Source organism: Populus alba, chromosome 12 (assembly GCF_005239225.2).
Source record: "Populus alba chromosome 12, ASM523922v2, whole genome shotgun sequence".
In the NCBI taxonomy this organism is placed as follows: Eukaryota; Viridiplantae; Streptophyta; class Magnoliopsida; order Malpighiales; family Salicaceae; genus Populus; species Populus alba.
Window position 1 is genome coordinate 7,416,480 of NC_133295.1, and position 67,979 is coordinate 7,484,458.

A 67,979-nucleotide genomic window follows, 5' to 3' on the forward strand; every position below is an offset into this window, starting at 1 on the left:
ATGGTTTTTATGATAAGTTGTTATCTTTCCTTGATCAAGCTGTGGAACAGGAATTTCTAACATCTTCAGCACGACAAATCATAATCTCTGGTGCTACTGCTGAACAATTGATTGACCAACTACAATCTTTCATCCCTGTCATTGATCCTTGCATGAGTCGCCTAGATTTGTCAGCTAAGGAAAGCCGTAAAAAGCTTAGATTAGATGTGAGCCTTCATCTGTGAAACCTTATGTCTTTTGGTTTTATTAATAACATGTTATTTTGTTTTGTTACTTCTTATATTTGTTTAAGTGTGTTTCAGGTTTGTCATTGTTCGCTGTTTCAGGTGATGTCTTCTATACTCTATCTTTCTACCTTAGGATATTGAGGACAATATCTCGTTTTGGTTGGAGGGAGAGGATAGTAGTTTAAAAAAAAAAAAAAACTAACCAACTAACTGTTTTTGTTTTTTAAAAAAATCATTTGGCAAAACTATTATTACTAGGATGGTAGAGTAAAGATGAATTATTCTTGAGATGCATCTTAGTAAAAATTTTCTAATGGTTATTTGCAATATTCATAACAAGGCCTATTAGAATACTTCTTGAAATATTCAGGTTTGCAAACTCTCGCATTGTTATCACTTAATTCTGCTCCTATACTCATTTAACAAGTATTATTAAACCTTCATTTTCACACACACACTTTAACATATGATTGTGGGTTGCACATTGGATTATTACATTATTTATGTTCTTTTGTTGAAGGTAACAACTAAGGGAAAGGGATAGTATATAATTCAACAAAAAAAAAAATTCATAATATTAATGATAATAAAAACGTAGACAAGTTTGGTTTCGTAGCCTCCCTAACCTAAGCAATTAAGCCCAAAGGGGTGTTTTAAAACCTAATACCCTAAAGTCAACTGACTTGGGAGCTATTGGCCCAAAGCTTGTTACATGGGTTAAGGAGAAAAGCTTAAGGGAATCAAACATTGCACTATCTACGTATTAGTATCTGCAACCCGAGTTGTTAAGCTTGAAGGGGTGTCTCAACATGTAATCTCCTAAGACCAACTGGTCTGGGAGTCATTAGCCTAAAACTCGTTACATGGGTTAAAGATACATTGTGTTTTAAGTTGTATGTGTATATAAATAAAAAAAGAAAAAAGAAAAAAAAAAGTAATAATAATAATAATCCCAACCCAAGGAAGTTCACCTTAAACATTTAAACATAATATTGTTTTCTTCCAACAAAAGCCCCATCATCTATGTTTTCATATATTGAGCACATAAAAAGAAGGTTTATTAATATCTTGTTTAAGAAGTATGAAGCAGTAATATAAATTTAATGAGAGTTTGTTTATCTGGATAGATTAATGGAAGTTGAATGATGAATGCCTTGCTTTGTGAAACTTGGAAAATATTTCTCTATTTTAACGCTTTAGATTACTAGGGACTAGTAATAAGCTGGTTGGGGGGGTGTGATTAGTACTTAAAAGTGCATGTTTATCAAGGTTTTATATCATCATTTTGCACTTGAAGTATCAATAACTCCTTAACTAAAGCATGTTTTATAATAACAAGTTTGATACTATAAGATACCTTAATTTATGGTAAATGCTCATCTTAAATGCAGGCCTATCACATAAATAAAAGGATTGATTGATGAGTTTAAGTATTGAAAGTGAAAGGACAAAGAGATGGCCAAACTTAGAAAAGAGATGCCGGTGCAGTCCAAACCGGAACATTTCTAGGTAATTGGATCATATCTGGAGCTCTAGATCTCGGATTTAGGTCCATTTTATATGGATGAAAAGGTAAGACAAAGGCCTACAACTTTCATGAGAAGCCCAAGATTTAAAAAGGCCATTTTGAAGTCCAAATTGAAGGAACAACGAAGAAGTCCGAAGCTGTCCCGCAGCCCAGACACTATTTAGTGTTCAACACATATCTTGAGTTCTAGAAGTCCAAACGACCTCTTTTTTTTTTGTTGGGAAGCTGAGACAATTTCCTAGAACATTCCTGAGGATTCTGGGCAAATTATGATGTTAGCAATGACGTCTTGTTCAGACAAGAAGATAAGGATTGTCACCAAGTCAAGATGTGGCCACCCACTCATCAATTAGTCAACAAATCAATAGTTTCAAATTTTGGCCTATAAAAGGAGGCACTTACCATGTATTAAGGCATCTTGGTTTCCAGATCAAGATCATGCTTTTGCTTTCTCTCTTTGTATTGCTTATGTTTTGCTTTCATTAATATCAAGTTTATGCACTTCATTTCCTTTCCTTTACTTAGTTAACTTCTTTCTCATTTATGTTCTTATCTTGTTCATTTATGTTTCTTTCTTCCATTATGTTTAGCTAAGTTAATTATGTCAAGGTGAAAAGGGTACACTAATGGTGTAAGAACAAGTATAATATAAACTTAACATGGACCTTAACGTTGGATACTAACATGTTTTATATGTGTTATCTTGTTCACTTTTAATACTTTGCTTGTTAAATGGTTAATCTAGATTTATGTTGTATAACACTTGGTACAACAAATACTTGGTACTTTCATAGCCCATACTATATGGTATAACCGACACCTGAGCTATGAAAGGGACTTGATTTGTTGTTAACATAAGTTATAATCATGAATGCCTGCCAACATTTACAAGTATTAGCTTTATTCGAATAAGATAACTAATGTAATCATGTTAACAATTTATAATCTGATTGGAACCTCCTTTATGTGTGGTTTCCAATTGAGTAATAAGAGTTTATACTATACTTGTTTGAAGTACTATTAGTGGATCCTCTAACCTTGACATTTATTTTTATCGTTGTTTAATCCTTACATTCATCTTTCAACTCAAAGTTCTCATTAATTTCTTCCTTCTCTTCTTTATTATTGTTGTTGTTGTTGTTGTCTTGTTATTTATAATTTATACAATTAACCTCTCTGTGGTTTGACCCCGGTCTTGCCGGGTTATTTATTACTTCGACACTCCTACACTTGGGAGAAGACATCAAGCTTTTGGTCGTGTCATTTCTGAAAATGATGAGGATACCCTACAAAGTCGACCACTTAATGTACGTGACCAAACTCTCATGCACGTGTAAGAAGAGAATAAAAGCAAGAAAAGAAAATAGAAGAAAAAGAAACAAAACAAAACAAAGGAAACAAAAAATAGATAAAATGAAAAGTGAAAAGAGAAAATAAATTAAATATTATAATTTATACAAGAATTTACCTCCCCGGCAACGGCGCCAAAAACTTGACACGACCAAAAGCTTGATGTCTTCTCCCAAGTGCAGGAGTGTCGAAGTAATAAATAACCCGGCAAGACCGGAGTCGAACCACAGAGAGGTTAATTGTATAAATTATAAATAATAAGACAACAACAATAAAAACAACAACAATAATAACAATAATAGTAATAGTAATAGTAGTAGTAGTAATAATAATAATAATAATAATAATAATAATAATAATAATAATAATACTTAGTACGTGGCGTTGTTATACCTGAGAATGATCTAAAAGATCGGGTCATAGGTTTCCAGCCTATATACTGAGTTTATGAAAAGATCAAAGAGATATATTATATAATATAAACAGAATGCAAATAATAATAATAATAATAATAATAAAAGAAGAAGAAGAAGAAGAAGATGAAGAAATTAATGAGAACTTTGAGATGAAAGATGAATGTAAGGATTAAACAATGATAAAAACAAATGTCAAGGTTAGAGGATCCACTAATGATACTTCAAAAAAATATAATATAAACTCTTATTACTCAATTGGAAACCACACATAAAGGAGGTTCCAATCAGATTATAAATTGTTAACATGATTACATTAGTTATCTTATTCGAATAAAGCTAATACTTGTAAATGTTGGCAGGCATTCATGATTATAACTTATGTTAACAACAAATCAAGTCCCTTTCATAGCTCAAGTGTCGGTTATACCATATAGTATGGGCTATGAAAGTACCAAGTATTTGTTGTACCAAGTGTTATACAACATAAATCTAGATTAACCATTTAACAAGCAAAGTATTAAAAGTGAACAAGATAACACATATAAAACATGTTAGTATCCAACGTTAAGGTCCATGTTAAGTTTATATTATACTTGTTCTTACACCATTAGTGTACCCTTTTCACCTTGACATAATTAACTTAGCTAAACATAATGGAAGAAAGAAACATAAATGAACAAGATAAGAACATAAATGAGAAAGAAGTTAACTAAGTAAAGGAAAGGAAATGAAGTGCATAAACTTGATATTAATGAAAGCAAAACATAAGCAATACAAAGAGAGAAAGCAAAAGCATGATCTTGATCTGGAAACCAAGATGCCTTAATACATGGTAAGTGCCTCCTTTTATAGGCCAAAGTTTGGAACTATTGATTTGTTGACTAATTAATGAGTGGGTGACCACATCTTGACTTGGTAACAATCCTTATCTTCTTGTCTGAACAAGACATCATTACTAACATCATAATTTGCCCAGAATCCTCAGGAATGTTCTAGGAAATTGTCTTAGCTTTCCAAAAAAAAAAAGATGAGGTCATTTGGACTTCTAGAACTCAAGATATGGGCTGAACACTAAATAGTGTCTGGGCTGCAAGACAGCTTCAGACTTCTTCATTGTTCCTTCAATTTGGACTTCAAAATGACCTTTTTAAATCTTGGGCTCCTATGAAAGTTGTAGGCCTTTGTCTTACCTTTTCATCCATATAAAATGGACCTAAATCCGAGATCTAGAGCTCCAGATATGATCCAATTACCGAGCAATGTTCCGGTTTGGACTGCACCGACATCTCTTTTCTAAGTTTGGCCATCTCTTTGTCCTTTCACTTTCAATACTTAAACTCGTCAATCAATCCTTTTATTTATGTGATAGGCCTACATTTAAGATGAGCATTTACCATAAATTAAGGTATCTTATAGTATCAAACTTGTTATTATAAAACATGCTTTAGTTAAGGAGTTATTGATACTTCAAGTGCAAAATGATGATATAAAACCTTGATAAATATGCACTTTTAAGTACTAATCAACACTTTCAAACTATATAGGGGTTGTGTGCCCTTTTGAATCTATGCATCAGCTCTGGAAACAATTTTGGTGATGATTTCTGAGTGTGCAGCGACCTAGTTTTCCTTGAATCTTTCTGAGTCAATAGGGGCTGTGTGCGCTAAGGAATCCATGCATGAGCTCTAGATACAATTTCAGTGATGCTTTCTGTGTGGGCAGCGACCTAGTTTTCCTTGACTTTTTTCGTGACAACAGGGGTTGTGTGTGCTGTCGCATCATTGCGTAAGCTCTAGAAAACCATTTTGGTGATGATTTCTGAGTGGGCAGCGACTCAATTTTCCTTGATTCTTTCTAAGACAATAGAGGTTTTGTGCATTGTCGAATCCTTGCATTAGCCTTGAAAACAATTTCGGTGATGATTTCTTAGGAGGCAGCGACACACTTTTCCTTGACTCTTTCTGAATCTACAGGGTTTGTGTGGTCTGACGAATCCATGTGTTAGCTTTGAAAAACATTTTGGTGATGATTTCTGAGTGGGCAGCGACCTAATTTTCCTTGATTTTTTCTGAGACAAAAGTGGTTGTGTGCGATGTCAAATCCATGTGTCAGCTCTTGAAAAAAATTCGTTAAGGATTTTTTAGTGGGCAGTGACGTAGTTTTCCTTGACTATTTTTGAGTCAACAAGGACTGCGTGCGCTTTCGAATCCATGTGTCAGCTCTGGAAACAATTTTGGTGATAATTTCTGAGTGAGCAACAGCTCAGTTTTCCTTGACTCTTTCTGAGTCAATAAGGGCTATGTGCGTTGTCGAATCAATGCATTAGCTCTGGAAACACTTTCAGTGATGATTTCTGAGTGGGCAGCGACTCATTTTTCATTGACTCTTTCTAAGACAATAGTGGCTGTGTGCGGTGTTGAATCCATGTGTCAGCTTTGGAAACAATTTCAGTGAGAATTTTTAAGGTAGCGATGCAGTTTTCCTTGACTCTTTCTAAGTCAACAGGGTTGTGTGTGCTGACGAATCCATACATGAGTTTTTGATACGATTTCGGTGATGATTTCTGTGTGAGCACCAACCCAGTTTTTCTTGACTCTTCCTAGGTCAACAGGGGCTGTGTGGGCTAACAAATTCATGCGTTAGAAGTGAAAAACTATTGCGGTGACAATTTCTGAGTGGGTAGAGACCCATTTTTCCTTACTCTTTCTGAGTCAACAGGGGTTGTGTGCGCTATTGAATCCATGCGTCAGCTCCGGAATAAATTTCGATGATGATTTCTGAGTGGGTAGGGATGCAGTTTTCATTGACTATTTCTTAGTCAACAAGGGTTGTGTGCGTGCATGCGTCATCCAATGCATGCGTCAGCTTTGAAAACAATTTCAATGATGATTTCTAAGTGGGCAGCTACCCAGTTACACCTATAATGACTTAAATTGTAGCATGAATAGCATTAGATTAAAGCTTTTTCCTTTTTCATTAAAAGATAAAGCTAAAACATGGCTACAAAATCTTAGGTCAAGATCCATTCGTGCTTGGGATGAAATGCAACAATAATTTTTAAAGAAGTTTTTTCCATCTCACAGAACAAACTCTTTCAATAGACAAATCACCACTTTCACTCAAAAACAAGGTGAAACATTTTACCAATGTTGGGATAGGTATTGAGACTTACTTAATACTTGCCCTCATCATGGTTTTTAAACATGGAGATTGGTTTCAAAATTTTATGAAGGGTTAACACCTACAGATAGGTAAATGGTTAAATTGGCATGCAATGAAGCAATAGAGTACCTAGACTTGCTAGCTGAAAATGCGCAAAATTAGGACACTACAAGCACTTATGAGGGACCAAGTAAAACCCAACCTCATACATCTAGTGGAGGTATGTATAACCTTAGGGAAGATCATGACCTCCAAGCCAAGTTTGCATCTTTAGCTAGAAAAGTCAAGACATTATGTGTCAAATCAGTGAAACAAATGAACATGCAACCAATGACTGTCCAACTTTGCCTTCTTTCAAGGAATGCCTTCATGAACAAGCCCATACTTTAAATAGTTTCCAAAGGCCCAATCATCACCCATACTTGCAAAAATACAACCCTGATTGGAGAAATCACCCAAATTTAAGTTGGAAGAGTGATAATAATAATGCACAAACTTCATAGCCACCATTTCAAGCACACCATAATTTTCAAAATTCTCATGGATATGCACCTCCTTATGCTCTACCTCCTAGAAGAAATCTTGAGGAAACATTGCATGCATTCGTTGAAAAGCAAGAGGCAATCAACACTCAACTTGCTCAAGGCATGACAGATTTTAAAGATACTCTTGCAATAATAGTAGAGTTTATACTTTACTTGTTTGAAGTACCATTAGTGGATCCTCTAACCTTGACATTTGTTTTTATCATTGTTTAATCCTCACATTAATCTTACATCTCAAAGTCCTCTTTATTATTACTATTACTACTACTACTAGTAGTACTATTATTACTATTATTGTTATTATTGTTGTTATTATTGTTGTTGTTTTTGTCGTGTTGTTGTTATTGATAATTTATATACTTAACCTCCATGTGGTTTGACCCTAGTCTTGTTGGGTTATTTATTACTTCGACACTCCTGCACTTGGGAGAAGACATCAATCTTTTGGTCATGTCAAGTTTTTAGCGTCATTGCCGGGGAGGTAAATTCTTGTATAAATTATAATATTTATTTTATTTTCTCTTTTCTCTTTTCATTTTATCTAACTTTTGTTTGTTTTGTTTTGTTTTGTTTCTTTTTCTTCCTTTCATTTTCTTCTTACACGTGTATGAGAGTTTGGTCACGTTTATTAAGTGGTAGACTTTGTAGGTTATCCTCTCATTTTTAGAAAATATGGTCGAAGAAGATAACCAATTGCTTCATAATGAGAATAATGAGAATAACCGTGTGAGAACATTTAGAGACCACATGAATCCCACAAGAATAAGTGTATTCTCATGCATAGTTTTCCCTCCTGATGCATATCATTTTAATTTTAAACCAAACATTAATCAATTTTTACCTTCTTTTTATGACTTAGACCTAGAAAATCCTTACTTTTTTTTTTTAATCAAAATGTAAGTGTATAAAAAGATAAAAAAAATATACAATGTTGGAGAGCCAGCAAGTTCAGAAACAAGGATAAACCAAAAGGGAACAGACTCCCTTAGTGAGCTATATAGCAAGCCATTGTGGAAACAAATAAATTAAGACCACGGGTATGAGAGGAACCACATATTACAAGGTTCCCATCCTAACACAAAGCAAAAGATAGGATAAAAAGACATCCTGATAAAATTTACAATAGAGAAAGATGACCACATAGCTCAGACTGATTTGAAAATCAAACCACGAGAGCAACCCGCAAGCCGACAAGGAGATGAAGCAGCTACAACAGCAACCACGCAAGCCAACGGCAGCAGCAGACGATGACTCCTCCAAGCAGAGATGGAGGCTCTTCCATGCAGCAGGAGAAGTGCAGCAACCAGCCATCCAAGCAAAAAACAAAGCAGAATCTCATCCATGCAGAGACAAACCATCATCTAAAACGGAGGCAATCGCTGGGACTTAACATGCAGGGACAGAAAGGACTTTCAACCATCCATGAAGAGACAATCAGCCATCCAGAGACGTAGAAAGTCTTCCTTGCAGAGACGGAGACAGAGACAACCCAGCCAGAACACATTAATATGCTAGAAGCCAAGAACAGGGGGTAGCAGCTCATTCATGCAGATACAAGGAGCAGATAACACTAGAGAATGAAGACAGATGTTAAAAGATCAGCCAGAAAGCACATAATCGGTGTCAACATAAGCAGTCAGCAGCTGAATCACCAAGCAAATAAGGCCACATGCAAGAGCATGCAGAGCCCTTTCATCATCACGTTTAGAGAACAAGGTATAGCCAATCAGAAGCTCTCACCCATCCAAATGAAATGAAAGACCATGTAGAGACTAAGGACCTTACAAAAGCCCATGCATACCCAAGCCATGCAGAAATGAGGAATCATGCACATCCAGCAACGTTGATGAGAAAATGATTTTTCTCATGAAAATGAAGCACCATGAAGAAGAGGATTGAAAATCATCAGCCATCCATGCAGAGATGAGAGAGGCTCAGCCAAGTATCTAACATAGAGCAAAGAACATGATAAAGGAACATCTTGGAAAACAGAACAACAGCAACCCACTATTGCAAGCCTCAAGCCGACAAGGATGAATCAGCAACAGCCACAGGACAAAAAGAGACCGAGCCAATAACCCACAAGCTGAATTCAAGAACAGACAAGCCGATGAGCACGATAGGAAGCCATGAAAGCCATGCAGAAAATCCACGCAAAATAGGAGGGGTGCCTGATGGATGTAGCATTAAATAAACAGCAAAAGCTACCAAAAGGAGTCCCCCACATGTAAGCTATGCAGGAGGACCACGAGCAACAACAATTGAAGAAAAAAGAAACCAGCCAATCAGAAAAGCACTTGACGTAAAAACACATGCAGATCCATGCAACAGCAGTTCCAGCATGTGAAATAAAAGCTAACTAGTAGTATGACCTCGCCATTGAAGACACGGAAAAATTCAAAAACCATCTCTGAAGGGGCACGACCAAGAAGAGACCATCTCTGAGGACCACGATCGAGGGGACAGTAGGAGAGCAGCCAATCACAACTACAGCTCATTAAGAGAAGAGACCACAAGCCATGCTAGCAGCAATGGACATCAGCAAGAGATAGATAAATCGAACACACACCAGCAACCCAAGGCACTGGAAAGCAAGACAGCAAGAAAACTTCATCAACCAATGGGGAGAGAGAAATGGCCAGTCTCATGGAAATGGAAAACGATGAAGAATAGGGTATGGAATTTGCATTTAAGGGAATTTGAGGAGCTCTGTAACACATATAATGACTCAAATTATAGCATGAACATCATCAGATTAAAGCTTTTTTCCTTTTTCATTAAAAGATAAGGCTAAAATATGTCTACAAAATTTGAGACCAAGATCTATTCGTGCTTGGGATGAAATGCAACAACAATTTTTAAAGAAGTTTTTTTCGTCTTACAGAACAAACTCTTTCAAAAAACAAATCATCACTTTCACTCAAAAACCAGAAGAAATATTTTACCAATGTTGGGATAGGTATCGAGACTTGCTTAATACTTGCCCTTATCATGGTTTTGAAACATGGAGATTGGTTTCACATTTTTATGAAGGGTTAATACCTAGAGATAGGCAAATGGTGGAATTGATGTGCAATGGAACTTTTGAAGATAAATACCCTAATGAAGCAATGGAGTACCTAGACTTGCTAGTTGAAAATGCTCAAAATTGGGACACTATATGTACTTATAAGGCACCAAGTAAAACTCAACCTCATATATCTAGTGGAACTATGGACAACCTTAGGGAAGATCATGACCTCCAAGCCTTGCATCTTTAGCTAGAAAAGTCAAGGCATTAGAATTGAAAAAGAGTGGTCAATTAAAATCTGTTCAAGACATTATGTGTCAAATCTGTGAAACCAATGAACATGCAACCAATGATTGTCCAACCTTGCCTTTTTTTAAGGAATGCCTCCATGAATAAGCCATGCTTTAAATAGTTTTCAAAGGCCCAATCATAACCCATACTCACAAACGTATAACCCTGGTTGAAGAAATCACCCAAATTTCAGTTAAAAGAGTGATAACAACAATGCACAAACTTCATAGCCACCATTTCAAGCACATCATAATTTCTAAAATTCTCATGGATATGCACCTCCTTATGCCCCCCTCCTAAAAGAAATCTTGAGGAAACATTGCATGGATTCATTGAAAAGCAAGAGACAATCAACACTCAACTTGCTTAAAGCATGATAGATTTTAAAGTTACTCTTGCAAAATTTACATCTGCTCTCAGTTTTCAAGAGAAAGGTAAGTTTCCATCTCAACCACAGCAAAATCTCAAGGGGCAATATACAATGCAAATGCAAGTAGTTCCGGAAGCCAACATATGGATCAAATCAAATTAGTCATCACTCTACGCAGTGGTAAGGTTATTGAAAAACCCACTCTTGAACCTTGTGAGAAAGATGATGAGTCAATCTCTGAGGGTAAGGAAGAGGTTGAACCTAAACATTGCAAAGAAAAGGCTGATTCCCCGCCAACACTTTCATTTCCTCATGTCATGACCAAACAAAAGAAAGTCAATCACAACTCTAAAATCTTTGAAACTTTCAAACAGATAAGGATCAATATACTTTTGTTGAATGCTATTAAATAGGTTCCTTCCTATGCTAAATTTTTGAAAGATCTATGCACTGTGAAGAGAAGACTGAATGTGAAAAAGAAAGCCTTTTTAGTCGAACAAGTAAGTGTCATTTTTCAGAATAATAATGCTTTGAAATATAAAGACCCTGGTTGCCCTACAATTTCTTTCTTTATTGGAGAACATAAAATTAAAAGAGCCTTACTTGATCTTGGAGCTAGTGTGAATTTACTTCCATTTTTAGTTTTTCAAAATCTTAACCTAGGTGAGTTAAAACCAACTTCTGTAACTCTTTTACCTGACGATAGATCTGTAAAAGTGCCTAGAAGAATAGTTGAGGATGTGTTAGTACAAGTTGATAAATTCATTTACCGTGTAGATTTTGTTGTCTTGGGTACACAACTTGTTGAAGCATGTAATTCAATTCTTGTCATTTTAGGACGTCCATTCCTTGCAACTTCTAATGCATTGATTAATTGTAGCAATGGACTGATAAAGCTATCATTTGGAAACATGACATTGGAGATGAATATTTTTAACATTTACAAGCAACCTAAAGATGATAATGATTTACAAGAAGTAGATTTTATTGAAGAATTAGTTTATGATCAATTTGAATCTACCTTGAGTAAAACTAAGTTTGATGAATCTGAAAAATTACAAATGATTTATTCTCAGGAAGAAATCGAGGACAAGAAAGGCACTGAAAATGTTGATGCAAAACATTTGTCAAGATTGACAATAGATTTGACATCTGACATCACATCAATCGATGACTACTTTCCTGGTGAATCTTTACTTTCCGTCTCTACAATGCCTTGGTTTGCTAATATTGTTAATTTTTTTGTTTCAGGACAATTGTCGGCTCATTGAAGTACCCAAGACAAAAGAAAGTTCTTGAATGAAGTGAACTTTTATTGGGATGACCCTTATTTATTCAAATATTATCCTGATTAAATATTTAGAAGATGCATTCCTGACAATGAGGTAAGTAGTGTGATTAAATTTTGTCATTCTGAGACATGTGGGGGTCATTTCTCCTAAAAAAAGATAACTGCAAAAATCTTACAAAATAGATTTTACTGGCCCACCATGTTCAAGGACTCACATGCATTCTGCAAGACTTGTGAAAATTGTCAAAAGTTGGGATCTATTTCAAAACATCACATGATGCCTTTAAATCATATTCTTATCATTGAGATCTTTGATTGTTAGGGTATAGACTTCATGGGTCCATTTCCTCCATCATTTGGTTTCTTGTACATATTAGTCGCAGTAGATTATGTTTCAAAATTGATAGAGACAATTTCAAGTCGAAACAATGATCACAAAATAGTGATAAAGTTTTTGAAACAGATATTGGAGAAAACAGTGAACCTTAATAGGAAAGATTGGTCTTTAAGACTTAATGATGCACTTTGGGCTTATCAAACTGCTTATAAAACATCATTAGTTATGTCGCCTTATAAACTAATCTATGGAAAACCTTGTCACTTGCCTATGGAACTTGAACATAAAGCTTATTGAGCTATTAAAGCTTCCAATTCAAACCTTGATGATGCTAGTCAACTGCGAAAATTGCAAATAAATAAGCTTGAGAAAATAAGAAATGATGCATATGAAAATTCAAGAATTCATAAAGCAAGAATCAAACAGTTTCATGACAAGAAAATATGAAGAAAAACATTCAATGTTGGTTAAAAAGTCTTGCTTTATAATTCTTGACTCCATTTATTTCCTGGAAAACTAAGATCAAGATGGAGTGGTGCTTTTATTGTGAAACATATGTATCTATATAGGGCCTGTGAAATCGAGAATCCAAAGAATGACAATATTTTCAAGGTAAATGGGCATCGTTTGAAAGTTTATTTTGATAATTTTTCAGTTAAAAATGACTCTATTGAATTGAGTGATCCTGTATATAAAGATTGATTCTTTTTCTCACATTGTTTTGTGTTTCGTTTTGGTGTAACTTTTGTTTTGCTAATCTCTCTCACCCCGGTCAAATGGCGGATCACGGTACTCCGTGACTTAAGTCGTTTCTTTCTGTTTCCCATAATAACTAATATCTGTATATATTTGTGCAATTCTTTGCTCTTTCTCCCTTCTTTGAATCTCTTCAATTTTCATTTGATAATGGACATCACTCTTGAAAAATTAAAAACATATTTTCCCTCTTTGCCTCGAAATGCAATTGCAAAAATTTACCATGTTAGGTGTGCAAGATTGAGGTTGTTAATGAATCATGGAATTCCTGAAGATATTCGCTAGCTAATTGAAGCAAAGGTCTGATTATTATGTGAGTCCTCTAATTCTTTCATTTCACACATGCCTAGAATAGGTAAAAGCACTTTTGCAAATAAATATCGTGCAAAACGACTGAAAGTTTGTCACAGATGTGCTAGATGGACTTGTAATGTGACATGTCATTCTTTAGGAATGATATCTGTAAACCGTGAAGATAAAATACAATTAATGAAGGATAGCTTGAGTAAGGGGTCTTTAGATAATCTTTTGTTGACTCTTGAGATGCATCCTAGTGGACATGTGCATCGTGCAATTGATGTAACCATATTATTTGATAGTTTCACCCACATCTACCTAATGTTTTGTCCATGTTTTATATGTAAAATGCCTTGATATTCTTTGTTTTAATGTTTTGAAGGCACTTTCGGATGAAAGATGCAAAAAGGAGTAAATTGGAGGTAATTTACAGATTTGACATTCAGTCGATGTTTTATGCAGAGCGTGAGTTCCAGAGATCGAAATGAAGTGAGTCTAGTGGCATTAAAAACTAAACATCCATACCTTTCTGGAAATGTAATGCAAGAAAAATAAAAAGAGAAAGATCATGGCAATCACATCCTTCAAAGTCAAATCTCGCAGTCTGCCAATGTTGACCTTTGCCCATTTAAAATTCAATATCTGGAGCTTCAGAAGTCCAATTGATGCAAACTTATTTTTTTTGAATTCCTTACTCAAAGCTCTATAAACGCTCAAACGTTCAGCGAAAAAGGATGTCATATGAGGGAGATATGAATTTTTAAAGATGGCAACTGAATTCTGCCAGCAAACAGGTTTCGTGAAGAAACAAGTCCAAATTACATTTCGAAGCATCTAAATCGACATCCAAGTTCTTATATCAGCAATTTAGCTCCTTTAAGTCAGAGCTTGAAGATTTCATGCAAGGCTATTTCTCCTTCTTAGGGAAAATAGTTATTGAAGTACTTAAATGTAAACTGTCAACTTAAGGGAGGACTATTTTGTAAAATAGAGACTAGGGTTTCTTAGCATATAAAAAGAAAGAGAGAAGGAGGTAGCAGCCAGCAGAAAAGAGGGAGAGTAGAAGGAGGCAGCAGCTAGCAGAGAATAAACACAAATTCTCTCCTCTACAAACCCAAAAATCATGCTCTCTTCATTCTTTAGGAGTAGTTGTTCAATAGTTATGCAAGGCTAAGCTCTTTTCTTGGTTGTAAGGACACAACGAACCTTCGAATTTCAAGAATCATGAGATTTATTCTTCCTTTTATTTTTAGTTTATGTTATGAATGATTATGATTGTTTTCCTATGCATATTTCCTATGATTGTTGTTGATGATTGCTAGAGCGAACTCTAAGTTATTGTTGTGAACAATCTATTGCTAAATTTAATATCAAAACCGGAGTTGTGATATACAAACTTGTGAAGCAACTAAGCTTGATAATTGTGGCGGAACTACATTATTGAACTTAGGGAGAACATTTAAACAAAGTGACACAAGCTGCGGACAGCTTGTATGTTTATCTTGATGAAATTATCTAGTTCTTAAAGCTGTCATCAAATTGAATCATTAGTGCGGACACTTTGATTGTTTGTTGGTTAGGATTATGACACGACCAAAAGCTTGATGTCTTCTCCCAAGTGCAGGAGTGTCGAAGTAATAAATAACCCGGCAAGACCGGGGTCGAACCATAGAGAGCTTAATTGTATAAATTATAAATAACAAGACAACAACAACAACAACAATAATAATAATAGTAATAATAATAATAATACTCAGTACGTGGCGTTGTTACACTTGAGAATGATCTAAAAGATCGGATCACAGGTTTCCAGCCTATATACTGAGTTTATGAACAAATAATAATAATAATAATAGTAATAGTAATAACAATAATAAAGAAGAGAAGGAAGAAATTAATGAGAACTTGAGTTGGAAGATTAATATAAGGATTAAACAATGATAAAAACAAATGTCAAGGTTAGAGGATCCACTAATGGTACTTCAAACAAGTATAGTATAAACTCTTATTACTCAATTGGAAACCACACATAAAGGAGGTTCCAATCAGATTATAAATTGTTAACATGATTACATTAGTTATCTTATTCGAATAAAACTAATACTTGTAAATGTTGGCAGGCATTCATGATTATAACTTATGTTAACAACAAATCAAGTTCCTTTTATAGCTCAGGTGTCGGTTATACCATACAGTATGGGCTATGAAAGTGCCAAGTATTTGTTGTACAAAGTGTTATACAACATAAATCTAGATTAGCCATTTAACAAGCAAAGTATTAAAAGTGAACAAGATAACAAATATAAAACATGTTAGTATCCAACGTTAAGGTCCATGTTAAGTTTATATTATACTTGTTCTTACACCATTAGTGTACCCTTTTCACCTTGACATAATTAACTTAGCTAAACATAATGGAAGAAAGAAACATAAATGAACAAGATAAGAACATAAATGAGAAAGAAGTTAACTAAGTAAAGGAAAGGAAATGAAGTGCATAATGGAAGAAAGAAACATAAATGAACAAGAGAGAAAGAAAGAGCATGATCTTGATATGGAAACCAAGATGCCTCAATACATGGTAAGTGCCTCCTTTTATAGGCCAAAATTTGGAACTATTGATTTGTTAATTAATTGATGAGTGGGTGGCCACATCTTGACTTGGTGACAATCCTTATCTTCTTGTCTGAACAAGACGTCATTGCTAACATCATAATTTGCCCAGAATCCTTAGGAATGTTATAGGAAATTGTCTCAGCTTTTCAACAAAAAAAAGATGAGGTCATTTGGACTTCTAGAACTCAAGATATGGGTTGAACACTAAATAGTGTCTGGGCTGCAGGACAACTTCGGACTTCTTCGTTGTTCTTTCAGTTTGGACTTTAAAACAGACTTCCTCCGCATGAAAGTTGTAGGCCTTTGTCTTACCTTTCCATCCATATAAAATGGACCTAAATCCGAGATCTAGAGCTCCAGATATGCTCCAATTACCGAGCAATGTTCCGGTTTGGACTGCACCGACATCTCTTTTCTAAGTTTGGCCATCTCTTTGTCCTTTCACTTTCAATACTTAAACTCATCAATCAATCCTTTTATTTATGTGATAGGCGTGCATTTAAGATGAGCATTTACCATAAATTAAGGTATCTTATAGTATCAAACTTGTTATTATAAAACATGCTTTAGTTAAGGAGTTATTGATACTTCAAGTCCAAAATGATGATATAAAACCTTGATAAACATGCACTTTTAAGTACTAATCACACCCCCCAACCAGCTTATTACTACTCCCTAGTAATCTAAAACGTTAAAATAGAGAAACAATTTGCAAGTATCACAAAGCAAGGCATTCATCATTCAACTTCTATTAATCTATCCAGATAAACAAACTCTCATTAAATTTATATTACTGCTTCATACTTCTTAAACAAGATATTAATAAACCTTCTTTTTATGTGCTCAATAAATGAAAACATAGATGATGGGGCTTTTGTTGGAAGAAAACAATATTATGTTCAAATGTTTAAGGTGAACTTCCTTGGGTTGGGATTATTATTATTATTACTTTTTTTTTTCTCTTTTTTTATATATATATATACACATACAACTTAAAACACAATGTATCTTTAACCCATGTAACGAGTTTTAGGCTAATGACTCCCAGACCAGGTGGTCTTAGGGCATTAGGTGTTGAGGCACCCCTACGAGCTTAACAACTCGGGTTGCAAATACTGATACGTAGATAGTGCAATGTTTGATTCCCTTAAGCTTTTCTCCTTAACCCATGTAACAAGCTTTGGGCCAATAGCTCCCAAGTCAGTTGACTTTAGGGTATTAGGTGTTAAAACACCCCTTCGGGCTTAATTGCTTAGGTTAGGGAGGCTACGAAACCAAACTTATCTACGTTTTTATTATCATTAATACTATCATCATTTTATTTTTTTTTGCAAATTATATATTATCCCTTACCCTTAGTTGTTACCTTCAACAAAAGAACATAAATAATGTAATAATCCAATGTGCAACCCAAAATCATATGTTAAAGTGTGTGTGTGAAAATGAAGGTGTAATAATACTTGTTAAATGAGTATAGGAGCAGAATTAAGTGATAACAATGTGAGAGTTTGTAAACCTGAATATTTCAAGAAGTATTCTAATAGGCCTTGTTATGAATATTGCAAATAACCATTAGAAAATTTTTACTAAGATGCGTCTCAAGAATAAACAAAAACAGTTAGCTGGTTAGGTTTTTTTTTTAAAAAAAAAACTACTACCCTCGCCCCTCAACCAAAACGAGACATTGTCCTCAATGTCCTAAGGTAGAAAGATAGAGTATAGAAGACATCACCTGAAACAACGAACAATGATAAACCTGAAACACACTTAAACAAATATAAGAAGTAACAAAACAAAAGACACAAGGTTTCACAGATGAAGGCTCAAATCTAATCTAAGCTTTTTACGGCTTTCCTTAGTTGACCAATCTAGGCGACTCATGCAAGGATCAATGACAGGGATGAAAGATTGTAGTTGGTCAATCAATTGTTCAGCAGTAGCAGCAGAGATTATGATTTGTCGTGCTGAAGATGTTAGAAATTCCTGTTCCACAGCTTGATCAAGGAAAGACAGCAACTTATCATAAAAACCATTAACATTTAACAAACCTATAGGTTTATGGTGAATGTGCAGTTGGGCCCAAGATGAAATATGAAAGATCTCTTCCAATGTGCCCAGACCAGGTAAGGCAATGAAGGCATCAGCATGGCTAAACATGGCATTCAGTCGATCAGAAATTGTTGGGACCTGTAGTTCCTCTCCAATTGTTTTTCCAATGATGTCCCCATTTGCTAAAGCTTTGGGGACAAGCCCCAAAACTTGACTGCCTCCTAAAAATGCAGCCATTGACACACCTCCTATTAACCCAAGGCTGCCTCCCTCATACACTAAATGAATCTTTCTCTCAGCTAGTACCTGACCAAGATGATTTGCTGATTCTAAAAACTCTTTTTCTTTCCCAAGACTGGATCCACCGAAAACACAAATATTTCTTATGTGATGACTTGAGGAACCTGCCATTTCTACACACTTCTATATTTGATGAATGTATGGGATGAGTAGAAATGAACGGAAGGAAGAGAAGAATTTATAGATGAAAAAGTGAAAATGCAATCATACCACCTATATATAGGCCAGCTATGTCTCACACTCTCTCTCTTTATTTATTTATTTTGACAAAGCATGTATGTACAGGTAGTTGTGATTGTGGCTTACATCTTCCCTTGGTTTTACGTCCAAGAACGGCTTAAACGCCCTCTATGGGTCGGATATAGGCTTCCCATCCAGTTTTCTTAAAAACTGGCAAACAGGGTCTTTTTTAGTCAGATTCCCAAGACTAAGTCGATCATGTTCTTTATGGAATTGTGACCATAAATCATGAATTACATGATGCACATCTCCACTAGGATGCGTCTCAAGGGTCAACAAAAGATTATCTAAAGACCCCTTACTCAGGCCATCCTTAATGAATTGTATTTTATCTTCACGGTTTAAAGATACCATTCCTAAAGAACGACATGTCCCATTACAAGTCCATCTGGCACATCTGTGATAGACTTTCAGTCGTTTTGCACGACGTTTCTTTGCAAAAGTGCTTTTACATGTTCCAGGCATGTGTGAAATGAAAGAATTGGAGGACTCACTTGATAATCGGACCTTTGCTTCAATCAGCCAACGAATATCTTCAGGAATTCCATGGTTCATTAACAACCTCAATCTTTCACACCTAGCACGGTAAATTTTTGTAATCGCATTCTGAGGCAGAGCGGGAAAATACTTTTTCAATTTTTCAAGAGTGGTGTCCATTTTCAAATGAGAATTGGATGGGAGATTCAAAGAAAGAAGAAAGAGCAGAGAATTGCACAATTATATACACAAATATCAGTTATCATGGGAAACTGAAAGAACCGACTTAAAAGTCACGGAGTACCGTTATCCGCCATTTGACCGGGGTGAGAGAAACTAGCAAAACAAAAGATACACCAAAACAAACACATAACAATGTGAGAAAAAGAATCAATCTTTATATACAGGATCACTTAATTCAGTAGAGTCATTTTCAACTGAAAAATTGTCAAAATAAACTTTCAACTGATGCCCATTTAACTTGAAAACATTGCCATTCTTTGGATTCTCGATATCACATGCCCCATATGGATACACATGTTTCACAATAAAAGGACCTCTCCATCTTGATCTTAGTTTTCCAGGAAATAAATGGAGTCGAGAATTATAAAGCAAGACTTTTTGACCAACATTGAATGTTTTTCTCAGTATTTTCTTGTCATGAAACTCTTTGATTCTTGCTTTATGAATTCTTGAATTGTCATATGCATCATTTCTAATTTCCTCAAGCTCATTTATTTGCAATTTTCGCAGCTGACTAGCATCATCAATGTTTGAATTGAAAGCTTTAATAGCCCAATAAGCTTTATGTTCAATTTCCACAGGCAAGTGACAAGGTTTTCCATATACTAGTCTATAAGGTGACATACCTAATGATGTTTTATATGCAGTTCGATAAGCCCAAAATGCATCATTAAGTCTTAAAGACCAGTCTTTCCGATTAGGGTTCACCGTTTTCTCTAAGATCTGTTTGATCTCCCTATTAGCAAGCTCTACTTGTCCACTTATCTGAGGGTGATAAGGGGTGGCAACTTTGTGTGTGATTCCATATTTCTTCATTAAAGAAGCAAATTGCTTGTTGCAGAAATGTGTTCCACCATCACTTATTATGGCTCGAGGGATTCCAAATCGACTCAAAATATTATCTTTCAAAAACTTTATCACTATTTTGTGATCATTGTTTCAACTTGGAATTGCCTCGATCCATTTTGAAACATAATCTACTGCGACTAATATGTACACGAAACCAAATAATGGAGGAAATGGACCCATGAAATCTATACCCCAACAGTCAAAGATCTCAATGACAAGAATAGGATTTAAAGGCATCATGTGATGTTTTGAAATAGATCCCAACTTTTGACAATTTTCACAAGTCTTGCAGAATGCATGTGAGTCTTTGAACATGGTGGGCCAATAAAATCCACTTTGTAAGATTTTTGCAGTTGTCTTTCTTGATGAGAAATGACCCCCACATGCCTCAGAATGACAAAATTTAATGACACTACTTACCTCATTGTCAGGAATGCATCTTCGAAATATTTGATCAGGACAATATGTGAATAAATAAGGGTCATCCCAATAAAAGTTCTTCACTTCGTTCAAGAACTTTCTTTTGTCTTGGGTACTCCAATGAGCTGGCAATTGTCCTAAAACAAGAAAATTAACAATATTAGCAAACCAAGGCATCGTAGAAATGGAAAATAAAGATTCATCGGGAAAGTAGTCATCGATTGGTGTGATGTCAGATTTCAAATCTGTTGTCAATCTTGACAAATGATCTGCAACAACATTTTCGGTGCCTTTCTTGTCTTTGATTGTGATATCAAATTCTTGAAGTAACAAAATCCACCGCACCAATCTAGCCTTAGAATCTTTCTTAGAAAGAAGATATTTCAATGCTGCATGATCACTAAAAACAACAGGTGAGCCAACAAGATAAGATCTGAATTTATCACAAGCAAATACTACTGCAAGTAATTCTTTTTCAGTGGTGGTGTAATTCATTTGAGCACTATTTAAAGTTTTACTTGCATAGTAAATCACATAAGGTTTCTTATCTTTTCTTTGTCCCAAGACAGCACCCACGACATAATCACTAGCGTCACACATTATTTCAAAAGGTAATGACCAATCAGGAGGTTGAATGACAGGAGCAGAAGTAAGCAAGTTTTGAAGTTTAACAAAGGCTTCTTCACAATGTTCAGTCCATTCAAAAATATTATCCTTTGTTAGAAGGTTACTCAAGGGCTTAGATATTACACTAAAATCTTTGATGAACCTTCTGTAAAAACCAGCATGTCCTAAGAATGATCTAACATCTTTAACAGATTTTGGTGTTGGTAAGTTGGCAATTAACTCGATTTTAGATTTGTCAACCTCAATTCCTTTTGATGAAACAATGTGACCAAGTATAATGCCGTTTGTTACCATAAAGTGACATTTTTCCCAATTTAGTACAAGATTCTTTTCTTCACACCTGCTCAAAACCTTTTCTAAGTTAGTCAAACAATCATCAAATGAATCATCAATCACCAAAGGGCTAATTCCTTTTATGTCAGCTATGGTCCATCCTAATGCATTTTTGTGCATTTTCAGAGTCTGTAATAACTTACCTTCTTGATGTGCATTAAGTTTGGAAGAGATTATTACCGGAAAAGTTTCATTTTCTCCCAAAAATGAGTATTTGAGATTAAATGGTAACGACTTCAATTCAGGTTTTGGTGGTTGAACACTTGAAGGTATGGGCTTAATTGATCGTGGTGGCAATTCTTCAATTTATGGTCTCCAATTGCATGCCTTTGATTCCTGAAAGTAGACCATTTGCAAATCATCAGATTCATCAATCTCAGTTTCATTAGAAGTGGTTTGAAATTGATCATGAACTAATTTTTCAATAAAGTCCACTTCCTGTAAATCATTATCATCTCTAGGTTGCTTGTAAATGTTGAAAATATTCATCTCCAATGTCATGTTTCCAAATGATAGCTTCATCAGTCCATTCCTACAATTAATCAATGCATTAGAAGTGGCAAGAAATGGACGTCCTAAAATGACAGGAATTGAATTACATGCTTCAACAGGTTGTGTATCCAAGACAACAAAATCTACAAGGTAAATGAATTTATCAACTTGTACTAACACATCCTTAACTATTCCTCTAGGCACTTTTACCGATCTATCAGCAAGTAAAAGAGTTACAGAGGTTGGTTTTAACTCACCTAGATTGAGACTTTGAAAGACTGAATATGGAAGTAAATTCACACTAGCTCCAAGATCAAGTAAGGCTCTTTCAATTTTATGTTCTCCAATAAAGCAAGAAATTGTAGGACAACCAGGGTCTTTATATTTCAAAGCATTATTGTTTTGAAGAATGGCACTTACTTGTTCGGCTAAAAAGGCTTTCTTTTTCACATTCAGTTTTCTCTTCACGGTGCACAGATCTTTCAAAAATTTAGCATAGGAAGGAACCTGTTTAATAGCATCCAACAAAGGTATATTGATCCTTACCTGTTTGAAAATTTCAAAGATTTCAGAGTTGTGATTGACTTTTCTTTGTTTGGTCATGGTATGAGGAAATGGGAGTGTTGGCGGGTAATCAGCCTTTTCTTTGCAATGTTCAGGTTCAACCTCTTCATTACACTCAAAGATAGACTCTTCATCTTTCTCACAAGGTTCAAGAATGGGTTTTTCAATAACCTTACCACTACGAAGAGTGATGACTGGTTTGACTTGATCCATATGTTGGCTTCCAAAACTACTCGCATTTGCATTGTATTGCCCTTTTGGATTTTGCTGTGGTTGAGATGGAAACTTGCCTTTCTCTTGGAAACTGAGAGCAAATATTAATTTTGCAAGAGCATCTTTAAAATCTGTCATGCTTTGAGCAAGTTGAGTGTTGATTGTCTCCTGCTTTTCAATGAATGCATGCAATGTTTCCTCAAGATTTCTTCTAGGAGGTGGAGTGATGCAACCATATTATTCGATAGTTTCACCCACATTTAACTAGTGTTTTGCCTATGTTTTATATATAAAATGCCTTGATATTCTTTGTTTTATGTTTTGAAGGCACTTTTGGATGAAAGATGCAAAAAGGAGTAAATTGAAGGTAATTGGCAGATTTGACGTTCAGTCCATGTTTTGTGCAGAACGTGAGCTCTAAAGGTTGAAATGAAGTGATTCCAGTGGCATTAAAAAGCTAACATCCATACCTTTCTGGAAATATAAGGCAAGACAATAAAATAAGGAAGAGCATGGAAATCACAGCTTTCAAAGTCAAATCTCGCAATCTGCCAGTGTTGACCTTCGGTCAGTCCGACTTGAATATCTAGAGCTACAAAAGTCCAATTGATGCAAACTCAATTGTTTTGGATTCCTGACTCAAAGGTCTATAAACTCTCCATATTTCAGCCAAAAACGATGTCATATGAGGGAGATATGATTTTTCAAAGATGACAACTGAATTCTGCCAGCAAACAGGTTTCGTGAAGAAACGAGTGTAGATTACGTTCCGAAGCATCTAAACCGACATCCAAGTTTTTATTTCAGCAATGTAGCTCCTATAAGTCAAAGCTTGAAGATTTCATGCAAAGTTATTTCTCCTTTTTTAGGAAAATAGTTATTGAACTACTTAAATGTAAATTGTCTACTTAAGGGAGGACTATTTTGTAAAATAGAGATTAGGGTTTCCTAGCGTATAAAAAGAATGAGAGAAGAGAAGGGGGGCAGCCACCTAAGAGGAGAAAAACACCCCCCTACTCTAAGAAACCCTAAATCATGCATTCTTCCATCTTTTTGATTAGTTGTTCAATAAACATGCAAGGCTAAACTCATTTTCTTGGTTGCAAGGACAAGGAAAGCTTCAGATTTCAAGAACTGTGAGATCTATTCTACCTTTTCTTTTCAGTTTATATGATGAATATGTTTGTTCTCCTATGCTTATTTTTCCTATGATTGTTTATTTTAATTGCTAGAGCGGACTCTAAGTTATTATTATAGACAATTTATTCCTAAGTTTGATATCAAAACCGGAGTTGTGGTATATGAACTTGTGAAGCAACTGAGTTTAATAATTGTAGCGGATCTACGTTATTAATCTTAGGGAGAACATTCGATCAAAGCAACATAAGCAGACAACTTAGTTGTTAAGATAATGAATTTATCTAGATCTTAAGGCTGCCATTGGATTAAATCATTAGTGCGGACACTGTGATTATTTGTTGGTTAGGGTTAGTTATACGACGGATCCGTTAATTAACCAACGTTAAGAAAAGATAAAAATTCAAAATATAAACTGGAATTTTGTTTCAAGGATCAGTTCTGATTTCTATAGGTGGATGTGTGATTGCGACCAAGGTTTGTTCTCTTGATAATTTTCTGATCTTATTAAATTTTGTTTGATAGTTTTTTGTTTTATTTTTTCTTTAGCCTATATAACATCCAACCCCCCTAAATTGCATAACGTATAGCATAAAAATCTGAACTAAATCTTCCTCGTGGGATCGACCCCTTGCTTGCTCTATATTATCTTGTGTGTTGTGTTTGAAGCTAGGATATTTAATTTGTGCGACCACGACATCGCAACAAATTTTGGCGCCGTTGCCGGGGAATGTAATTTTAGTTGATTCTTGTGTTTTTACTGTTAGTTTTAGTTGCTGTGATTGTTATTTATATTTCTGGAAAAAAAAAAAGAGAAACAGAATTTTTGCTTGCGGCGGTACTGTTCACTTGCGGCAACGGTAATGTTCAAAACAGATTTTTTGGTGGAATTAGGTTTCGGCCTTTTGTTTCTTGAAGGAAAACGACGTTCTAAACAAAACTTGTGGTACACCACTAGCCCCACTCTATCAAGGCCAAATTCCGCTGTTTTCTAGGGTTTTTAGGCAGTTTTAGTTTTCTAACGTAAGATTTTCGTACAATTTGCATTGTTTTCGATCTCTTGCGTGGTTGGTTTCTTTTGAGTTTTCTTGATGCTTTATGTCAATAACCCGTTCTACTAATCAAAGTCAAGTGCAGTTAGATCTCGAAATAGAAAAAACTTTACGCAGGTTACGAAAGGAAACTCGCCTCAACACCATGGCTAATGCACGACAACAAACACTCAAGGAGCTTGCTGCTCCTAACGTGGAAAATCAGCCATTGTGCATAAACATCGACAATAGTGTAAACTTTGAGCTCAAATCTGGTTTTATACATTTGCTACCAACATTTAATGGTCTTGCAGGAGAAGATCCTCATACGCATCTTAAGGAGTTCCATATGGTTTGTGTTGGCATGAAACCGAATGGAGTTGACGAAGAACAGGTTAAGTTGAAAGCTTTCCCTTTCTCTTTAAAAGGGGCAGCAAAAGCATGGCTTTTCTCCATTCTCCCAGGTTCAATTGGAACTTGGAATGGCATGAAAAAGATCTTCCTTGAGAAGTATTTCCCAGCATCTCGAGTTGCCAACATAAGAAAAGAAATATGTGGGATTCGACAATCTCATGGAGAGACACTTTCCGAGTATTGGGAAAGATTTGAGCAACTATGTATTCAGTGCCCTCATCATCAAATACCCGATCAGCTGCTCATTCAATATTTCTATGAAGGATTGATACCTACTGACCGTAGTATCATTGATGCTGCAAGTGGAGGGGCATTGGTAGATAAGACACCCGAGGCTGCACGCCAATTAATCTCAAACATGGCAGCCAACTCAAAACAGTTTGGCACTCGTGGAGACTTCGCAAACAAACGAGTAAATGAGGTAAGTATTTCTAACCTTGAGAATAAAGTTAATGATCTTACTTCTCTTGTGCGTTCTTTGGCTTGTGGCAATGTACAACAGGTGAAAGCTTGTAGCATATGCTCCTTACAAGGACATACTTCAGATATGTGCCCAACAATGCAAGAAGATTACATTGAACAAGCTAATGCAGTTGATGGAGCATTTAATGGACAACCTCAGCGTAAGTATGATCCTTTTTCCCACACGTACAATTCTGGATGGAGAGATCATCCTAACCTACGGTATGGGAACCAACCTCAACAAGGCAATCAAGGCCGACAATTCCATCCCAATGGATTTTAATCCCAACAGAATTATCAAGCAAGACAGCCTCCTCCATTCACAAACTCCAATGTTATGGGGTCTTCATCCAATGATGATCTTCGTGAGATGATGAAAACTTTGGCTTCTAACACTGTGACTTTGCAACAAAATGTCATGTCTTTTCAACAGGAAACAAGGTCAAGTATTCACAACTTGGAGAAGCAAATGGGGCAAGTAGCTTCAAGTGTGGGGAAATTGGAAGCACAAATGAATGGAAAATTGCCCTCCCAAGCATTGAATCCAAAAGAGAATGTTAGTGCGATCATGCTGCGAAGTGGGAAAGAACTTGAAGAGAAAAGGTTAAAACAAATTGAGATGGAGGAAGAAGAAGAGATAGAAACTGAATTGAGTACAAAGAAGGAACACCCTCCTTCTCCACAAACTGAAACAAAGACTAACACTCCAAAGGTAATTCCTCACTTAATAAATTCCAGTTTTAAAACAATTCCACCCTTTCCTATGAGTTCTTCTAGGTCAAAGAAAGAGGACAAAGAAAAAGATATTTTAGAGGTCTTCAAGAAAGTAGAACTCAACATTCCTTTACTTGATGCTATCAAACAAATTCCTAAGTATGCCAAATTTTTGAAAGAGTTGTGTACTACCAAGAGAGCTTTCAAACTGAAAGGTCATGAAATAGTAAGTATGGGTGAAGTTGTATCTGCTATTGTTCAAAAGAATATGCCTTTGAAGCAAAAGGACCCAGGTGCGTTTACTATCCCATGTGTTATTGGTAATGCTAGTTTTAAAAGGGCCTTGTGTGATTTAGGTGCATCCATTAGTGTTATGCCCAAACATGTTTATGATTCTCTTAGTCTTGAGCCTTTGAATAAAACTAGCATTGTAATACAACTTGCGGATCGGAGTTTTGTTTACCCACTTGGTGTGATAGAAGATGTCCTAGTCAAGATTGATAGTTTGATCATTCCATGTGATTTTTATATTCTTGATATGGAACATGACTCTTATGATTCATCAAACAGCACTCCTATATTGTTTGGGAGACCATTCTTGAAAACTGCCAATACAAAGATTGATTGTGGTAAGGATACTTTGTCTATGGAAGTAGGAGATGAAAAGATTGAATTTAATTTTCATGATGCAATGAAATATCCTTATAGCAATGTTTATTCTATCACATGCTATGACCAAGTTGATAAGTATGTGCAGCAAGTTTTTGATTTTGAGTGTGAGGATGGATTAAGTGTAGCCTTGAGCTATGGCTATGATTTTACCGATATAGAAAAGATGGAGAGGCACATATGTGTTCCCCAAAATGTGCACGAATCAGCATTGGCTTTGCAATCTTTGCAAACTGTTCCCCATGGTAATGTCTTTGTTGATTTAATACTTTCACATAAAAAGCTTTTGCCATCTATTTTACAGGCCCCCGAGTTAGAATTGAAACCTTTGCCCGATAATTTGAAGTATGTATTCATTGGTGAAAACAATACACTTCCCGTTATTATAGCAACAGGTTTGACAAATACGCAAGAGGAAAAACTTGTGAAGTTGTTGTGTGATCACAAGACGGCCATTGGATGGACTTTAGCTGACATCAAGGGCATTAGTCCCTCAATGTGTATGCATCACATACTATTGGAGGACAATGCGAAACTAAGAAGGGAAATGCAAAGAAGGTTGAACCCGCCTATGATGGAGGTAGTGAAAGCTGAAATTTTGAAACTGTTAGATGCAGGAGTCATTTATCCCATCACGGATAGTAAATGGGTAGCGCCAATCCATGTGGTGCCCAAAAAAACCGGAATCACGTTGGTGAAAAACAAAAAGGATGAGCTCATTCCTGCTCGCATCTCGAGTGGATGGAGAATGTGTGTTGATTATAGAAAGCTAAATCTTGCTACACGCAAAGATCATTTCCCATTACCATTCATGGATCAAATGCTTGAACGTCTAGCAGGTAAGTCTTTTTATTGCTTTCTTGATGGATATAGTGGATACAATCAGATTGTTATTAATCCCGAGGATCAAGAAAAGACTACATTTACATGTCCATTTGGTACATATGCATATAGGAGAATGCCTTTTGGTCTCTGTAATGCACCTGCAACTTTTCAAAGATGCATGATGAGTATTTTTTCTGATTATGTTGAAAGAATAATTGAGGTTTTCATGGATGATTTCACAGTGTATGGTGATTCTTTTGATAAATGTCTAGAAAATTTATCTTTGATCTTGAAAAGGTGCATTGAAACCAACCTTGTCTTAAACTATGAAAAGTGTTATTTTATGGTAGAACAAGGAATAGTTCTTGGGCATGTTGTGTCTTCACGTGGATTAGAGGTTGATAAAGCTAAAATAGACGTTATTTCATCATTGCCTTACCCCTCCTGCGTGAGGGAAATTCGTTCTTTTCTTGGCCATGCAGGTTTCTATCGACGTTTTATCAAAGATTTCTTGAAGATTACATCACCCTTGTGCAAACTATTAGCTAAAGAAGTGGATTTTGTGTTTGATCAAGCATGTAAAGATGCCCATGATGAGCTTAAAAAGCGTGTCACATCTGCACCTATCATCCAACCACCAAATTGGGATGAGCCTTTTGAGATAATGTGTGATGCGAGTGACTATGCGATAGGGGTTGTCCTTGGGCAAAGAATAGGGAAGAATTTGCATGTTATCGCTTATGCTCCCCGCATGTTGGACGGAGCATAATGCAATTACCATACAACTGAAAAGGAACTTTTTGCAGTAGTGTTTGCTCTTGAAAAATTCAGGTCATATCTACTTGGTACAAAAGTCATTGTTTTTACTGACCATGCAGCTTTAAGGTATCTTTTGAAGAAAAAGGAGTCCAAACCAAGATTGATTAGGTGGATCTTGCTTTTACAAGAATTTGATCTTGAGATTAAAGACAAAAAAGGTGCCGAAAACCATGTGGCTGATCACTTGAGCCGACTAAGGACTAAGGATATACAAACCGAAACATTACGAGAGACATTCCCTAATGAGCAGTTGTATGTGTTACATTCCTCTACAAGACCATGGTATGCTGATTTGGTGAACTATTTAGTCACCAAAGAATTCCCTCCAGGTTTGTCTACATCCCAAAAAGACAAGTTACGAGCTAATGCTAAATATTATTTTTGGGATACTCCTTATCTGTGGAAATTTTGTGTGGATCAAGTAGTTAGGAGATGTGTACTACAAGATGAATTTCATTCCATTCTTACCTTTTGTCATTCTCATTCTTGTGGTGGGCATTTTGGAGCAAAAAGAACGGCCCACAAGGTACTTGAAAGTGGTTTTTATTGGCCTTCTATTTTTAAGGATGCATATCATTTTTGCAAATCATGTGAAAAATGCCAAAAAATAGGTAATATCACTCATAAGAATCAAATGCCTTTAATGAATATTATTGTAAGTGAAATTTTTGATGTTTGGGGTATTGATTTTATGGGTCCATTTCCTTCTTCTTTTGGCAATCTTTATATCCTTCTTGCTGTTGATTATGTGTCCAAATGGACTGAGGCAAAAGCCACACGAACTAACGATGCTAAGATTGTTTTAGATTTTATCAGGACTCATATATTTGACAGGTTTGGAATCCCTAAAGCTATCATTAGTGATCGTGGTACTCATTTTTGCAATCGTTCAATGGAAGCATTGTTACGCAAATATCATGTGACTCATCGGACTTCCACAGCATACCATCCTCAAACAAATGGCCAAGCTGAAATTTCAAATCGAGAAATCAAGTCCATTTTGGAGAAGACAGTGCAACCCAACTGGCGAGATTGGAGTCTACGACTTGGTGATGCACTTTGGGCTTATAGGACTGCTTACAAATCACCTATAGGAATGTCACCTTATAGGATCATTTATGGAAAAGCATGTCATCTACCGGTGGAGCTTGAACACAAAGCTTTTTGGGCCATTAAAAAATGTAACATGGATTATGATGTTGTCGGGATTGCAAGAAAGTTGCAATTGCAAGAGTTGGAAGAGATTCGAAATGATGCTTATGAGAATGCAAGGATTTACAAAGAAAAGACTAAGAGTCTCCATGACCGAATGATTATAAGAAAAGAATTTAATGTTGGGGACAAAGTCCTTCTTTATCATTCGCGTTTGAAACTTTTTCCTGGAAAGTTGCGCTCCCGTTGGATTGGACCCTTTGTTGTTTCTAATGTTTTTCCTTATGGTGTAGTTGAAATTACAAGTTTAGAAACCAACAAAGTACTCAAGGTAAATGGGCATCGTTTGAAACCTTTCTATGAAGGTTGGAAGACAGAACTCACCGCTTCTGTAGAGTTTGCTGAACCAATCTATGAAGAATGAGCATGCCAAATGTCAAGCCAATGACATAAAACAAAAGCGCTTACTGGGAGGCAACCCAGCACAAAAAGAAAAAAAAATCAGATTTGCTTTCTTTTTCGTTATCTTTTATTTTTTTGCATTTTAATTTATTTTATGTCATTCTCTTATGTTCCTTTGCTTTTATTTCAACATTGAGGACAATGTTGTGTTTTAAGTGTGGGGGTATTGAGAGAATTTTGGTTTTCTTATTTTAGTTTTCTTTGTTGTTCTTAAAAAAAAAAATTATGTTTGATCTTTTTAACTTCCATTGGTTTTTGAGAATATGAGTATTATTTATGAGAATTAATTGAGATAGATGAAGATATAAATCAAATGAAGGAGTATGCATGCAAATTTTAAGGTTTAATTGGTTTAGGGATTGACTTTGAGAATATGCCATGTTGACTTTATAGTGTAATACTAATGCAAGCTTTTGAGCCTTCAACATTATATTCTTTGATTGTGCATTCTTTCAATGATATGCATCTCTAGAACTTGCTTCATATCTTGTTGAGATTACATTCGCATTACACATATACATGGAGATGATAAAGGCAATAGGAATTTTAATCACTTGAGCCAAAAAAAAGCCAACCTAAAGCATATTATCCTTAGTGAGCCCCTTTTGAGCTTGTTTATCTTTTATTTGCTTTATCCATGTATAAGCCTTAACTTTATATATGTTTTCCTTTCCCCTGGCCAAAGATTAGTAGAGCATATACTTGTGATATCTTATGGAATTATGGTTGGAAATTATGTGAAAAGAAAGAAGAAGTGATGCTTGATGAAAATATGGGCAAGTTGCCAAAGGTGAAAAACAAAAAAAAATACAAAAAAAAAAAAAAGAGAAAGAAAGAAAGAAAGAAAGAAATGTTCCTTTACGTTCTTAAGATTTTATGTTGAAAGAGCTTGAAAAAAAAAAGTTAAGCATTGGTGATTAAAGATGGAAAATTTATGTGCTTTGATGGAATATCTTGTTTGAAATATCAGTTTTTAGAATGCTCTACTTTCTTTGGTTTGAACCTTCTCTTTTACTCTCTTTTACCTCACCTTAACCTTAGCCCCATTACAACCGGAAATAAGACCTTTTGATTCATGCATTGCTTCTAATATGTTAGTAATGGAGATGAGATTGAAGAGCAAGCTTATGGTAGAACATATTCATTGATTGAATTTGAGAGATTTAAACACATAAGCCCTAAACACGTGAGTGTTGGAGTGTATATCAATGAGAGGACCTATCACTTTGGCATGGCATAGATTTCATTTAAATCCCGCAATTAATTGAGTTTTGAAGTTTGCATGTAAATAAATTCATGAAAATTTATACTCTTTATCCTTCTTAATTGTGTTCTTGTTTATAATGCATATATTCTTGGATATTGATGGGAGATTAGGAGATTTCTCATAGTGATTTGATTTAATTTAATTTCGATTTGATTTTACCTATCCTTTCTAGAGGACGAGCAAGAGCTAAGTGTGGGGGTATTTGATGCAACCATATTATTCGATAGTTTCACCCACATTTAACTAGTGTTTTGCCTATGTTTTATATATAAAAATACCTTGATATTCTTTGTTTTATGTTTTTGAAGGCACTTTTGGATGAAAGATGCAAAAAGGAGTAAATTGAAGGTAATTGGCAGATTTGACGTTCAGTCGATGTTTTGTGCAGAACGTAAGCTCTAAAGGTCGAAATGAAGTGATTCCAGTGGCATTAAAAAGCTAACATCCATACCTTTCTGGAAATATAAGGCAAGACAATAAAATAAGGAAGAGCATGGAAATCACAGCTTTCAAAGTCAAATCTCGCAATCTGCCAGTGTTGACCTTCGGTCAGTCCGACTTGAATATCTAGAGCTACAAAAGTCCAATTGATGCAAAATCAATTGTTTTGGATTCCTGACTCAAAGGTCTATAAACGCTCCAAATTTCAGCCAAAAACGATGTCATATGAGGGAGATATGAGTTTTCAAAGATGACAACTGAATTCTGCCAGCAAACAGGTTTCGTGAAGAAACGAGTGTAGATTACGTTCCGAAGCATCTAAACCAACATCCAAGTTTTTATTTCAGCAATGTAGCTCCTATAAGTCAAAGCTTGAAGATTTCATGCAAAGTTATTTCTCTTTTTTTAGGAAAATAGTTATTGAACTACTTAAATGTAAATTGTCTACTTAAGGGAGGACTATTTTGTAAAATAGAGATTAGGGTTTCCTAGCGTATAAAAAGAATGAGAGAAGAAAAGGGGGGCAGCCACCCAAGAGGAGAAAAACGCCCCCTACTCTAAGAAACCCTAAATCATGCATTCTTCCATCTTTTTGATTAGTTGTTCAATAAACATGCAAGGCTAAACTCATTTTCTTGGTTGCAAGGACACGGAAACCTTCGAATTTCAAGAACTGTGAGATCTATTCTACCTTTTCTTTTCAGTTTATATGATGAATATGTTTGTTCTCCTATGCTTATTTTTCCTATGATTGTTTATTTTAATTGCTAGAGCGGACTCTAAGTTATTATTATAGACAATTTATTGCTAAGTTTGATATCAAAACCGGAGTTGTGGTATATGAACTTGTGAAGCAACTGAGTTTAATAATTGTAGCGGATCTACGTTATTAATCTTAGGGAGAACATTCGATCAAAGCAACATAAGCAGACAACTTAGTTGTTAAGATAATGAATTTATCTAGATCTTAAGGCTGCCATTGGATTAAATCATTAGTGCGGACACTGTGATTATTTGTTGGTTAGGGTTAGTTATACGGCGGATCCGTTAATTAACCAACGTTAAGAAAAGATAAAAATTCAGAATATAAACTGGAATTTTGTTTCAAGGATCAGTTCTGATTTCTATATGTGGATGTGTGATTGCGACCAAGGTTTGTTCTCTTGATAATTTTCTGATCTTATTAAATTTTGTTTGATAGTTTTTTGTTTTATTTTTTCATTAGCCTATATAACATCCAACCCCCCTAAATTGCATAACGTATAGCATAAAAATCTGAACTAAATCTTCCTCATGGGATCGACCCCTTGCTTGCTCTATATTATCTTGTGTGTTGTGTTTGAAGCTAGGGTATTTAATTTGTGCGACCACGACATCGCAACATGGAGCATAAGGAGGTGCATATCCATGAGAATTTTGAAAATTATGGTGTGCTTGAAACGGTGGCTGTGAAGTTTGTGCATTGTTGCTATCACTCTTCCAACTAAAATTTGGGTCATTTCTCCAACCAGGGTTGTACGTTTGGGAGTATGGGTTATGGTTGGGTCTTTGGAAAATGTTTAAAGTATGAGCTTGTTTATGGAGGCATTCCCTAAAAGAAGGCAAAGTTGGACAATCATTTGTTAAGTGTTCCTTGGCTTCACAGATTTGACACACAATGTCTTGAATAAATTTTAATTGACCACCCTTTTTCAATTCAAGTGCTTCGACTTTTCTAGCTAAAGATGCAAACTTGGCTTGGAGGTCATGATCTTCCCTAAGGTTGTGCATACCTCCACTAGATGTATGAGGTTGAGTTTTACTTGGTGCCTCATAAGTACCTGTGGTGTCCCAATTTTGAGCATTTTCGGCTAGCAAGTCTAGGTACTCCATTGCTTCATTAGGGTCTTTATCTTCGAAAGTTCCATTGCACATCAATTCAACCATTTGCCTATCTCTAGGTGTTAAACCTTCATAAAAATGAGAAACCAATCTCCATGTTTCAAAACCATGATGAGGGCAAGTATTAAGCAAATCTCGATACCTATACCAACATTGGTAAAATGTTTCTCCTGGTTTTTGAGTGAAAGTGATGATTTGTCTTTTGAAAGAGTTTGTTCTGTGAGACGGAAAAAACTTCTTTAAAAATTATTGTTGCATTTCATCCCAAACACGAATGGATCCTGGTCTCAAATTTTGTAGCCATGTTTTAGCTTTATCTTTTAATGAAAAAGGAAAAAGCTTTAATCGAATGGTGTTCATGCTACAATTTGAGTCATTATATGTATTACAGATCTCCTCAAATTCCCTTAAATGCAAGTATGGATTTTCTAAGTCTAAGCCATGAAAAGATGGTAAAAGTTGAATAATGTCTGGCTTAAAATTAAAATGAGATGCATCAGGAGGGAAAACTATGCATGAGGGTGCCCTTGTTCTTGTGGGATTCATGTGGTCTCTAAGTGTTCTCATACGGTTATTTTCATTATTCTCATTATGAAACGATTGATTATGTTCTTCGGCCATATTTTCTGAAAATGATGAGGATACCCTACAAAGTCGACCACTTAATGTACGTGACCAAACTTTCATGCACGTGTAAAAAGAGAATAAAAGGAAGAAAAGAAAATAGAAGAAAAAGAAACAAAACAAAACAAAGAAAACAAAAGTTAGATAAAATGAAAAGTGAAAAGAGAAAATAAATTAAATATTATAATTTATACAAGATTTACCTCCCCGGCAACGGCGCTAAAAACTTGACACGACCAAAAGCTTGATGTCTTCTCCCAAGTGCAGGAGTGTCGAAGTAATAAATAACCCGACAAGACCGGGGTCGAACCACAGAGAGGTTAATTGTATAAATTATAAATAACAAGACAACAACAACAACAACAATAATAACAATAGTAATAATAATAATAATAATAATACTCAGTACGTGGCGTTGTTACACCTGAGAATGATCTAAAAGATCGGGTCACAGGTTTCCAGCCTATATACTGAGTTTATGAACAAATAATAATAATAGTAATAGTAATAGTAATAACAATAATAAAGAAGAGAAGGAAGAAATTAATGAGAACTTGAGTTGGAAGATTAATATAAGGATTAAACAATGATAAAAACAAATGTCAAGGTTAGAGGATCCACTAATGGTACTTCAAACAAGTATAGTATAAACTCTTATTACTCAATTGAAAACCACACATAAAGGAGGTTCCAATCATATTATAAATTGTTAACATGATTACATTAGTTATCTTATTCGAATAAAGCTAATACTTGTAAATGTTGGCAGGCATTCATGATTATAACTTATGTTAACAACAAATCAAGTTCCTTTCATAGCTCAGGTGTCGGTTATACCATACAGTATGGTCTATGAAAGTGCCAAGTATTTATTGTACCAAGTGTTATACAACATAAATCTAGATTAACCATTTAACAAGCAAAGTATTAAAAGTGAACAAGATAACAAATATAAAACATGTTAGTATCCAACGTCAAGGTCCATGTTAAGTTTATATTATACTTATTCTTACACCATTAGTGTACCCTTTTTACCTTGACATAATTAACTTAGCTAAACATAATGAAAGAAAGAAACATAAATGAACAAGATAAGAACATAAATGAGAAAGAAGTTAACTAAGTAAAGGAAAGGAAATGAAGTGCATAAACTTGATATTAATGAAGGCAAAACATAAGCAATACAAAGAGAGACAGCAAGAGCATGATCTTGATCTGAAAACCAAGATGCCTCAATACATGGTAAGTGCCTCCTTTTATAGGCCAAAATTTGGAACTATTGATTTGTTAATTAATTGATGAGTAGGTGGCCACATCTTGACTTGGTGACAATCCTTATCTTCTTGTCTAAACAAGACGTCATTGCTAACATCATAATTTGCCCAGAATCCTCAGGAATGTTCTAGGAAATTTTCTCAGCTTTCCAACATAAAAAAGATGAGGTCATTTGGACTTCTAGAACTCAAGATATGGGCTGAACACTAAATAGTGTCTGGGCTGCAGGACAACTTCGGACTTCTTCGTTGTTCCTTCAGTTTGGACTTCAAAACGGCCTTTTTAAATCTTGGGCTCCCATGAAAGTTGTAGGCCTTTGTCTTACCTTTCCATCCATATAAAATGGACCTAAATCCGAGATCTAGAGCTCTAGATATGATCCAATTACCGAGCAATGTTCCGGTTTGGACTGCACCGACATCTCTTTTATAAGTTTGGCCATCTCTTTGTCCTTTCACTTTCAATACTTAAACTCATCAATCAATCCTTTTATTTATGTGATAGGCCTGCATTTAAGATGAGCATTTACCATAAATTAAGGTATCTTATAGTATCAAACTTGTTATTATAAAACATACTTTAGTTAAGGAGTTATTGATACTTCAAGTGCAAAATGATGATATAAAACCTTGATAAACATGCACTTTTAAGTACTAATCAGATTATCTATACGGCGCATCCGTTAATTAATCAATGTTAAGAAAAGATAACATTTCATAACATAAACTGCAATTTTTGTTTCAAGGATCGTTTCTAATTTTTGTTGATGGATGTGTGCTTGCGACCAAGGTTTGTTCTCTTGATAAATTTAGGTTCCAATTGATTTTGTTTGCTAGTTTAATTTCTTCTATATTTTAGATCATCACAAATCAAACCCCCCCCCCCAAATGGCATAAAGTATAGCATAAAAATCTGAATTAAATCTTCCTCATGGGATCGACCCCTTGCTTGCTCTATACTATCTTGTGTGTCGTGTTTTAAGCTAGGGTAATTAATTTGTGCGACCGCGACATCGCAACAAATTTTGGCATTGTTGTCGGGGAAGTAATTTTAGTTGATTCTTGTGCTTGTACCATTATTTTTAGTTGTTGTGATTGTTATTTACATTTCTAAAAAAAAAAAAAAAACAGAGAAACAGAATTTTTGCTTGCGGCGTTACTATTCACTTGCGGCAACGGTACTGTTCAAAACAGTATTGTTTATGGAATTAGGTTTCTACCTTTTTTTTTCTAAAGTGAAACGACGTCCTGAAAAGACTAGGGGGAAACCATTAGCCCCACCCTATCGAGGCCAAATTCCATTGTTTTCTAAGGTTTTTAGGCAGTTTTAGTTTTCTAACGTAGGATTTTCATATAATTTGCATTATTTTTTTTATCGCTTGTGTGGTTGCTTTCTTTTGAGTTTTCTTAGCAGTTGATGCCATTAACCCATTCTACTAATCAGAGTCTAGTGCAGGTTCATCTTGAAATAGAAAGCACTTTACCCAGGTTAAGAAAGGAAGCTCACCTCAACACCATGACAGTTGCACGACAACAAACACTCAAGGAGCTTGCTGCTCCTAACGTGGAAAATCAACCATTGTGCATAAACATTGACAATAATGTTGACTTTGAGCTCAAATCTAGTTTTATACATTTATTACCAACATTCAATGGTCTTGCAGGAGAAGATCCTCATACTCATCTCAAGGAGTTCCATATGGTTTGTGTTGGCATGAAACCGAATGGAGTTGATGAAGAACAAGTTAAGTTGAAAGCTTTCCCTTTCTCTTTAAAGGGGGCAGCAAAGGCATGGCTTTTCTATTCTCCCAGGATCTATTGGAACCTAGAATGCCATGAAGAAGATTTTCCTTGAGAAGTATTTCCCAGCATCTCGAGTTGCCAATATAAGGAAAGAAATATGTGGGATTCGGCAATCTCATGGAGAGACACTTTCAGAGTATTGGGAAAGATTTTAGCAACTGTGTATTCAATGCCCTCATCATCAAATACCCAATCAGCTACTCATTCAATATTTCTATGAAGGATTGATGCCTACTAACCGTAGTATCATTGATGCTGCAAGTGGAGGCGTATTGGTGGATAAGACACCCAAGGCTGCACGCCAATTGATCTCAAACATGGTAGCCAACTCAAAACAGTTTAGCACTCGTGGAGACTTCTCCAACAAACGAGTAAATGAGGTAAGTATCTCTAACCTTGAAAATAAAGTTAATGATCTTACTTCTCTTGTGCGTTCTTTGGCTTATGGAAATGTGCACCAGGTGAAAGTTTGTAGCATATGCTCCTTACAAGGACATGCTTCGGATATGTGCCCAACAATGCAAGAAGAATACATTGAACAAGCTCATGCAATTGATGGAGCATTCAACGGACAACCTCAGCATAAATATGATCCCTTTTCCAACACATACAATCCCGGATGGAGAGATCATCCCAACTTACGCTACAACAACCCATCCCAACAAGGCAATCAAGGCTGACAGTTCCATCCCCATGGATTTCAGCCCCAACAGAATTATCAAGCAAGACATCCCCCTCCATTCACAAACTCCAATGTTATGGGGTCGTCATCCAATGATGATCTTCGTGAGATGATGAAAACTTTGGCTTCTAATATTGTTACCTTGCAAAAAAATGTCATGTCTTTTCAACAGGAAACAAGGTCAAGTATTCATAACTTGGAAAAGCAAATAGGGCAAGTAGCTTCAAGTGTAGGGAAATTGGAAGCACAAATGAATGGAAAGTTGCCCTCCCAAGCATTAAATCCAAAAGAGAATGTTAGTGCAATCATGATGCGAAGTGGGAAAGAACTTGAAGAGCAAAGGTCGAAACAAATTGAGATGGAGAAAGAAGAGGAGATAGAAACCGAATTGAGTCTAAAGAAGATACATCATCCTTCTCCTTTCCAAACTGAAACAAGGACCAACACTCTAAAGGTAACTCCTCACTCAATGAATTCTAGTTTTAAAACAATTCCACCCTTTCCTGTGAGTTCTTCTAGGTCAAAGAAAGAGGACAAAGAGAAAGAAATTTTAGAGGTTTTCAAGAAAGTAGAACTCAACATTCCTTTGCTTGATGTTATCAAGCAAATTCCTAAATATGCCAAATTTTTGAAGGAGTTGTGTACTACCAAGAGAGCTTTCAAACTAAAAGGTCATGAAATGGTAAGTATGGGTGAAGTTGTATCTGCTATTGTTCAAAAGAATATGCCTTTGAAGCAAAAGGACCCAGGTGCGTTTACTATCCCATGTGTGATTGGTAATGCTAGTTTCAAAAGGGCCTTGTGTGATTTAGGTGCATCCATTAGTGTTATGCCCAAACATGTTTATGATTCTTTTAGTCTTGAGCCTTTGAATAAAACTAGCATTATAATACAACTTGTGGATCGTAGTTTTGTTTACCCACTTGGTGTGATAGAAGATGTCCTAGTCAAGATTGATAGTTTGGTCATTCCATGCAACTTTTATATTCTTGATATGGAACATCATTCTTGTGATTTATCAAATAGCACTCCTATATTGTTTGGGAGACCATTCTTGAAAACTACCAATACAAAGATTGATTGTGGTAAGGATACTTTGTCTATGGAAGTAGGAGATGAAAAGATTGAATTTAATTTTCATGATGCAATGAAATATCCTTATAGCAATGTTTATTCTATCACATGCTATGACCAAGTTGATAAGTATGTGCAACAAGTTTTTGATTTTGAGTGTGAGGATGGATTAAGCGTGGCCTTGAGCTATGGCTATGATTTTACCGAGATAGAAGAGATGGAGAGGCACATATGTGTTCCCCAAAACGTGCACGAATCAGCATTGGCTTTGCAATCTTTGCAAACTATTCCCCATGGTAATGTCTTTGTTGATTTAATACTTTCACATAAAAAGCTTTTGCCATCTATTTTACAGGCCCCCGAGTTAGAATTGAAACCTTTGCCCGATAATTTGAAGTATGTATTCATTGGTGAAAACAATACACTTCTTGTTATTATAGCAACAAGTTTGACAAATACGCAAGAGGAAAAACTTGTGAAGTTGTTGTGTGATCACAAGACGGCCATTGGATGGACTTTAGCTGACATCAAGGGCATTAGTCCCTCAATGTGTATGCATCACATACTATTGGAGGACAATGCAAAACCAACAAGGGAAATGCAAAGGAGGTTGAACCCGCCTATGATGGAGGTAGTGAAAGCTGAAATTTTGAAACTGTTAGATGCAAGAGTCATTTACCCCATCACTGACAGTAAATGGGTTGCGCCAATCCATGTGGTGCCCAAAAAGACTGGAATCACGTTGGTGAAAAACAAAAATGATGATCTCATTCCTACTCGCATCTCGAGTGGATGGAGAATGTGTGTTGATTACAGAAAGCTCAATCTTTCCACACGCAAAGATCATTTCCCATTACCATTCATGGATCAAATGCTTGAACGCCTAGCAGGTAAGTCTTTTTATTGCTTTCTTGATGGACATAGTGGATAAAATCAGATTGTTATTAATCTTGAGGATCAAGAAAAGACTACATTTACATGTCCATTTGGTACATATACATATAGGAGAATGCCTTTTGGTCTCTGTAATGCTCTTGCAACTTTTCAAAGATGCATGATGAGTATTTTTTCTGATTATGTGGAAAGAATAATCGAGGTTTTGATGGATGATTTCACGGTGTATAGTGATTCTTTTGATAAATGTCTAGAAAATTTATCTTTGATCTTGAAAAGGTGCATTGAAACTAACCTTGTCTTGAAATATGAAAAGTGTTATTTTATGGTAGAACAAGGAATAGTTCTTGGGCATGTTGTGTCTTCACGTGGATTAAAGGTTGATAAAGCTAAGATAGATGTTATTTCATCATTGCCTTACCCCTCATGCGTGAGGGAAGTTTGTTCTTTTCTAGGCCATATAGGTTTCTATCGACGCTTTATCAAATATTTCTCGAAGATTACAGCACCCTTGTGCAAACTATTAGCCAAAGAAGTGGATTTTGTGTTTGATCAAGCATGTAAAGATGCCCATGATAAGTTTAAGAGGCATGTCACATATGCCCTTATCATCTAACCACCAAACTGGGATGAACCTTCTGAGATAATGTGCGATGCTATTGACTATGCGGTAGGGGCTGTACTTGGGGCAAAGAATAGGAAAGAATTTGCCTGTTATCGCCCATGCTTCCCCCATGTTGGACAAAGCGCAATACAATTACCATACAACTGAAAAAGGAACTTTTTGCAGTGGTGTTTGCTCTAGAAAATTTTAGGTCATATTTACTTGGTACAAAATTCATTATTTTTATAGACCATGAAACTTTGAGGTATCTTTTGAAGAAAAAGGAGTACAAACCGAGATTGATTAGGTGGATCTTGCTTTTACAAGAATTTGATCTTGAGATCAAAGACAAAAAAAAAAAGGTGTTGAAAATCATGTGGCTGATCACTTGAGCCGACTAAGGACTAAGGATATACAAACCAAAACAATAAGAGAGACATTCCCCTAATGAGCAGTTGTATGCATTACATTCCTCTATAAGACCATTGTATGTTGATTTGGTGAACTATTTAGTCACCAAAGAATTCCCTCCAGGTTCGTCTAGATCCTAAAAGGACAAGTTATGAGCTGTTGCTAAATATTATTTTTGGGACACTCCTTATCTGTGAAAATTTTATGTGGATCGAGTAGTTAGGAGATGTGTACCACAAGATGAATTTCATTCCATTCTCACCTTTTGTCATTTTTATTCTTGTGGTGGGCATTTTGGAGCAAAAAGAATAGCCTATAGGGTACTTAAAAGAGGTCTTTATTGGCCTTCTATTTTTAAGGTTGCATATCACTGCTGCAAATCATGTAAAAAAATGCCAAAGAATAGGTAATATCACTCATAAGAATCAAATGCCTTTAACGAATTTTCTTATAAGTGAAATCTTTGATGTTTAGGGTATTGATTTATGGGTCCATTTCCTTCTTCTTTTGGTAATCTTTATATATCCTTATTGCCATTGATTATATGTCCAAATGGATTAAGGCAAAAGCCATACGAACTAATGATGCTAAGGTTGTTTTAAATTTTGTCAGGACTTACATATTTGACAGGTTTGGAATCCCTAAAGCTATCATTAATGATCATGACCCTCTTTTTTACAATCATTCAATGGAAGCATTACTCCGTAAATACCATATGACTCATTGAACTTCCACAACCTACCACCCTCAAATGAATGGCCAAGCTAAAGTTTCAAATCGAGAAATCAAGTCCATTTTGGAGAAGACAATGCAACCTAACCGATAAGATTAGAGTCTGTGACTTGGTGATGCACTTTGGGCTTATCGAACCGCTTACAAATCACTTATAGGAATGTCACCTTATAGAATGATTTAAGGAAAAGTATGTCATCTACTGGTGGAGCTTGAACACAAAGCTTTTTGGGCCATTAAACAATGTAATGATGTTGTTGGGATTGCAAGGAAGTTGCAATTGCAAGAGTTGGAAGAGATACAAAATGATGCTTATGAGAATGCAAGGATTTACAAAGAAAAGACCAAGAGTCTTCATGACCGAATGATTACAAGAAAGGAGTTTGATGTTGGAGACAAAGTCCTTCTTTATCATTCCCGTTTGAAACTTTTTCCTGGAAAGTTGCGTTCTTGTTGGATTGAACCCTTTATTGTTTCTAATGTTTGTCCTTATGGTGCAGTTGAAACTACAAATTTAGAAACAAACAAAGTGCTTAAGGTCAATGGGCATCGCTTGAAACTTTTCTATGAAGGTTGGACAATAGAACTCATCGCTTCTGTGGAGTTAGCTGAACCAATCTATGAAGCATGAACATGCGATGTGTTGAGCCAATGACATAAAACAAAAGCGCTTATTAGGAAGCAACCTAGCACACAAAATAGAAAAAAAAATCAGATTTGCTTTTTTTTTTTCCTTATCTTTTATTTTTCGCATTTTACTTTATTTTTGTCATTCGCAACCATCTCTCAATACCCCCACACTTAAACACAACATTGTCCTCAATGTTGAAATAAAAGAAAAGGAATATGAGTATCATGTATAAGAATTAGTTGAGAGAGATGAAAATATAAATTGAATGAATGAGGGTGCATGCAAGTTTGAAAGTTTAATTAGTCCAGGGATTGACTTTGAAAATACGCCATGTTGACTTTATAATGTTATACCAATGTAAGCTTCTGAACCTTCAACATTATATTCTTTGATTGTGCATTATTTCAATGATATGTATCTCTAGAACTTGCTTTATATCTTGTTGAGATTACTGACACAACCAAAAGATTGATGTCTTCTCCCAAGTGCAGGAGTGTCGAAGTAATAAATAAATAACTCAGAAAGATCGGGGTCGAACCATAGGGAGATTAACTATATAAATTATAAATAACAACAACAACAACAACAACAAGAATAATAATAATAATAATAATAATAATAATAATAATAATTAATAGTAGTAATACTAATACTAATACTAATAATAACAATAATAGTAATAGTAGTAGTAGTAGTAGTAGTATCTCTAGAACTTGCTTCATATCTTGTTGAGATTGCTGACACGATCAAAAGATTGATGTCTTCTTCCAAGTGCAGGAGTGTTGAAGTAATAAATAACCCGGAAAGATCGGGGTCAAATCATAGGGAGGTTAACTATACAAATTATAAATAACAACAACACAACAACAAGAATAATAATAATAATAATAATAATTAATAGTAGTGATAGTAATAATAATAATAATAATAGTAATAGTAATAGTAATACTAATACTAATACTAATAATAACAATAATAGTAATAGTAGTAGTAGTAGTAGTAGTATCTCTAGAACTTGCTTCATATCTTGTTGAGATTGCTGACACGATCAAAAGATTGATGTCTTCTCCCAAGTGCAAGAGTGTCGAAGTAATAAATAACCCGGAAAGATCGGGGTCGAACCATAGGGAGGTTAAACTATATAAATTATAAATAACAACAACAATACAACAAACAACAAGAATAATAATAATAATAATAATAATAATAATAATAATAATTAATAGTAGTAGTAATAATAATAGTAATAGTAATAGTAATACTAATACTAATACTAATACTAATACTAATAATAACAATAATAGTAATAGTAGTAGTAGTAATGATATTAATAATAGTAATAGTAATAATAAAAGGAGCTTTGAGATGTAAGATTGATGTAAGGATTAAACAATAATAAAAACAAATGTCAAGGTTAGAGGATCCACTAATGGTACTTCAAACAAGTATAGTATAAACTCTTATTACTCAATTGGAAACCACACACAAAGGAGGTTCCAATCAGATTATAATTGCTAACATGATTACATTAATTATCTTAGTCGAGTAATGCAAATACTTGTAAATATTATCAGGTATTCATTGTGATAGCTTATGTTAACAACAAATCAAGTTCCTTTTATAGCACAGGTATAGGTTATACCATATGGTTGGGCTATGAAAGTACCAAGCATTTGTTGTACCAAGGTTTGTTCAACACAAATCTAGATTAACCATTTAACAAGCAAGGTATTAAGAGTAAGCAAGCTAATAAATATAAAACATGTTAGTATCAAGCATTAAAGTCCATGTTGAGTTTATACTATACTTATTCTTACACCATTAGTGTAACCTTTTCACCTTGACATAATAGATTTAGCTAAACATAATGAAAGAAAAAAACATGAATAAACAAGATAAGAACATAATTATATAAATAAAGGAAAGGAAATGAAAAGCATAAACAAGAGAGTAATATAACATCAAATAAAACTTAAACATTACAAAATACAAAGAAAGAGAGCAAGAGCATGATCTTGATCTGAACACCAAGATGCCTAAATGCATGGCAAATACCTCCTTTTATAGGCCAAAATTTGAAACTATTGATTTGATGAATAATTGTTGAGTGGGTGGCCACATCTTGACTTGGTGAAAATCCTTATCTTCTTGTTTGAATAAAACGTCATTGCTAACATCAGAACTGGAACTACCTGTACTTATAAAAGTTCTAGGAAATTTTCTTAGCTTTCCAGGAAAAAAAGATTTAGGTCATTTGGACTTTTAGAACTCGAGATATGGGCTGAACACTAAACAGTGTCCGGGCTGTAGGACAGATTCAGACTTCTCCGTTGCTATAATTTGGACTTAAAAACAGCCTTTTTAAATCCTAGCCTCCACATGAAAGTTGTAGGCCTATGTCTTACCAAATCTGTGTAAAGATTTGAGTTCATTTGGACATCTAGAACTTGAGATATGACCCAATTACCGAACAGTGTTCCGGTTTGGACTGCACCAACATCTCTTTTCTAAGCTTCACCCTCTCTTTATCTTCACAATTTCAGTAGTTAATTTCATCAATCAATCCTCTGATTTTTATGATAGGCCTGCATTTAAGATGAACATTTACCATATATTAAGGTATCTTATAGTATGAGACTTGTTATTATAAAACATGCTTTAGTTAAGGAGTTATTGATACTTCAAGTGCAAAATGATGATATAAAACCTTGATAAACATGCACTTTTAAGTGCTAATCACACCTCCCAACCAACTTATTAATAGTCCCTAGTGATCAAAGCATTAAAATAGAAAAACAATTTGCAAGTTCCATAATGCAAAGCATTCATCATTCAACTTCCATTAATCTATCTAGATAAACAAACTCTCATTAAATTTATATTCATGCTTCATATTTCTTAAATAAGATATTAATAAACCTTCTTTTTATGTGCGTAATGTATGAAAACATAGATGACAAGGCTTTTGTTGGAAGAAAGAAATATTATGTTTGAATGTTTAAGGTTAACTTCCTTGGGTTGGGACTATTATTATTATTTCTTTTTTTTTCTTTTATTTATTTATTTATTTATATACACATACAACTTAAAACACAATGTATATTTAACCCATGTAACGAGTTTTAAGCTAATGACTCCCAGACCAGTTGGTCTTAGGGCATTAGGTGTTGAGACACCCCTATGAGCTTAGCAACTCGGGTTGTAGATACTGATACGTAGATAGTGCAATGTTTGATTCCCTTAAGCTTTTCTCCTTAACCCATGTAACAAGCTTTGGGCCAATAGCTCCCAAGTTAGTTGACTTTAGGGTATTAGGTGTTAAAACAACCCTTCAGGCTTAATTGCTTAGGTTAGGGGGGCTACGAAACCAAACTACTACCCTCTCCCCCCAACCAAAACGAGACATTGTCCTCAATGTTCTAAGATAGAAAGATAGAGTATAGAAGACATCACCTAAAACAGTGAACAATAACAAACCTGAAACACACTTAAACAAATATAAAAAGTAACAAAATAAAATAATATGCTATTAATAAAACCAAAAGACACAAGGTTTCACAAATGAAGGCTCAAATCTAATCTAAGCTTTTTACGGCTTTCCTTAGTTGACCAATTTAGGCGACTCACGTAAGGATCAATGACAGGGATGAAAGATTGTAGTTGGTCAATCAATTATTCAGTAGTAGCAATAAAGATTATGATTTTTCGTGTCGAAGATGTTAGAAATTCCTATTCCACAGCTTCAAGAAAAGATATCATAAAAACCATTAACATTTAACAAATCTATAGGTTTATGGTGAATGTGCAATTGGGCCCAAGAGTAAATATGAAAGATCTCTTCCAATGTACCCAAACCACCTGGTAAGGCAATGAAGGCATCAACATGGTTAAACATGGCATTCAGTCAATCATACATTGTGGGGACCTATAGTTCCTCTCCAATTATTTTTCCAATGATGTCCCCATTTGCTAAAGCTTTGGGGACAACCCCCAAAACTTGACTGCCTCCTAAAAATACAGCTATTGACACACCCCCTATTAACCCAAAGTTGCCTCCCCCATACACTAAATGAATCTTTCTCTCAGCTAGTACCTAATTAAGATGATTTGCTGATTCTAAAAACTCTTTTTCTTTCCCAGGACTGCATCCATCGAAAACACAAATATTTCTTATATGATGACTTGAGGAACTTGCCATTTCTACACACTTCTATATTTGATGAATGTATGGGTTGAGTAGAAATGAAGGGAAGGAAGTGAAGAATTTATAGATGAGAAATTGAAAATGCAATCATACCACCTATATGTAGGCTAGTTGTTGTCTCACACTCTCTCTCTTTATTTATTTATTTTGAAAAAGCATGCATGTACAGGTAGTTGTGATTGTGGCTCACATCTTTCTTTGGTTTTATGTCCAAGAACGGCTTAAACGCCCTCTATGGGTCGGGGATAAGCTTCCCATCCAGTTTTCTTAAAATTTGGCAAACAAGGTCTTTTTTAGTCAGATTCCCAAGACTAAGTTGAGCATGTTATTTATGGAATTGTGGCCATAAATCATGAATTGCACGATGCACATCTCCACTAGGATGCGTCTCAAGGGTCAACAGAAGATTATTTAAAGACCCCTTACTCAGGTCATCCTTAATGAGTTGTATTTTATCTTCATGTTTTAAAGATACCATTCCTAAAGAACGACATATCACATTACAAGTCCATCTGGCACATCTGTGAGAGACTTTCAGTTGTTTTGCATGACGTTTCTTTGCAAAAGTGTTTTTACATGTTCCAGGCATATGTGAAATGAAAGAATTGGAGGACTCACCTGATAATCGGACCTTTGCTTCAATTAGCCAGCGAATATCTTTAAGAATTCCATGATTCATTAACAACCTCAATCTTGCACACCTAGCACGGTAGATTTTTGTAATCACATTTGGAGGCAAAGCGGGAAAATACCTTTTCAATTTTTCAAGAGTGATGTCCATTTTCAAAAGAGAATTAAAGAAGACATTCAAAAAAGGGAGAAAGAGCAAAGAATTGTACAAATATATATAGATATAAGTTATTATAGGAAACTGAAAGAACCGACTTAAGTCACAGGGTATCGTTATCCGCCATTTGACTAGGGTGAGAGAGAGACTAGCAAAACCAAAACAATGTGAGAAAAAGAATCAATCTTTATATATAGGATCACTCACTTCAATAGAGTCATTTTCAATTGAAAAATTGTCAAAATAAACTTTCAAACGATGCCCATTTACCTTGAAAACATTGCCATTCTTTGGATTCACAATATCACAGGCCCCATATGGATACACATGTTTCACAATAAAAGGACCGCTCCATCTTGATCTTAGTTTTCCAGGAAATAAATGGAGTCGAGAATTATAAAGCAAAACTTTTTTACCAACATTGAATGTTTTTCTCAATATTTTCTTGCCATGAAACTCTTTGATCCTTGCTTTATGAATTCTTGAATTGTCATATGCATCATTTATTTGCAATTTTCGCAGCTGACTAGCATCATCAATGTTTGAATTGAAAGCTTTAATAGCCCAATAAGCTTTATGTTCAATTTCCACAGGCAAGTGACAAGGTTTTCCATAGACTAGTCTATAAGGTGACATACCTAATGATGTTTTATATGCAGTTCGATAAGCTCAAAGTGCATCATTAAGTCTTAAAGACCAGTCTTTCCGAGTCTATAATAATAACTTACCTTGTTGATGTGCATTAAGTTTGGAAGAGATTATTACCAGAAAAATTTCATTTTCTCCTAAAAATGAGTATTTGAGATTAAATGGTAACGACTTCAATTCAGGTTTTGGTGGTTAAACACTTGAAGGTATGGACTTCATTGATCGTGGTGGCAATTCTTCAATTTGTGGTTTCCAATTACATGCCTTTGATTCTTCCTAAAAATAGACCATTTACAAATCATCAGATTCATCAATCTCAGTTTCACTGGAAGTGGTTTGAAATTGATCCTCAACTATTCCTCTAGGCACTTTTACAGATCTATCAGCAAGTAAAAGAGTTACAGATGTTGGTTTTAACTCACCTAGATTGAGACTTTGAAAGATTGAATATGGAAGTAAATTTACACTAGCTCTAAGATGATGTAAGGCTATTTCAATTTTATGTTCTCCAATAAAGCAAGAAATTGTAGGACAACCAGGGTCTTTATATTTTAAAGCATCATTGTTATGAAGAATGGCACTTACTTGTTCGGCTAAAAAGGCTTTCTTTTTCATATTTAGTTTTCTCTTCATAGTGCAAAGATCTTTCAAAAATTTAGCATAGGAAGGAACTTGTTTAATAGCATCCAATAAAGGTATATTGATCCTTAGCTATTTGAAAGTTTCAAAGATTTCAGAGTTGTGATTGACTTTTCTTTGTTTGGTCATGGCATGAGGAAATAGGAGTGCTGGCGGGTAATCAGCCTTTTCTTTGCAATGTTCAGGTTCAACCTCTTCCTTACACTCAGAGATAGACTCTTCATCTTTCTCACAAGGTTCAAGAGTGGGTTTTTCAATAACCTTACCACTGCGTAGAGTGATGACTAATTTGACTTAATCCATATGTTGGCTTCCGGAACTACTTGCATTTGCATTGTATTGCCCCTTGAGATTTTGCTGTGGTTGAGATGGAAACTTACCTTTCTCTTGAAAACTGAGAGCAGATGTAAATTTTGCAAGAGTAACTTTAAAATCTATCATGCTTTGAGCAAGTTGAGTGTTGATTGTCTCCTGCTTTTCAATGAATTCATGCAATGTTTCCTCAAGATTTCTTCTAGAAGGTGGAGCATAAGGAGGTGCATATCCATGAGAATTTTGAAAATTATGGTGTGCTTGAAATGGTGGCTGTGAAGTTTGTGCATTGTTGCTATCACTCTTCCAACTGAAATTTGGGTGATTTCTCCAACCAGGGTTATACGTTTGTGAGTATGAGTTATGATTGGGCCTTTGAAAACTGTTTAAAGCATAGGCTTGTTCATGGAGGCATTCCCTAAAAGAAGGGAAAGTTTGACAATCATTTGTTGAGTGTTTTTTGGTTTCACAGATTTGACACACAATGTCTTGAACAGATTTTAATTGACCACTCTTTTTCAATTCAAGTGCTTCGACTTTTCTAGCTAAAGATGCAAACTTGGCTTACAGGTCATGATCTTCCCTAAGGTTGTGCATACCTCCACTAGATGTATGAGGTTGAGTTTTACTTGGTGCCTCATAAGTACCCGTGGTGTCCTAATTTTGAGAATTTTCGACTAGCAAGTCTAGGTACTCCATTGCTTCATTAGAGTCTTTATCTTCAAAAGTTCCATTGCACATAAATTCAACCATTTACCTATCTCTAGGTGTTAACCCTTCATAAAAATGTGAAACCAATCTCCATGTTTCAAAACCATGATGTGGGCAAGTATTAAGCAAGTCTCGATACCTATCCCAACATTGGTAAAATGTTTCTCCTGGCTTTTGAGTGAAAGTGATGATTTGTCTTTTGAAAGAGTTTGTTCTGTGAGACAGAAAAAACTTCTTTAAAAATTGTTGTTGCATTTCATCCCAAGCACGAATAGATCCTGGTCTCAAATTTTGTAGCCACGTTTTAGCTTTATCTTTTAATGAAAAAGGAAAAAGCTTTAATCTAACGGTGTTCATGCTACAATTTGAGTCATTATAGGTATTATAGACCTCATCAAATTCCCTTAAATACAAGTATGGATTTTCTAGGTCTAAGCCATGAAAAGAAGGTAAAAGTTGAATAATGCTGACACGACCAAAAGCTTGATGTCTTCTCCCAAGTGCAGGAGTGTCGAAGTAATAATAACTCAGCAAGACCGAGGTCGAACAACAGAGAGGTTAATTGTATAAATTATAAATAACAAGACAACAATAACAACAACAACAACAACAACAACAACAACAACAATAATAACAACAACAACAACAACAACAACAATAATAATAATAATAATACTCAGTACGTGGCGTTGTTACACCTGAGAATGATCTAAAAGATCGGGTCACAGGTTTCCAGCCTATATACTGAGTTTATGAAAAGATCAAAGAGATATATTATATAATATAAACAGAATGTAAATAATAATAATAGTAGTAGTAGTAGTAGTAGTAGTAGTAGTAGTAGTAGTAAAAGAAGAAGAAGATGACGAAGTTAATGAGAACTTTGAGATGAAAGATTAATGTAAGGATTAAACAACGATAAAAATAAATGTCAAGGTTAGAGGATCCACTAATGGTACTTCAAACAAGTATAGTATAAACTCTTATTATTCAATTGGAAACCACACATAAAGGAGGTTCCAATCAGATTATAAATTGTTAACATGATTACATTAGTTATCTTATTCGAATAAAGCTAATACTTGTAAATGTTGGCAGGCATTCATGATTATAACTTATGTTAACAAAAAATCAAGTTCCTTTCATAGCTCAGGTGTCGGTTATACCATACAGTATGGGCTATGAAAGTGCCAAGTATTTGTTGTACCAACTGTTATACAACATAAATCTAGATTAACCATTTAACAAGCAAAGTATTAAAAGTGAACAAGATAACAAATATAAAACATGTTAGTATCCAACATTAAGGTCCATGTTAAGTTTATATTATACTTCTTCTTACACCATTAGTGTACCCTTTTCACCTTGACATAATTAACTTAGCTAAACATAATGAAAGAAAGAAACATAAATGAACAAGATAAGAACATAAATGAGAAAGAAGTTAACTAAGTAAAGGAAAGGAAATGAAGTGCATAAACTTGATATTAATGAAAGCAAAACATAAGCAATACAAAGAGAGAAAACAAGAGGATGATCTTGATCTGGAAACCAAGATGCCTCAATACATGGTAAGTGCCTCCTTTTATAGGCCAAAATTTGAAACTATTGATTTGTTGACTAATTGATGAGTGGGTGGCCACATCTTGACTTGGTAACAATCCTTATCTTCTTGTCTGAACAAGACGTCATTGCTAACATCATAATTTGCCCAGAATCCTTAGGAATGTTCTAGGAAATTGTCTCAGCTTTCTAACAAAAAAAAGATGAGGTCATTTGGACTTCTAGAACTCAAGATATGGGCTGAACACTAAATAGTGTCTGGGCTGCAGGTACGCTTTTATTATCATCAATATTATCAATATTTTTTTTTTTGCAAATTATATACTATCCCTTTCCCATAGTTGTTACCTTCAACAAAAGAACATAAATAATGTAATAATCCAATGTGCAACCCACAATCATATGTTAAAGTGTGTGTGTGAAAATGAATGTTTAATAATACTTGTTAAATGAGTATATGAGCAGAATCAAGTGATAACAATGCGAGAGTTTGTAAAACTGAATATTTCAAGAAATATTCTAATAGGCCTTGTTTTGAATATTGCAAATAACCATTATAAAATTTTTACTAAGATGCGTCTCAAGAATAATTCCCCTTTACTCTGCCATCCTAGTAATAATAGTTTTGCCAAATAGTTTTTTAAAAACAAAAACAATTAGTTGGTTAGTTTTTTTTTGTTTGTTTTTTTAAAAAAAAAACTACTACCCTCTCCCCCCAACCAAAATGAGACATTGTCCTCAATGTCCTAAGGTAGAAAGATAGAGTATAAAAGACATCACTTGAAACAACAAACAATGACAAACCTGAAACACACTTAAACAAATATAAGAAGTAACAAAAAAAAAAAATAGGCTATTAATAAAACCACAAGACACAATGTTTCACAAATGAAGGCTCAAATCTAATCTAAGTTTTTTACGGTTTTCCTTAATTGACCAATCTAGGCGACTCATGCAGGGATCAATGACAGGGATGAAAGATTGTAGTTGGTCAATCAATTGTTCAGCAGTAGCAGTAGAGATTATGATTTGTCGTGCCGAAGATGTTAGAAATTCCTGTTCCACAGCTTGATCAAGGAAAGAAAGCAACTTATCATAAAAACCATTAACATTTAACAAACCTATAGGTTTATGGTGAATGTGCAATTCGGCCCAAGATGAAATATGAAAGATCTCTTTCAATGTGCCCAGACCACCTGGTAAGGCAATGAAGGCATCAGCATGGCTAAACATGGCGTTTAGTCGATCAGACATTGTGGGGACCTGTAGTTCCTCTCCAATTGTTTTTCCAATGATGTCCTCATTTGTTAAAGCTTTGGGGACAACCCCCAAAACTTGATTGGCTCCTAAAAATGCAGTCATTGAAACACCTCCCATTAACCCAAGGCTGCCTCCCTCATACACTAAATGAATCTTTCTCTCAGATAGTACTTGACTAAGATGATTTGCTGATTCTAAAAACTCTTTTTCTTTCCCAGGGCTGGATCCATCAAAAACACAAATATTTCTTATGTGATGACTTAAGGAACCTGCCATTTCTACACACTTCTATATTTGATGAATGTATGGGATGAGTAGAAATGAAGGGAAGGAAGAGAAGAATTTATAGATGAAAAAGTGAAAATACAATCATACCACCTATATGTAGGCCAGCTGTAATCTCACACTCTCTCTCTTTATTTATTTATTTTGACAAAGCATGTATGTACAGGTAGTTGTGATTGTGGCTCACATCTTCCCTTGGTTTTACATCCAAGAACGACTTAAACGCCCTCTATGGGTCGGGGATAGGCTTCCCATCCAGTTTTCTTAAAAACTGGCAAACAGGGTCTTTTTTAGTCAGATTCTCAAGACTAAGTCGATCATGTTCTTTATGGAATTGTGGCCATAAATCATGAATTACACGATGCACATCTCAACTAGGATGCGTCTCAAGGGTCAACAAAAGATTATCTAAAGACCCCTTACTCAGGCCATCCTTAATGAATTGTATTTTATCTTCACGGTTTACAAATACTATTCCTAAAGAACGACATGTCGCATTACAAGTCCATCTGGCACATCTGTGACAGACTTTCAGTCGTTTTGCACGACATTTCTTTGCAAAAGTGCTTTTACCTGTTCCTGGCATGTGTGAAATGAAAGAATTGGAGGACTCACCTGATAAGCGGACCTTTGCTTCAATTAGCCATCGAATATCTTCAGGAATTTCATGATTCATTAACAACCTCAATCTTGCACACCTAGCACGGTAAATTTTATTAATCGCATTTGGAGGCAAAGCGGGAAAATACTTTTTCATTTTTTCAAGAGTGGTGTCCATTTTCAAATGAGAATTGGAGAAGAGATTCAAAGAAGGGAGAAAGAGCTAAGAATTGTACAAATATATACAGATATCAATTATTTGAGAAACTGAAAGAACCGACTTAAGTCATGGAGTACCGTTATCCGCCATTTGACCGGGGTGAGAGAGAGACTAGCAAAACAAAAGTCACACCAAAAAGGAACACAAAAAAAATGTGAGAAAAAGAAAATAATCAACCTTTATCTACAAGATCATTCAAACCAATGGATTCATTTTCACAAGGAAACTCATCAAAGTAAGCTTTCAAACGATGTCCATTTACCTTTGAAACATTGTCATTCTTTGAATTCACAATATCAAGGGCCCCATAAGGATACACATGTTTCAAAATAAATGGACTGCTCCATTGTGATCTTATTTTTTTAGAAAATAAATGAAATCGAGAATTATAAAGCAAATGTTTTTGACCCATATCAATTTTTTGACAATTTTCACAAGTTTTGCAGAATGCATGTGTGTCCTTGAACATGGTGGGCCAATAAAATCCATTTTGTAAGATTTTTGCAGTCGTCTTTCTTGATGAGAATTGACTCCTACATGCTTCAGAATAACAAAGTTTAATGACACTACTTACCTCATTGTCAGGAATGCATCTTTGAAATTTTTGATCAGGACAATATTTGAATAAGTTAGGGTCATCCCAATAAAAGTTCTTCATTTCATTCAAAAACTTTCCTTTGTCTTCAATGCTCCAATGAGCTGGCAAATCTCCTAAAGCAAGAAAATTGATATTTTTAGCAAACCAAGGCATTGAACTAAGAGAAAGTGAGGATTTGTCAAGAGAGTAATCATCGATTGGTGGGATGTCAGATGTCAAATCTGTTGTCACTCTTGACAAAAGATCTGCATTAATATTTTTGGTGCCTTTTTCATCCGTGATTTCTTCCTGAGAATAAATCATTTGCAAATCTTCATATTCATCCAACTCAATTTTACTCAAAGAAGATTCAAGTTGATCATGAACTAATTTTTGAATATGATTTACTTCTTGTAAATAATTATCATCTCCAATGTCATGTTTCCAAAAGATAACTTCATGAGTCCATTCCTACAATTAATCAATGCATTAGAAGTGGCAAGAAATGGACGTCCTAAAATAATAGGAAATGAATTACATGCTTCAACAGGTTGCGTGTCCAAGACAATAAAATCCACAGGATAAATGAATTTATCAACTTGTACTAACACATCTTCAATTATTCCTCTAGGCACTTTTACAGATCTATCGGCAAGTAAAAGAGTTACAGAAGTTGGTTTTAACTCACCTAGATTGCGACTCTGAAAAACTGAATATGGAAGTAAATTCACACTAGCTCCAAGATCAAGTAAGGCTCTATCAATTTTATGTTCTCCAATAAAGCAAGAAATTTTAGGACAACCAGGGTCTTTATATTTCAAAGCATTATTGTTTTGAAGAATGGCACTTACTTGTTCGGCTAAAAAGGCTTTCTTTTTCACATTCAGTTTTCTCTTCACAGTGCACAGATCTTTCAAAAATTTAGCATAGGAAGGAACCTGTTTAATAGCATCCAACAAAGATATATTGATCCTTACCTGTTTGAAAGTTTCAAAGATTTTAGAGTTGTGATTGACATTCCTTTGTTTGGTCATGGCAAGAGGAAATAGGAGTGCTAGTGGGGAATCAACATTTTCTTTGCAATGTTCAGGTTCAACCCCTTCCTTACCCTCAGAGATAGACTCATCATCTTTCTCACAAGGTTTAAAAATGGGTTTTTCAATAACCTTACCACTACGAAGAGTGATGACTGATTTGACTTGATCCATGCGTTGGCTTCTAGAACTACTCGCATTTGCATTGTATTGCCCCTTTGGATTTTGTTGTGGTTGAGATGGAAACTTACCTTTCTCTTGGAAACTGAGAGCAGATGTTAACTTTGCAAGAGTATCTTTAAAATTTGTCATGCCTTGAGCAAGTTGAGTGTTGATTGTCTCCTACTTTTCAATGAATGCATGTAATGTTTCCTCAAGATTTCTTCTAGGAGGTGGAGCATAAGGAGGTGCATATCCATGAGAATTTTGAAAATTATGGTGTGCTTGAAATGGTGGCTGTGAAGTTTGTGCATTGTTGCTATCACTCTTCCAACTGAAATTTGGGTCATTTCTCCAACCAGGGTTATACGTTTGTGAGTATGGGTTATACGTTTGTGAGTATGGGTTATGGTTGGGTCTTTGGAAACTATTTAAAGCATGGGCTTGTTCATGGAGGCATTCCCTAAAAGAAGGCAAAGTTGGACAATCATTTGTTGAGTGTTCCTTGGTTTCACAGATTTGACACATAATGTCTTGAACAAATTTTAATTGACCACTTTTTCAATTCAAGTGCTTCGACTTTTCTAGCTAAAGATGCAAACTTGGCTTGGAGGTCATGATCTTCCCTAAGGTTGTGCATACCTCCACTAGATGTATGAGGTTGAGTTTTACTTGGTGCCTCATAAGTACCTGTGGTGTCCCAATTTTGAGCATTTTCGGCTAGCAAGTCTAGGTACTCCATTGCTTCATTAAGGTCTTTATCTTCAAAAGTTCCATTGCACATCAATTCAACCATTTGTCTATCTCTAGGTGTTAAACCTTCATAAAAATGTGAAACCAATCTCCATGTTTCAAAACCATGATGAGGGCAAGTATTAAGCAAATCTCGATACCTATCCCAACATTGGTAAAATGTTTCTCCTGGTTTTTGAGTGAAAGTGATGATTTGTCTTTTGAAAAAGTTTGTTCTATGAGATGGAAAAAACTTCTTTAAAAATTATTGTTGCATTTCATCCTAAGCACGAATAGATCCTGGTCTCAAATTTTGTAGCCATGTTTTAGCTTTATCTTTTAATGAAAAAGGAAAAAGCTTTAATCTAATGGTGTTCATGCTACAATTTGAGTCATTATAGGTATTACAGACCTCCTCAAATTTCCTTAAATGCAAATATGGATTTTCTAGCTCTAAGCCATGAAAAGAAGGTAAAAGTTGAATAATGCCTGGCTTAAAATTAAAATGAGATGCATCAGGAGGGAAAACTATGCATGAGGGTGCACTTGTTCTTGTGGGATTCATGTGGTCTCTAAGTGTTCTCCTATGGTTATTCTCATTATTCTCATTATGAAGCGATTGATTATCTTCTTCGGCCATATTTTATGAAAATGATGAGGATACCCTACAAAGTTAACCACTTAATATACGTGACCAAACTCTCATGCACGTGTAAGAAGAGAATAAAAGGAAGAAAAGAAAAGAGAAGAAAACGAAACAAAACAAAACAAAACAAAAGTTAGATAAAATGAAAAATAAAAAGATAAAATAAAATAAATATTATAATTTATACAAGAATTTACCTCCCCGGCAATGGCGCCAAAAACTTGACATGACCAAAAGCTTGATGACTTCTCCCAAGTGCAGGAGTGTCGAAGTAATAAATAACCCTACAAAACTGGGGTCGAACCACAGAGAGGTTAATTGTATAAATTATAAATAACAAGACAACAACAACAATAATAACAACAACAACAACAACAATAACAACAACAACAACAACAACAATAATAATAATAATACTCAGTACGTGGCGTTGTTACACCTAAGAATGATCTAAAAGATCGGGTCACAGGTTTCCAGCCTATATACTGAGTTTATGAAAAGATCAAAGAGATATATTATATAATATAAACAGAATGTAAATAATAATAGTAGTAGTAGTAGTAGTAGTAGTAGTAGTAATAAAAGAAGAAGAAGATGACGAAATTAATGAGAACTTTGAGATGAAAGATTAATGTAAGGATTAAACAACGATAAAAATAAATGTCAAGGTTAGAGGATCCACTAATGGTACTTCAAACAAGTATAGTATAAACTCTTATTATTCAATTGGAAACCACACATAAAGGAGGTTCCAATCAGATTATAAATTGTTAACATGATTACATTAGTTATCTTATTCGAATAAAGCTAATACTTGTAAATGTTGGCAGGCATTCATGATTATAACTTATGTTAACAACAAATCAAGTTCCTTTCATAGCTCAGGTGTCGGTTATACCATACAGTATGGGCTATGAAAGTGCCAAGTATTTGTTGTACCAACTGTTATACAACATAAATCTAGATTAACCATTTAACAAGCAAAGTATTAAAAGTGAACAAGTTAACAAATATAAAACATGTTAGTATCCAACATTAAGGTCCATGTTAAGTTTATATTATACTTATTCTTATACCATTAGTGTACCATTTTCACCTTGACATAATTAATTTAGCTAAACATAATGAATGAAAGAAACATAAATGAACAAGATAAGAACATAATTGAGAAAGAAGTTAACTAAGTAAAGGAAAGGAAATGAAGTGCATAAACTTGATATTAATGAAAACAAAACATAAGCAATACAAAGAGAGAAAGCAAGAGGATGATCTTGATCTGGAAACCAAGATGCCTCAATACATGGTAAGTGCCTCCTTTTATAGGCCAAAATTTGAAACTATTGATTTGTTGACTAATTGATGAGTGGGTGGCCACATCTTGACTTGGTGACAATCCTTATCTTCTTGTCTGAACAAGACATCATTGCTAACATTATAATTTGCCCAAAATCCTTAGGAATGTTCTAGGAAATTATCTCAGCTTTCCAACAAGAAAAAGATGAGGTCATTTGGACTTCTAGAACTCAAGATAAATAAATTCATAAAAATTGTTCTTTATCCTTCTTGATTTTATTCTTGTTTATAATGCTTGTACTCTTGGACATTGATGGGAGATTAAGAGATTAGTCATAGTTATTTTACTTATTTAATTTAAGTTTGATTTCATCTCTCCTTTCTCGAGGACGAGCAAGAGCTAAGTGTGGGGGTATTTGATACAACCTTATTATTTGACAGTTTTACCCCCATTTACCCACTATTTTACCTCTGTTTTATATATATAATTCCTTGATATTCTTTGTTTTATGTTTTGAAGGTATTTTTGGATGTAAGATTCAAAAAGAAGAAAATTGGAGATAATTAGCAGATTTTACCTCCGATCGATGTTTTGTACAGAGCTTGAGCTCTAGAGGTCGAAACGAAGTGATTTCAGTGGTATTTGAAAGATAATATCCATACCTTTCTATATATACATGGGGGAAAAAAAAGAGCATGGAAATCTCACAATCGCTGCCTTCGGCCATTCCGACTTGAATACTTGAGCTACAGAAGTCCATTTGATGCAAACTCAATTGTGTTAGATTCCTGACTCAAAGACCTATCAGCTTACCAAATTCATCAAAAAAAGAGCTCATATGAGAGAGATATAATTTTTCTACAATGACACATAATTCTGTCAACAAACAGGTTTTGTGAATAAACAAGTACCAAAGTACATCCCAAAGCATCCAAACCAACATCCAAGTCTTTATTTCGACAATTTAACTCGTAAAAACCCAAAAAAAAAAGAGAACTAAAGCCGAAATGACTCCACAATCACTGCCGATTTCTGAATCAGCAGTGACTTAGTTGGCTGTTGATTTCTGAATCATTGTTTTGCTACCAATTTCTGAATCAACAGTGGAAGCAGCACTATTTTTGGCTACCAATTTTTGAATCGACAGTGACACAGTTTTTGGCTGCCAAATTCTGAATTGGTAGCAGTGCAATTTTTGGCTACCAACAACGACATAGTTGGCTGCCGATTTTTGAATAGGTGGTGACGTAGTTTTGCTGCCGATTTCTAAATCGGTAGTGGCAATGTTTTTAGCTGCCGATTTCTGAATCAACAGCGACATAGTTGGCTGTCAATTTCTAAATTGATAACAATGCAGTTTTTATTACCAATTTTTGAATCAACAGCGATAGTGTAAGACCTAATAAAAATTAGAATTGGACCAGCCTATCCTAGGGGAGAATGGGTATAGAAACCAACCTAAAATAACCTAAAAGTCGGGGTAATGACAGCCTTGGTCCTAAACACCCCAACACACTTTGGGGGCTATAATATAAGGAGAGAGAAAGGGAGAATGGGTATAGAAACATAATAAAAATTAGAATTGGACCAGCCTATCCTAGGGGAGAATGGGTATAGAAACCAACCTAAAATAACCTAAAAGTGGGGGTAATGACAACCTTGGTCCCAAACACCCCAGCACACTTTGGTAATAAAAACTAGGAGAGAGAAAGGGTGACTCCCCACTCTTCCCAAAACGAGTTGCATGCTCTTGCCCCACTTCCTTCTTCCCAAAATAAGTTGTATGCTCTTATTCTTTCCTCCTTCCCAAAGATAACTCAACAACTCTGCTGCATGTGCCTCAGGCGTGAGAGAGAGAGAGAAGGGAGAGCTTGACAGGAGGCTGGACAATTGCAAACATGAAGGGAGTATAGGCCTAAAATTGGTGGGAAACTGACAGGAGGAGGAGAAACCGAAGGAGAGGAAGAGGAAGAAGCAAATCGGGAGTAAAAGGGGAGAAATGCTGGCAAACTCATCCTCAAAATACTAAATCCATGAGATATAAACCATGTCCTTCTCCACCTGTTCTTAAGGCCTTGAAACCGAAAGGAAGAAGAAAACTACAAATACATGGCTTAGTAAATTTCACTCCAACTATTAAGGAAAGAACGAAGCTAAAAGGAGGGATAAAAAATAGGGCTGAATGGGGGACCTAATTCTACAATATTTAACAAAAGGAATATTGCAAATTTGAATGCACAAACTTGGAAAGTTGGTTGACCTTGGTGAGAGCTGGACAAAATAGGGATTAAAGGAATAAAATGCATAGATGACAACCTTGTTAGAGATGTTAGATCATGTGAAAATAGAATTAAACTTGTGTTAATGGTGTGATTAAGCATGTTTGGTTGATGTAGTTATATGAAAATATGTTGATAATAAATCTTGAAGAAACATGTTCCAGTTGAAATGAAAATTACCCCTTGATAATACATTGATTTTGTTGTGTGATGAATGGATTTGTATAACTTGAGCTAGTAGTTAGAAGAACCTAAATCAAATATGCATGTTGAAATTTGATGGTGCATTGTTCATACTTTTTTGATATGAATTGGAGTATAACTATTGTCGTTATGTGTACAAGTTTCAGCTAGGAAATGTTATAAAGGAAAAAAGCCTAGCATAAGCTTTACGCTTGGCCAAAGGGCAAAATTCGAATCAGAAATGATTATATCGTGTTCCTGATTTGTGAATCGGCAACTACAGGGGTTGCTTTGATGATTACTAAGTCAGTAGCAACTCGGTTCTCGTCAACAATCTCTGTGTCATCAGTGAGTCAGTCTTGCTACTGAATTGAGTTACCTGCAGCGAATAAGTTTTCATTGTTGAATTGTGTTATCCGCAGTGAATCAATTTTCGTTGCTAAATTCTGGTGCCTATAGCGAATCATTGTTCAATACCGAATTATATCGTCCACAGCGAATCTGCTTTCGTTGTTGAATTATATGGCCTGTAGTGAACTAGTTTTTTCTATCAAATTATGGTGCCAGCTGATTAGTACTTAAAAGTGCATATTTATCAAGGTTTTATATCATCATTTTTCACTTAAAGTATCAATAACTCCTTAACTAAAGCATGTTTTATAATAACAAGTCTAATACTATAAAATACCCTAATATATGGTAAATGTTCATCTTAAATACAAGCCTATCACATAAATCAAAGGATTGATTGATGAATTCAACTACTAAAATTTGTGAAGATAAAGAGAGGGTGAAACTTAGAAAAGAGATGTTGGTGCAGTCCAAACTGGAACACTGTTCGGTAATTGGGTCATATCTCGAGTTCTAGATGTCCAAATAACCTCCATTTTTTTACACAGATTTAGGAACACATAGGCCTACAACTTTCATGTTTTCATCAAGATCTAATAAGGTCGTTTTCAAGTCCAAATTATAGCAACAACGGAGAAGTCCGAATCTGTCCTGCAGCCCGAACACTGTTCAGTGTTTGGCCCATATCTGGAGTTCTAGAAGTCCAAATGACCTCCATTTTTTTTTCCTGGAAAGCTGAGTCAATTTCCTACAACTTTCATGTTTTCCAGTGGACCCAGTTCTGATGGTAGCATTTGTTTTTTATTCAGACAAGAAGATAAGGATTTTCACCAAGTCAAAAGTTGGCCACCCACTCAACAATTAGTCATCAAATCAATAATTCCGATTTTTGGCCTATAAAAGGAGGCATTTGCCATGCATTTGGGAGCTTGGTTGTTCAGATCAAGTTCATGCTCTTTATTTCTCTCTTTATATTTTTTTTGTAATTTTTAAGTTTTGCTTTCATTAATATCTTGTTTATGTTTTTCATTTCCTTTCCTTTACTTAGTTAACTTGTATTTTCTTTATGTTCTTGTTTTGTTTATTTATGTTTCTCTTCTTCATTATGTTTAGATAAGTTTATTATGTCAAGGTGAAAAGGTTACACGAATGATGTAAGAATAAGTATAGTGTAAACTCAACATAGACCTTAATGTTTAATATTAACATGTCTTATCTTTTTATCTTACTAATTCTTAATACCTTGTTTGTTAAATGATTAATCTAGATTTGTGTTGTATAACACTTGGTACAATAAATGCTTGGCACTCTCATAGCCCAACCATATGGTATTACCTACACCTGGGCTATGAAAGGAACTTGATTTGTTGTTAACATTAGTTAACATCATGAATTCCTGACAATATTTAAAAGTATGGTGTTATGTAAATAAGATAATTAATATGATCATGTTAATAATTTATAATGAGCTATTAATGACAAATCATCCGATTGGAACCTCCTCCGTGTGTGGTTTCCAAATTGAGTAATAAGAGTTTATATTATACTTGTTTGAAATACCATTGGTGGATCCTCTAACCTTTACATTTATTTTTATCATTGTTTAATCCTTACATTAATCTTTCATCTCAAAGTTCTCATTAATTTCTTCATCTTCTTCTTTTATTATTACTACTACTACTACTACTACTGTTGCTGTTATTATTATTATTATTATTATTATTATTATTATTAACATTATGTTTATATTATATAATATATCTCTTTGATCTTTTCATAAACTTAGTATATAGGCTGGAAACCTGTGACCCGATCTTTTAGATCATTCTCAGGTATAACAACGACACGTACTGAGTATTACTATTACTATTACTATTACTATTACTATTACTATTACTATTATTGTTGTTGTTGTTGTTGTTATTGTCTTGTTATTTATAATTTATACAATTAACCTCTTTGTGGTTCGACCCCGGTCTTGCCGGGTTATTTATTACTTCAACACTCTTGCACTTAGGAGAAGACATCAATCTTTTGGTCATGTCACCAGCAACGAATCAGTTTTTTCTGTCGAATTGTGGTGGCTTTAGTGAATCAATTTTTCTACAATTTGTGTTGCCTGTAGCGAATCAGTTTTGCTTTCGAATTGTGTTGTCTGCAGCGAATTAGTTTGCTGTCAAATGGTGTTGCCTGCAATGAAGGAATTTTCGCTACTGAATTACGTTGTCTTTAGTGAATCAGCATTTACTACTAAAATTGCGTTGTCTATAGTGAATCTGTGTTCGCTGCTAAAATTGTGTGTCTACAGCGAATCAGCATTCGCTGCCCAAATTTATGTTGTCTGCAGTGAATTAGTGTTCGCTATCGAAAGTGCATGTTTTGCTGCAAATAAGTGATTCATTGCTGAAATTGAGATGTATGCAGCAAATTAGCTTTCTCTACCGAAAGTGTGTGTTCTGCAATGAATTTGTGATTTGGTGCTGAAATTGAGCTATTTGCAGTGTATTAGCATTTGCTGCTGAAATTGAGTTTTCTGCAGCAAATTAGCGTTCGCTGCTGAAAGAGTGTGTTATGCAGCGAATCACAGATTCACTGCTGAAATTGAGCTATCTATAGCGAATTAGCTCTTGCAGCCAAAAGTGTGTGTTCTGCAGCAAATTTGTGAATCATTGCTGAAATTGAGTTGTCTATAGCAAATTAGCATTCACTACCAAAAGTGTGTGTTCTACAACAAATTAGCGTTCACTGCTGAAAGTGTGTGTTCTTGATGCAACCATATTATTCGATAGTTTCACCCATATTCAACTAGTGTTTTGCCTATGTTTTATATATAAAATGCCTTGATATTCTTTGTTTTATGTTTTGAAGGCACTTTTGGATAAAAGATGCATAAAGGAGTAAATTGGAGGTAATTGGCAGATTTGACCTTTATTCGATGTTTTGTGCAGAGCGTGAGCTTTAAAGGTTGAAATGAAGCGATTATAGTGGCATTAAAAAGCTAATATCCTTACCTTTTTGGAAATATAAGGCAAGAAAATAAAATAAGGAAGAGCGTGGAAATCACAGCCTTCAAAGTCAAATCTCGTAATCTGCTAGTGTTGACCTTCATCCATTTCGACTTGAATATCTGGAGCTACAGAAGTCCAATTAATGCAAACTCACTTTTGTTGGATTCCAAACTCAAATTCCTATAAACGCTCCAAATGTTAGCCCAAAACAATGTCATACGAGGGAGATATGATGATATGATTTTTCAAAGATGACAATTGAATTTTGCCAGCAAACAGGTTTCGTGAGAAACAAGTCCAAATTACATTCCGAAGCATGTAAACCGATATCCAAGTTTTTATTTCAACAATTTAGCTCCTATAAGTCAAAGCTTGAAGATTTCATGCAAGGCTATTTTTCTTTTTTTAGGAAAATAGTTATTGAAGTACTTAAATGTAAACTGTCTACTTAAGGGAGGACTATTTTGTAAAATAGAGACTAGGGTTTCCTAGGATATAAAAGGAATGAGAGAAGAGAAAGGGGGGCAGCCAACCAAGAGGAGAAAAACGCCCCCCCTCCTCTAAGAAACATGAAATCATGCATTCCTCCTTTTTTATTAGTTATTCAACAAACATGCAAGGCTAAACTCTTTTTCTTGGTTGCAAGGACACAAAAACCTTCAAATTTCAAGAATTGAGAGATTTATTTTACCTTTTCTTTTCAGTTTATATGATGAATATGTTTGTTCTCTTATGCTTATTTTTCCTATGATTGTTTGTTTTCATTGCTAGAGCGGACTCTAAGTTGTTATTATAGACAATCTATTGCTAAGTTTGATATCAAAACCGGAGTTGTGGTATATGAACTTGTGAAGCAACTGAGTTTAATAAATGTGGCGGATTTACGTTATTAATCTTAGGGAGAACATTCAATCAAATCAAACATAGATTGCGACCAGTTATGTTTTCTTGATTAATCAACGTATCTAGTTCTTAAGGCTGCCATTGAATTAAATTACTAGTGCAGACACTGTGGTTATTTGATGGTTAGGGTTAGTTATACGACAAATCCATTAACTAACCAATGTTAAGAAGAGATAAATATTCAGAATATAAATTGATGTTTCATTTCCATGATCAATTTTGATTTCTGTAGGTGGATGTGTGCTTGCAACCAAGGTTTGTTCTCTTGATAATTTTCTAATTTTATTGAATTTTGCTTGATAGTTTTCTGTTTTCTTTTGCTTTAGCTTAGATAGTGTCCAAACTCCCCCCCAAAATGCATATCATCTAGCATAAAAATCTGACTTAAACCTTCCTCATGGAATCGACCCCTTACTTGCTCTATACTATCTTGTGTGTTGTTTTTAAGTTAGGGTAATTAATTTGTGCGACTGCGACATTGTAACAGTTCTACAGTGAATCTATGATTCGATGCTGAAAGTGTGTTCTGTAGCTAATTTATAATTTGCTGTCAAAAGTGTATTGACTGCAGCGAAATTGTGATTCGTTGTCGAAATTGAGTTGCTTGCAGCAAATTAGCATTCGCTACTGAAAGTGTGTTGGATGCAACAAAGTAACTTTCTAACACGATCAAAAGATTGATGTCTTATTCCAAGTGCAGGAGTTTCAAACTAATAAATAACCCAGCAAGACCAAGGTCGAACCATATGGAGGTCAACTATAAAAAATTACAAATAATAAATGAAAAGGTGTTGAAGAGAACTTTTAAGATGTTATATTGATGTAGGGACTAAACAAGGATAAAACAAATGTCAAGGTTAAAGGATCAACTAATGGTATTTCAAATAAGAATAATATAAACTATTTTTATTACTTGGCAGGAAACCACACACAAAAAGGTTCCAGTTGGATTATAACTTATTAATATGATCATATTAATTATCTTATCTGAGTAATGTCAATACTTGTAAATATTGTCAGGTATTCATGATGATAACTTATGTCAACAATAAATCAAGTTCTTTTCATAATACAGGTGTTGGGTATACCATACAGTTGGTTATGAAAGGATCAAATAGTTGTTGTACCAAGGGTTGTACAACACAAATCTAGGATAACCATTTAACAAGCAAGGTATTAAGAGTGAGTAAGATAACAATTATAAACATGTTAATATCAAACATTAAAGTCCATGTTGAATTTATATTATGCTTATTCTTACACCATTAGTGTAACCTTTTCACTTTGACAAAATAAATTTAGCTAAACATAATGGAGATAAGAAACATTGATGTGAACCTCGTGATCACGTGGTCACGCAACCCACGATCAAGATTGAGATCTGATCTCGGAAAGCTGAAATAGGTCTGATAGGAGTGTGACACAATGGAAACCTTCCCCAAGAAACCAACATTATTGGAATGAGTAGAATGACGCCACGAAGCCAGTTAATCTTCGATAAGTCAGATTTAATTTGTTCAAGAACTGAAGAATGCAAAAATCACTCTCACATGTTAAAATTGAAAAATTCAGAATAATGATCATCAAAGCTGCCAAAATTTTGGCTTACATAAGTTTAAATAGTTCTTGAAAAATTAACCCTAATGGACCCCTTATGTAGACTTATATGAGGTCCACTCAAAATTGGCTCAAAACCCTAAATTGAAAAGCCCATAACCTGATCCAAACAAGCTTTGGACCCTAGCTCAAAATAAAGTTTTAATTAAGCTCAAACATTAAAGAAAATAATAAAAAGAACTAATCTGTCATTAAATACCATCATCCCTTCTTTCCTTGTGTAGCTAGAATGAATAAGGAATCCTTATAAGAAAAGGATTCTGGAACATTAATGAATCACTGCCACACTTGTAGATTATATTGCAGCTCATTAAAGATCTCTGTGGAACTAGGAAATTCCCAAAACCAGCTGCCACATCCTTGTGGGAAAAGGATCCTAACCAAATAGGAAGTCCACAAGTCAAATGGAAGTAAATAACAAAATTCGTACAACCTCTGTTGACCAGTATTGTGGTTCCTTCCCGAACTCCGATTGACCTGAATTTTTAACCCAAGGTAGTAAAACATGTTTGGAGAGTCCACATAAAATATTAGCCCGATCCAATGATCCAACGGTCGGATTGAGAATTATAATTGTTGACGTAAACTTGGATTGTTGCGCTTTTTACGCCAAAATCTAAATATGACCTTACTTGAGTCGTATCATAGGGCTGAGCCGTATCAAACATGAATAAACAAAATAAGAACATAGTTATGATATAAGTTAACAAAGTATAGTACAGAAAATGAAAAGTATAAACAAGAGATTAATGAAAATATAACTTGAAATAAAACTTGAACATTACAAAATACAAAGAGAGCAAGAGCAAGATCTTGATCTGAAAAACCAAGATGTCTAAATGTATGGCAAATGCCTACTTTTATAGGCTAAAATTCAAAACTATTGATTTGATGACTAATTATTGAGTGGGTGGCCACGTCTTGACTTGGTGACAACCATTATCTTCTTGTTTGAACAAAA

The 67,979-nt window shown here is 34.9% G+C and overlaps 2 pseudogenes; one reads left to right on the forward strand and one right to left on the reverse strand.

Moving 5' to 3' along the window:
* Positions 1–5,975, forward strand: part of LOC118049075 (uncharacterized) — a 19,086-nt pseudogene extending 13,111 nt beyond the window's left edge.
* A 3,272-nt stretch (positions 5,976–9,247) lies between these two features.
* On the reverse strand, positions 9,248–38,673 carry LOC118049081 (uncharacterized; annotated as a pseudogene).
* Between the last annotated feature and the right edge of the window lie 29,306 nt (positions 38,674–67,979).